Raw genomic sequence first — 70,119 nt, forward strand, 5'->3', positions numbered from 1 at the left:
ACATGGTCCACTCAGGCTCAATGTCCCCCACATCCCCGGAACGTGATCAAAGTTCTCCCAGAGATGCGAGTTAAATCTGAGCTGTTGTTCGGTGCGTAAACACAAACCCATGTCTCCTCTTCAGGCTTCATGGGTCCAGTGACCAGGCGCTCGCCATCGTGCCCCCCCTCCAGGCCTGGCTACAGAGTGGGGCCCGGTGACCCCCATCCGGGCGAGGGAACACTGAGTCCAAGGGTTTTGTTCGTCATAAGGAATCTTCAGGCTGCGCTGGTTCCTCACCTAGAACCGCCTGCCTTGGGTGACCCTACCAGGGGCAGGAAGCCCCAGACAGCAGAGCTCCTAGCATCACTGGGACACTCAAACCCCTACACCACCATAATGTGGCAGCTTTATTATATGAAGAGTCAAAACTTTTAGTGCAATTATTGCATTTCTTCAGGCTGGAATCTTCGTGTTCACATTTCTGGTACGACTGTAAATCTGTAAATCCACCAACAGCAGAGATGGAGCAGCTTCTCGGTTCGTAAGGAGTTAGCCTGTTAGCAAAGCTATGCTAGGACAAAACAGCATCTGGATGCTAACATGCAGCAGCTAACGCTAATGTTAGCATCCACATTTCTAAAGAAACTCGATGAATTATCAGAAAAACTCTGGAAAGATGAACAGATAGAAAAACTTTGCTCTAATCTGAAGATTAAAATCTAGAAATATCTCTGAGACACACATACATATATATACACACACCGGTCATAGAGGTGTCTGTCTGTCTGTCTATCTATCTATCTATCTATCTATCTATCTATCTATCTATCTATCTATCTATCTATCTATCTATCTATCTATCTATGTGTGTAGGGAGGGAACTGTGTGTCTCTGTTCAGGCTGATTCTCTGACGGGATTAAAAACTCAACAACACAAGATGTGACTGAATTTTAATGAAGTGAAACGTGAGAAAATAAGATGAACACACACATACACACACACACACACACACACACACACACACACACACACACACACATCGCCCTCACACACACACACGCACCAGGCTGCTGGTGGAGAGTGATCTGATCTGAGGAAGAAGTTTAATCTGCTTAGCCTCTGATTAACAGCCTGGTAATCCTGCAGCCCAACAATCTGACAGCAGCCCCCCATCACCCCCCCTCATGGGAGTCCTCACAAGATGGCAGGTGATGAAGACGAGGATGATGATGGTTCCATCGTCAGTTCACTGTGAACTCCCGATCCAGTCCAGGATTCTTCCTCCCGTCTGGTTCTCCGGGTTTTCCTTCCATCTTCAGTTCTTCAGGATCCAGGATCATTTCTGTGTCCTGGTTCTGGTTCTGACCCACATTAGAGACGTGGGACCAGAACCAGAACCGTGGATCTGATCCATCATAAAACAAAAACATATTGTTGGAAAATTTTTTTTTAAATTTAATGCCACAAATAAAGTTTTTTAGTTTCAACAATCAAAACCATTTATGAGAAAAAAATCATCCGACTGAAGATAAATGAAAACAAATATTATCCTGCTAAGCTAACGAAGCTAATTTTATGATCAGAATCAGAACTTTCATCTGCATGATGACAGTAAATAGATGGAAATATTCAAACTGACTCATTTTCACTCAAACTGGAATTTAATCCGTTTGTGATGAACAGATTACAAATATGTCTGGAGGAAATGAATCATTTTTAAAATTATTTTTGGAAAAAATGTGTCGGTGTCTGCAAAAAACTTCAATAAAATATTAACATGAGCAGTTTGTGTGGATTGTTTATTCAGGTGCAACAATGAGAGTTAATATGTTTCTTGATCAGATCTGAGGAAATATGATACAAACATAAAATCAGAACCTGAAACTGAAGTATTGATCTGTGTCAGTATTATCAATCATTTGATCAGTCTCCAGTTTCACAATCTGGATCAATGTTGGAAGTTTGACTCAACGAACTAACGGTTCTGACCCGAAGAACCGGTTCTTTCCTCCGGCTCCAGGACGGGTCGGTCCGGTCCGGTTCGGTTCTTTACTGGCCGTGGCGTTGCCATGGCGCCGGGCGGCTGCAGATAAATGGCGGCCGGGCTTTGTGGCGCTAATGTCGGGTAAACTGGAGGTAAATTACGAGGCTGAGCAAACAGCCGCAGACAGAGAAAGGAAGACGGATGGAGGCCGTTCCGTTACATTAAAACCTTCCTGAAGCGGCAGACGGAAAGATATCGATAACAGCCGACAGACGGGACAATAAACTGTATTTGATCATGTTTGGGTCTGTGTGCACAGAGGTGATGAAGGAGCGGGGGGAGGAAGAGGAGGAGCAGCGTCTGATGGTTCCTCACTTTGTCTTATAATGGACAGAAGAAGAAGAAGACAAAGGTCTTCAGATCCGGATGCTTCTGCTGTTCGTCATGTTGAAAACTTCCAAGACACAAAATAAACTAGAACATTTGCATTTCCTGTGAAAACGCAGTGCGAATCCTGGACGCTGAAAATTGCAGAAGCATTTAAAGTTAGCTGAGATGTTGGCGTAATACTGGAGCTAAATTAATATTATTGTGTGTGTGTGTGTGTGTGTGTGTGTGTGTGTGTGTGTGTGTGTGTGTGTGTGTGTTTGTGTGTTATTTACTCGTGTCGCAGTTTGACGTGGTAGCGATACTGTGCTAATTATTTTGTAAGTTATTCATTTAAAATGTTGCGGACTGAATCACGTGACCGTTTCATTCAGAAACAGCATAAAAACTGTTGAACTCTTTCAGTCAATGAATAAATCAGGAGTCGGTGCTGATTTATTCTCACAGCTTATAAGGTCAAATGAGCTAAAAGCTAAAGCTAGCTGAAATACTAATGGTCATGCTAAGGATAGCATGCTGGCTAGCATTAGCATGTTGCCCTCCTTTAACTTACATTAGCGGTTCTCAACGTGGGCGGTACCGCCCCCCAGTGGGCGTTGAGAGGACTGCAGGGGGCGCTGGGATGCCTTTGCACCTTGGCAAGAATAAACAGACACTATTTCCAGATAAAAGGTAAAATAATATTGTTGAAGTGTCATGGGTTTGTTGAGACCACATCTAGTACTGAGAGTAAATATATCTTACAGACCATAACAGTAAAGAACTGATCACTTATTTATGTTTTAATCAGATTTGATATATTTATTTCTTCAATATTATTTTTCATGTCAGTGTTAATGTCATGAGGCTGATGACTCCATGAACACCAACAGGGCCAAAAAGGCAGGAGGTTTCATGTCTTACATGCTGTTTACATGAAGCAACATGAAGCACCATCTGCCAATCACAGACGAGTCAGATGAAAAACAAACCAATCACAACCAACAAGTCCAAACGCTGCTGGTAATTTCTGAAAACTCAAGAGAAGAAAATGAAACAGCTGAACTCTGGAGCCTGAAAAACATTTCTGCTTTCTTCAGTTTCATGTGACTCCTCCCAGGCTGATCACCTGGCCAAACCTGAGGAACCCGGACTAGGCTCGGAGGAGCGACCTCTGACCCTTAGTGGAGCAGGACGCCCCTGGTCACATGACCCCCGGCCGTCTCCAGGCTGAGGACGGAGACGGGTCCTGCAGCAGAGGAGGCCATATGGTCTCTACTGCAATAACTGGGATCTGCTGCAACAAAGGAGCAATTCAGACTCACACAAGGAGTGAGAGTCTTGACTCGACAAAGCTGTGAAAACTCTCTTCTTTCAGGCTAATGAAGCTGTTGTCTGGGGGAGTGGTGGAGGCTGGGGGGGACTGGGAGGACTGGGAGGACTGGGAGGACTGGGAGGAGGCCGAGCCGTCCAGGACGTGATTTGTCATACAATCTGAATCTTTAAGAGGGCAGCAGCAGAGACACCTCCTCTCCATATGTCTGCTTCGTTAGCATCTGAAAGCTGCAGGAGGAGGAGGAAGAGGAGGAGGAGGAAGAGGAGGAGGAGGAAGAGGAGGGGCACCTCCCTGAAGCTGCACGTCTCTTATTTAGCTGCAGTTTGTGCTTTAAATGTCTTCAGGACAGAAAATAAACCCGTTATTCGTGATGCTTTACCGATCAGACTTTCTTTCCTGCAAATTTCCAAAATAAAAGCATGTGATGCTGAGCTCTGGTTTCCTGTTCACTGAGGTGAATGTTTGGGAGCTTCAGCAGCAAGTTTCAGATTCTGTTCCTATGATCTGAACAGTGACGGTTGGAGTTATGAGCTTTTATTTTGGCATCATTTGAAGGAACAGCGTTCAATAATTACAAGCAAAAAACTGAGAGGAAACGTGAACTTTGACTCTGATGTCCAACCAGAGCGTCTGTAAACATGGAGCTGAGCTGCAACGCTCTAGACGTTCTGCGGACGCTCTGCAGAACGGACAAGGAAAAGACAGCCTTCAAATGTCCTCTGGGGTTCTGTCAGTTTGAACGGATGCCGCAGGGGATAACGGGCTCCTGCGACATTCCAAAGGCTGATGGAGAAAGCGGTAGGAGATATGCACCTACTGGAGGTCATAGTGTACCTGGACGATCTGATTGTGTTTGGCAGAACCCTTGAAGAGCATGAAGAGAGGCTGCTTAAGGTCATAGCACGCCTTGAGGAGGCTGGACTAAAGCTGTCCCTTGACAAGTGCCAGTTTTGTTGTTCACAAGTTACCTATGTTGGCCATATTGTCTCTGAGCATGATATTGCTACTGACCCCAAAAAAGTGGAAGCTGTAACACGGTGGAAGCAGCCAACCGATCTCTCTTCTCTGCATTCGTTTCTTGGTTTTCGTGGCTACTATCTGCGATTCATAAAGAACTATTCCATCATTGTCCGACCTCTTACGGAACTATGCAAAGGCTATCCTCCCACCCAAAAGAGGAGTAAGTCTAATCAGGGGACATGCAAAACCTACTACAGACTAACAAGCCTTTCATTCACTGCCTCACAAATGCACCGGTACTGGCGTTTGCCGACCCGACCAAACCCTATACTCTCCACATAGATGCCTGGGTGCAGTTCTGAATCAAGAATACCCTGAAGGATTGAGACCTGTGGCTTTTGCTAGCCGGAAGCTGAGTGCATCTGAAAAAAACTATCCGGTGTACCAGCTTCAGTTTTTGACTCTTAAGTGGGCTGTAGTTGACAAATTCCATGACTATTTGTATGGAGCTCAGTTTAAAGTGCAAACGGATGACAATCCTTTGACATGTATTCTCACATCAGCCAGGCTCAATGCCACTGGCAGGGCTTAAAGAGCTCCGGCCGGATTTCCGGCTTTTGACCGAACGGTCCGCCTCAACCAAACTGTAGTCTCCGGGCTTAAAGAGCTCCACCTTGTTTAAACAATAAATACTGAGATTATTAATTTTGTTGGGCCATTAATTTGAAGACGTTTTGTTGATTTTAGTCTTCATAAGATGTATTGGATCAGAGGACGTGCTGGTCTCAACATCCTGGAGACGTTCAGTTTGTCACCTACTGCCGAGATCAACTCAAAACCTTCCGTTATCGTAATTGAGCCCCATTGATTAAATATGACTGTAGTTGGAAAACAAACATCAGCGTTAGTAGCTTACCGTGTAACGTCTGGGCAACCGGAGGATCCTGGACGGACAGCAGCGGTGCATGTCTGAAAGATGGCCTCCGATGCAGATCTCCAAGGCTTGCCACTCTCATTCTTTCAGCTCGATGCTCCATAGAGCTGCCTCTGGATATTGCAGTTCAACTTACGATGTACAGTAAAGTTGCTCCTTATAGTTGGATCACAGCTGGTAGCTACGAAGGTGTCCCGAACCTTCAATCGAAACCCAACTTCAGCGGCCGCTTCGTTCAAACTATAAAACCCCCCAACGGTGAAGCTCTGAGTCCATGAGAGCCGCCAACTGAAACACGTTCTGTCTGAGCGGCCACACGAGAACTAAAGCCAGGAGTAATAACACTGTTTTCTAATGAAGTTAATGAGCTTCAGCTTATTGATAACCCGTTAGTAGGTCGCCATCTTTCTTGAAGCAAAGTATGGGTGTGACGCTAACCAACCAATTGGGGAAGTTGTAGCCTGATGACGTGCCTCTCCTCATTTGCATTTATTTTTTTCTAAGTTTTGTGGGGAAATAGAATGTGATAAATAAGAAAATAAGTAAATACTAAATGAATAAGGAGAATTGGAAAATGGGAAAAGTAACTATTTTCAAACAAATGTTAAATGAAAAATAGATAAAAGAAAAATGGGTAAATAAAAAAGGGATATATGAGAAATTGATTAATGAAACGGAAATAGAAAATCAGGTTAATGGAAAAAGGAAATTGAAAAATGGTTAAATTAAAAAATAGATTAATGAAAAATGGGTAAATAGATAAAGGGATAAATGAAAAATGGACAAATGAAAAATAGATAAATGAAAAAGAGAAATTGATAATCTGAAAAATAAATGAAAAAATTGGTTTAATGAAAAAGGGAAATTGAAAAGTGTTTAAATGAAAAATGGGTAAATGGATAAAGGAATAAATGAAAAATAGATAAATGAAAAAGAGAAATCAATTATATGAAAATAAATAAATGAAAAATTGGGTTAATGAAAAGGCTAAATCATTTATTTAACATTTTCTTTATTTATTTCACTCATTTTCTTCATTTTTTAATTTATTTGACAATTTTTTTATTTTTTTATTTAATTTGGGCTGAAATGGTTCTCCATAGTAGATGGCAGTAATGCAACAATAATGGATGCAAGCTGCCGTTGGAATCTAAAGAAGAACAAAGCGCCCATTTTCTTTTAGCACATTTAGCTAGTAGCAACACGAAGGATCAGCACTTTGTTACAGTTCCCGTTCAGAAACTACCGTAATCAGTTCAGTTAAATCTTGGCAACTTTTTCTTTTTCAACGTAATAAATGTGATATTCAGTCGACCTGTAATGACTCAGATGTTGGCTGTTCGCCCCTCTGCTGCTGCTGCATCGCTGTGGAAAACCTGGAGCAGCAGAGAAATCTGAGGCTTAGATGTTTACTGGTTTAAAAAAAACTAAACTTTGGGCTTGTGGCTCATAGTTGGGAAAATACGGACTATAATCCTTCCTGGATTTGTTCTGTGAAGAACCCAGAGGGTTATTTGATTGTGTTTTCTGGAAAACAATACATTTTTACATGTAGGCTCTCCTGCAGTCGTCACACCTTTTCTGTTACAAACTGACTCCGGCCCCCAGCAGAGAAGGGAAACGTTATGGGGCCCTCAGGAAAAGGTTTGGGGCCCCCTGGTTTAGATGAAAGACTGACTGGAATGGCGAGCGCTATGTCGCTATGTCTGCACTGGAGGCTACAGTGTCTGAGGTAAAACCAGACCTGTTATGGAGGAGGCCGAGGTTCGCATTGCCCAAGCAGAAAGTTCGCTGGAAAAAGCAGAAACATGGTTGACTTGGGCAGTGAAACGAATCCTGCTCCTTGAGGCTAAAACAGATGACCTGGAAAATGTCCTAAAAGAGAAAATTCTATAAAATATATTTAAAAAGTACATCTAACTTTATTGATACTTTGCATAGTTTAGGTTTATATCCACTAATTACTAAACCAAGTAGAATAACACACAGTTCAACCCTGATTGACAATATATTTACTAATTACCTGGAGAGTAAATTGAGAAGTGGACTTCTGATAAATGATATCAGTGACCATCTGCCACTGTTGCAGAAACATCACATACAATAGAATAATGTCAGAGGAATCAATAAGAAATGATTTACAATCACAGAACTGGGAAGTGTTGTATGAAGAAACAATATTGATAAAGGGATATTTATCAAAATATTTAAGCATTTTATGATAGAAACTGTACCTTTTAAATACAGGCAAAAAAACAAAGATAAGCCATGGATTACTAAAGGATTATCAAATGCATGTAAGAAAAAGAATAATCTATAAACAATTTATAAAATATAAAACGCTTGAAGCAGAGCAAAAATATAAAACTTATAAAAATAAATTAACTATTATGAGAAAATGTAAAAAAGAAGATTATTCTAAAATATTAAGGAATTTGGAAAACTTTACATACTTGGTAAGAACAAATTCTTCCAATAATCCTCACCCTGAATAATCTAATGATAAAACCCTGAATGAAATGGTTGGGATACTGAATGAATTTAATGAATATTTTGTAAATGTAGGACCAAAGTTAGCTGAACAAATAAATGACTCAAACTTACAGGATGACCTGGAAAACCAAATACATCATCTATGTACCTGAATCCTGTAGACAAAATAGAAATTAAGGAAATAGTTAATCAATGTACCAATAAAAAATCAATGGACTGGAATGAAATTAACATGTTACTTATGAAAAAGATATTTGATGATATTGCCGACCGTCTGACTTACATCTCCAACTAACTGACCCACAACTGGAACGTTTCCAAAAGCAATGAAAGTTGCAAAGGTTATTTAAATCTGGCAATATTTTTAATAATTATAGACCTGTGTCCCTACTCTGTCAATTTTCAAAAATACTAGAAAAAGGTTTTAGTAAAAGGTTAGATAATTTCATTGAAAAGCAAAACATTCTGACAGATTATCAATACGGCTTTAGAGAAAACCGATCAACTTCAATGGCCCTGATGGCGTTGACAGAAGAAATTATAGACAATATGGATAAAAGGAAATTTGCAATTGGTGTATTTCTGGATCTCAAAAAAGCTTTTGATACCATCAATCATGTTATTAAAAAAACTGTGAAGGTCTGGAATTAGAGGGGTGGCATTAATCTGGATTAGGAGCTACAGTGGAGAAAGGAAACTGAATTAATGGTCAGAAATCAGATTTACTAAACGTGGGGCTCCACAGGGATCAGTTTATATAGTTATATAAATATGTATTGATATTACTAAATCATTTATTAAATAAGTTATGAACGGCTGTGTGCTTTGTAATCTGCTCATCATACATCAATATCAGAATATTCCATTCCTATTCTATTGTTATAGCCACTAAGCATATTTAAATATGCTGAACTATGTCAATACAATTAAAAATACTTTAAAATACAATTGTTTATAAATGTAGCTTTGATAGATGTTTGAATATAGTTTCCAGCGTGTTATGATGGATTAAATGCGCTGATGCGTCATTGTGTCTGCCAGATATAACGCGAGGCCCATGAGGCGTCTATTGTTAACCTGACCAATCCCTTTTAGCCGTTGTACTAGCTTAGCATAACAACTTCCTGGACATAAAATGATCACGTTTTGACAAGATACGGACCAGTTTACTGTAAATGTAGTCACAGTGAATGACTACATTTACTGTAAATGTAGTCATTCATGTAGACGTTGGAAAAGGGCAGAAAACAATAAATCTATTGTTGCACTTCACTTATTTACTGCATGGCTAGCTCGCCGTTGCTGCCTCTTACTCTACAGTTGTGGAATCACAATATCTAGATCGTGAGCGCCCCCTGCCATGAGGCAAGAGAACTGCCTGCCTCACCTCGAATCTGTTCTCTGCCGTTTCTGATCGGTCCTCAGCACACGAAACCACAGTTGGTGACAAAAAACTGGACATCATCTACATGAGCTAATAATAGAAAATCAGTCCATATATTAAATGTTTATTATACTATTTGATTGGCGGCGTACAGACAGGAGGAACGTCGAGTGGCAGCCGGTGCAGGAGCCAGAGGTTGATCAGTCCCAGGTGAGGCTCACCTGCTGGACTTCTCAGCACTTGGATGGAAAATTGCTAACATTTTGTGATTTAGAAGAAAAAATAATCAAAATTGGTTAAGCTAAATTAAAAATCAATAGTACAAACCACAGGGTGAAAATACCAAAATAAATGATCATTATAATAATTTTAATAATTATTTTTACATGAAGACAGGTGAGGCTCCAGCTGGCGTTTCTGCAGGGAGATTTGCTGAAAACAACCAGAACCAGAACCAGAACCAGAACCAGGCCTCCACAGAGATCTGCTGGTTCTAGACCTGATGATGACTATGGTGGTGATGAAGATGATTATGAGAGGGGTTGGGGTCATGACCTCCTGTTTCTTTGCAGACATCTGCAGCACATTCTCCAACATCTCCCTCTGACCAATCAGCTGCCTGCAGAGCCCCACAGGTCCCGCCCCCTCGTCAGCATGCGGCTGCCTGTTTGCATCTGAAAAAATGGCCCAGCAGAAACATAGACACAATGTAAGGATAGACCCTCATGGACAACTGATCATCTTGGAGCGGGCGGCCATCTTGGAGCGGGCGGCCATCTTGGAGCGGTCCACCACTCCACTCAGCGTTACGTGTTTAGCAGCACAATGACGTATCAGCGCATTTAATCGATCATAACAGCTTTTTTGTTACTGGAAACCATATTCAGACATCTATCAAAGCTACATTTATAAACAATTGTATTATTTAAGTATGTTTTTAATACATAGTTCAGCATAAATATGCTTAGTGGCTATAACAATAGAATAGGATGGAATATTCTGATATTGATGAATGATGAGCAGATTACAAAGCACACAGCTGTTCATAATTTATTTAATGAATTATTTAGTAATATCAATACATATTTATATTACTATACAAACACAAATAATGATTAATACTGAATAATATATATTGGATACATGTTTATATGTATGGATGTATATAGATATATATATATCTATGTTTTCCAGCTGATGAGTTCTATCTTCAGAGATCCAGCAGCTGAGATTGAGTCCAAACTCCGATGTGATTCATCCTGCAGTGAATCCGTCTCTCTTTATAGATTCTCCCTCTTCTTCCTCACATCGTGTCTTTAGGAAACCTTCAAAACAAAAACGGAAGATTTGGGATGTATCTTACTAGTGAAAGAATTACATATAAATAATAGTCTTTACCACCTGTGTAAACTTTGCTGGTGAATCTTATAACACATAATAAAAGTTTTATAATATGTGTTACATTGTTTCATTTCTAATATAGGCTCTTGTGTCAGATAATCTAAGTCAATGTTAGAGAATAATTAATTATTTTAGATTTACAGAATCTCAGTTATCCTTCATAGCGGCTGAACCCGTATTACACAGAGCACTGTAGCTAATATTAGCTGGTATCTATTAGCCGGTGGACATAAATACAGTAAACTACAGGGCCGTGCAGAGACACTAAAGGGGCAGGAGCTCAACAACAAAACAAGGCTCATCTAACCTCATCATAGGACAGAATATTAACAAACAGCTTTCAGAGTTTAATAAAGAACGATAAATTACAAAATTGTGAGATATACAATCAAAGCTAAGGAACATCTCCATATAGAGCATAACTCTATGCATATGTAAGATATTTTATTAGTCATTTCTTTCTGCAGGTCTATTTTGTTAAGTTTTTCAATATTCAAACCAGCAATTTAACAACATATGTAAATCAGAGCTGGACCACCAGACATATTTAGTCTTTACATAATTACACTATTAAAATATAAACAAGGGCTCAATGCAACCTTTCAGTGACTGTAATCTATAAAACAGATCTTCCTGTTTGCTGCAGTGGAGATGAAGACGGTCAGGACAGCAGAGCTGCAGCAAATTTTAACTGGAACTGCAGAAATAAAACAAAAGCAAACATTTAATTGTTAATGTCACCATGAGAAAAGCTACTGAGTTTAGCTTAAAAAAAAAACTTTATAAAAAATTTAAATCACACATTTTTGACTCATGAAGTTAACCCTTTTGTGCAAAACAAACTTATTTGCGCTTGTCAGGTTTTCTTTTTGTTGCTATTCTAAGTTTTTGTTTGTAATTCAAAGTTTTGTTTGTGATTCTCACATGACGTCTTTAGCAGGGCCTAAAATCACAATAAAAGATTTATGATTTATGATGTGTGCAAATAAATGTTTGTTTGGTAAAAATGAGTTAATTAATTAAAAAAGTCTTTTAAACAAAACTTTTTTTTTTTAAGAAATCATTACAATTCCAAAAGTTTTGATTACAATTTTATTTTACTTAACTGAGGTTAGTTTTTGTTTTTCATTGAATAATTGGGAAACAAATTTAACTTCATACTCTGAGAACCAGAAACTTAAAGTCTGGTTGAGTTTTTTCCTTCATTAATGATAAACTTTTATTACATTCATTATATCTATCATGGTGATTCAGGGTGAGTTATTTTTAATTCTAAATTAATATCCTTGTTGGACTTTTATTTAAGTGTTATTGTCCTTCAGGATACATTTACCTAAAGCCAGAATAAATGAAATGTACATCATGTAGCAAAGGAAGTTAGAAGATCGGACATGTATCCATTATGGAGATGATCGGTTCTGGACGGGCGATGAGCCTTATTGCATAATAAATACTGAAGAATGACTGATATCATTATAGATACAGGGAAGAAGCTTTTAGTTATCTTGCTTTGCTAGCAAAGTCGTTAGCCAGCAGCTAGCTAATAGCACAACAACAACAGCCTAATGTCTGTATGATAAAATACTGAATGGATAGATAAGAACAGTTTCTCCTCACCTGGCTGTCTCCTCCCCTCAGTGGTTCTTCAGAGAAAGGCAGACGCAGAGGCCTGTCAGTGTCTGTTGTATTTCATTACCTCTCTGCTTAAACCGCGACTCTGAGCTGAAGCAGAAACGATACTTCAACGTTTTACGTCATCTGACAAGCAGCAAGTTACTCCACTTTATTCACCAAAAACGTTTTTTATTCACCAAAATCTGATCTGTAATCTGGAACATTCGCTACGTTGAGCTCCAGTTAGCCGCCTCATCTCACTGCGAGAGGCAACTGGGTCATGCGTCAGGGGCAAAAGGTCAAAGGTAACAATAAGACCGGCTTATTATGTTGTACAAAAAAAAAAACAAAAAAAAAACTAATAATTTTAGTACATGTTATTATGTGTCAGAAGAGGACTTAGAAAATAATACAAAAAAATTTTAAAAAATTGACCAAAAGGGCACCTGGGGGCACGGAGCAAAAAGGGCAGGTACTCAAGCCCCCCAGGCCCCCCCCTCTGCACGTGCCTGGTAAAGTAATATTCTAATCACAATATATACACAGTAATATGTCCATCTTACTTGTGAAATGTTGTCTGTGGAGCCTCACATCAATAGTCCATCGATCAGAACAACAATATCCTCAGTGCTGAGGCATCTTCTGCTGAGCAAAGTAGGAGGGACGACCTCTCCAAGATGGCCGCCGTATTTCCTGCTCCGGAGCAGCCAATGCGGGGTCTACTCTAATATTATGTCTATGATGGGCCGGAGTTGGTTCTGAAGGTCCAGGTCCATCCACAGACAACAGCGCCCTCTGCTGGACAGCACTGAAAGCTGCACTCATGATTTTTCCCCAAATAACTGATCAATGAGTGAAAATGGGTCAATATCTAATCATTTAGGGTTCCGGACAGAAGCAGACCCAGCCGCTTTTCCTCAATAAACATTTATTTTCATCACTACTTTAAGAAAAATAGATTTTTTTTTTTTTTTTTTTTACATATTTTTCTTTATCAGACTTTTTTTTTTTTTTTTACAGAACATTAGAAAAAGTTTAAAGACGTTAGGAAGTAAAGCAGCAGAGCAACGCAAAGGATTCTGGGAAAAAACGAGAGGAAAGACTGACAGAACCGGGTCGGGTGGGACTCTGATTGGATCAGACTGCATCACACCTGGTCAGGTGAGGAGAGTCAGGACAGAACCTGAAGGTCGTTCTGAAGCGGGTTCCAAAGGTTCAGGGGAGAACAGGTGACAGAAACAGGAAGGAGCTGGTTTACATTCAGAGAGTTTCCTCAAACAGACAGACAGATAGGTGACCCCAGGTGACCCCAGGGGAGGCAGAGACGTGGTGAGAAGAGATGCGAGGCGACAGCAGAACTTTGGCAACACGTGAGGCTGAAGGTCCAAGCGGCGGCTGGAGAACGGCGGACTTCCTGCTGATGATGTCACAGAGCAGGCTGGGGAGAGGCTGGGTGGAGCTTAGGGGTCACAGGTTGTGCTTCTGGATCCCCGGGGTGAACTCCTTGGCGTTTGGATTCAGGCTGCTCCTCACCTGCAGGAGGAAGAGGAGTCAGGGACAGGAGGCGGGCCCCCGAGGCGTTCCTGGCTCCCGATTGGCTCAACTCACCACCACTTCCAGGTCGGAGGCGTCGGGGCGAACGTCCGGGTCCAGAACCAGCAGGCTGATCTGGTCCTGCAGCTGCGTCACGCCGCCGGGGGGGAGGTCTCTGGACGGGATGAACCACTCCCACTGCTCCTCCTCATCCAGCATCTGCTGGAAGCAGCGCTCCATGAACTCCTCCTCCCACAGCTCCTCCTCCACCTGGGCCGGGACCAGTCAGTACCGATCAGAACCAGGCAGGCAGATAGTCCATGTTCAGAGCTGCTGGTTTCTATTCTTCAGCTTCAATAACTGTAAAATATTCCCACCCTGAACCGACTATCTGCATACTAAACAAACTGAACGGTTGAGCCAACTGAAATATATTGAGTTAATTAGTCCAATCAGGTTTATCCCACTTCTTTTATTAGTTGTCAAGTTAAACAAACACAAATAAAGCTGAATGTGACAGGCAGCCAATCAGAAAGCTCGGATTCTCCTCCTGCTTTCTGAGGGGAAATTATGGAGGAGAATCCCAAACAGCTGACATGACGCAACAGGAAGTCCAGTGAACATCAGAGATGATAAGTGGAAACAACATCAATGTTTATTCAACGTTTCGTGTAAAGAATATAGAAATAACAAGAGGAGGAGTTGGAGCCAAATTACTACCGTAGTTAATAAACCCAGTAAGTTTTCAGCTGTTCTTCGTTAACGTGACATAAATAAGTTATAATGATTTTCATTCAGTCAGGACTTTAGCTGAGCCACATCATCACAGGTAGATTCTAGTGAAGCTTTGATTAATGCCTGGTTTAGATTAGTTAACTGGACTTGTAGCCGTTATTTAGTGTCCATGTGGCTGGACACCACACGGCACGACGAACCCAATCCAACCTGATCGAACCTGATCCAACCGTTATACCTGTCAGCTAATGTGTCTCAGGGTTTGAAAATGGGCGACAACTCGTGTGAGCTGGACATTAGACTAAGGAAATGAGGAGGGGAGGGTCAGTGGAGAGACCAGAGCCTTTTTTCATTCAGTGTCAAGAGAAAGAAAAAAAGGCAGAAAGAGACGATAAACCGATAATTAAAATGAGGTCGACAGGTTTAATTTATCATGCGATTAATTAATTTATCGTTTATCGCGACAGGCCTATTCGTGATGCATCAGTTATCTTCAAATGAACGTGATGACGATGCAGCAAAGGACTGTGGGAGAAAGATCTGGCATACAAAATATCGGCCATAACAGCGATATAAATATCAGTATCGTTCGCTTTTTCACATCGGTGCATTTCTACAGAACCCGGCCATCGTGACTGGGTTGGGTTGTTGATCGAACATTGAGAAAAACTAGAAACCTCTGGAGCCCAGGAGGTTCTAGCAGGACCCGGCTTAAGCCCGACCCAGAGGTTTGACAGCCGGTCCAACTTAGTTAGGAAAGGGAGCAGAACCCAAGACTCTAGACGGTTCTGGATCAGTTTTAACATGGAGAAAACTGCTGGCGCCACCAAATCCCTTCAGAACCCGAACCAGCTGACTGTACCGAGTCGGAACCGGCACCGCGGGTCTAAACACCGGCTCCAGTTATTCACCTGTCTGTTGAACTCCTCCTCGTTTTCCATCCACATGTACTCCGCAAACGGATCCTCCTCGGAACCGAACTGGCTGCTGAGGACGACCTCTCCGGTACCGGTGGGGGTGGATGTGGTTCCGATGGTCGGGTCCTTCATGTCTGGGGACGGGTGAAGGAGGTGGCCGTTAGTCAGGCCGCCCCGGGCGGCCAGGCTGGCCGTGAGGGCCGCTGACTCACCAGGAGCAGCGGACACACACAGCTAGCCTGAGAACACAGAACCAGAACCAGGTCAGAACCTCCACTAACTCCGCTTCTTACCTTTTAACACCCAGTGAACTAATTTATTCGACGCTAAAACTCTCCAACGCCCAAAGAGCAGAAAAACTCCTCCGGAACCGAAATGGCTGCTTAGCTTCTGTTTGTTTACATCTACTGCGTCACTGAGGGTTGCCTTCTGATTGGTTGGAGGAGCATGCTGCCTTCACGGTCCATTTGGTCTGTTAGGAAATAGAACATGGAGTTCATGATAATAAGTTAGAAGAAAACATTTAAATATTTATAGACCAGATCAAATCTTCTCGATGTGTTAAAATATATCTGAGGCTGTTTCAGTGATACACGAGGAAGGAAACCGTGGGATGAATGAGCCTACGACCTCAGATTCAAAACCTAACTGGTGCTGGCAAACGCCACGGCAGAAGTAGGTCAACACAACGGCTCCGCACTATTTCACCTCCGGAGAGACAAATGGTGCGGCGGGTGGGCGTGGTTGGCCCGAACACCCAGAAGAACCGGTCAGATCCACTATGGGACCATGATATGACCGATGTAAAAAGAACCGGTAGGGTGCCGATGTCAGCGGTCTCAGATCAAGAATAAAGCCAGTCCACTGACGGGTTTAGACTGTTTTAGGGGTGTCCCAGCATCCGTACAGAGGAGAAAAGGCTGTTGTGGGAAGACTCCAGCAGGGGCGCTAACAGGAAGTGGTGTACCGCCAAAGGCGAAGAAGAAGAAGAAGCAGCATCAGCCGTGGCTAATCCGCGTCTTGTCTCGAAAATTTGTGGTAAGTTAATAAATCCATAAAGCGCATGCATTTACTGTGTTTCTGCTTAATGACAATGGAGCAGTGATGACACGGAACCATTGGGTTTAGGTTCGGGGTTTTAGAAAGGATTTATTTTTGCCCAAAAGCGGGAAATAATGCCTCGTGTTAGCGTCCAAAGCTAACATTAGCTTCTGTTATTAAAGCTAAACTGTTGAACCTTTTTTATTATTGAGTTTTTTATTTTCTTCCACTGTTCGCTGGAGTGTTTAGATTTTATGTAATTCAGTGAGAAATGACTCGATGACTTTTAAAATGTTTTTATTTGCTGTTGTATTTCCGGACGTTATCTTAGCAGGAAGCTAACGGTCAGTTTGCTCTCCACCGCGGATTTATGGAAATATTTATTCACCTTAAAATGAACACATCTGGATTCTATAGTTGATTTATGGAAGCGGTTTTTTACACCGATTATTGAATTTAAGTTTTTATATTTTTTGTTGCTTGAATAAGTTGCCATTAAATATCAGGCAAGCGTCTCTGTTTTTATCTCGTGACTTTTCACGCAAAGCGAGTCTCGTTTTCTATTTTATACATTTTTATCTTTTTAGTACGTTATGTTTTGCTTGCTGTATGTTTTTATCTGCTTCTACTGTATAGCACTTTGGGCAAACGTAGTTTTTTAAAATATGCTTCATGGAAAATCGGTGAAAGGGTCAGATTGACCCGAAGACTTTTGGTTCTGTTGGAGTTTGGTTACCAGAACCAGAACCAGAACCAAGCCAGTTCTGTTAGGCTTCAATAATAATAATAATAATAATAATAATAGTGATGGCAGCTTTATGTCTGATCCTGACTGGAGCAGCAGGAATTTAACTCGCATCTTCAAAACGCTGCTGATGTCAGAAAGTTAGAGGTTTAGTTTCTAAAAGCGTTTTTCCACCGGCAGGTCGTCCTCTAACCGGTTAATGCCCGGTCCGGTCCGGTCCGGTCCGGTTCTGCCCCAGGTAGAGGTGGGCCGTCGGCTCTCTCTTCTCTCAGGAATGAAGAACCTCCTGGTTCTGATTGACCCAAATAAATCCAGATATTTGATCTTGTAGAAATGCATTTCTGGCCCAAAGACCCGGTTCAGCTGATTATTTCACTATTTGGATTCAGGTAATGCGGACAAATGATGTAAACCAATAGCCTCGCATGAACTTTATTTATTTAAATCAATGGGAAAATAAAATTGACATGACAAGTTAATACAGTTCTGGTCTTTGAAACTAGCAGCTAAACCTGCTGCTCCTCCGCACTGATCAGCTAAACCTGCTGCTCCTCCGCACTGATCAGCTAAACCTGCTGCTCCTCCGCACTGATCAGCTAAACCTCCTGCTCCTCCGCACTAAGCAGCTAAACCTGCTGCTCCTCCGCACTGATCAGCTAAACCTGCTGCTCCTCCACACTGATCAGCTAAACCTGCTGCTCCTCCGCACTGATCAGCTAAACCTCCTGCTCCTCCGCACTGAGCAGCTAAACCTGCTGCTCCTCCACACTGATCAGCTAAACCTGCTGCTCCTCCGCACTGATCAGCTAAACCTGCTGCTCCTCCGCACTGATCAGCTAAACCTCCTGCTCCTCCGCACTGAGCAGCTAAACCTGCTGCTCCTCCGCACTGAGCAGCTAAACCTCCTGCTCCTCCGCACTAAGCAGCTAAACCTGCTGCTCCTCCGCACTGAGCAGCTAAACCTCCTGCTCCTCCGCACTGAGCAGCTAAACCTCCTGCTCCTCCGCACTAAGCAGCTAAACCTGCTGCTCCTCCGCACTGATCAGCTAAACCTGCTGCTCCTCCACACTGATCAGCTAAACCTGCTGCTCCTCCGCACTGATCAGCTAAACCTCCTGCTCCTCCGCACTGAGCAGCTAAACCTGCTGCTCCTCCACACTGATCAGCTAAACCTGCTGCTCCTCCGCACTGAGCAGCTCTGCTAACAGACAGCAGTAAATCACCAGCCAATCAGGGAATGCGGCCAGCAGCCAATCAAATCGCCTCCCTCGGTGCTGTACCTGGCCAGGTGCAGTTAGTGCTACCCCTGAAGTAGGAACCACGGTCTGAACAGCCGGGCAGAACCGCTCCGGATCTGGTGCAGAACCGGTTAGAGGCAGCCTGTGGAGAGTCAGTGGAACCAGCCGGGGTTATTCCTCCTGCTTGCTTGTTTTTCTGTGACTTTAGGTGTGGTAATCCCACACGTTTAGATTCTCAGTCTGAATTTCTTGTTTTCTCGTCTGTCTTGAATCTCTGAGCTGTAACTGTGGTTCTGTAGAGCCGGGTCAGGTGATCCAGGAACTGCCAGGAGTTTTCAGTGTTCTAGACGTTTCCAGCTGGTCGATGCTGAAGACGCGCCGATCGGCGCTGCAGCGGCTCTGGTTGACTCTTGACCTTGGCGCCGGAGCGTCGGCCCCCAGCCGGTCTCTGGGTCTTTCTGAAGGTTGTCTCTGCTTCGTTGTGTCTCAGCAGAACGCCGAGCTTCTTCCGGAGAAGAGGAGTTTCAGCCTTTCGGCCGCTTGGCTTGAGGTCATGGCTCAGCAGGCCAACGGAGCCCAGACCCCGTTCTCCGTGGGGCGGGGGCTCAACTTTAACATGGCCGAGCAGGCTCCCGGCCGCCAGATGGGGGGCGGGGCCTCGGGCGTTGGGATGGGCGGGATGGAGGGCCTGGATGGCGGCGGTGGCCAGATGACCCGGCGCGGCGGCGGCGATGGGCCTCTTGGGCGCCACATGAAGCTGTTCTCCAGTCTGGGCCTGTCGCCCTCTGACCTGGACGCTCTGGCCCAGATCCCTGACGAGGACATCACCATGGAAACGCTGCCCCGCATCCTGATGCAGCTGAAGAGCCGCAAGGGGGCGGCAGGAGACCGTGGGGCGGCGGCCTCAGAAGCAGCTTTCCGCGGAGGACGGGACGGCTGGGACCCGTCTCCGGGTCAGGCTCGGAACCAGTCCTCCGGAGACTTTGGCTTCGGCTCCATGCGGGACGGCTACGGCTCCGGCTCGGGGTCGGGGTCCGGCTACGGCATGGGGGCGTCGTCAGACCCCCTGTTCATGCAGAGGAGGATGGGCGCGCCTTCCAGCGGGAAGATCCAGGACTTCCTGGGGGTCGCGCCCCCCATGTTCCCCCACGTGTGCTCTCTTTGTGACTTTGACGTTCATTCCTCCATGGTGAGTACGCCCGCTGCTTCTCTAACTGTTAATGTGTGAGCTGTCAGCTGCCGCGGGGTCTCCGCCCCATGTTTCCAGGGGCTGCAGCTCCAGGTAACTTCATCCGCTCTGGGCTCCTTCATCCCACTTAGCGCCGGTTGCTCCAGGTTCTGGTCCGGCCCGGTCAGAGTGGCAGCTTCGCCTCGGCCTCTTGTTCTGCTGGGATCCGGACCGACGGAACCACGATCGGCTTTTCCTCCAGAACCTGGAGCAGCTCAGAACCGGCCGATTGGGCCTTTACCAGCCGCAGCAGAATCGTCCTGCTGCTCTGGGTTCTTCTCATGACCCGGTTCTGTTCAGAGGTTCTGAACCGACTGATCTGGGTTCTGCTGCTAACGACGCTCTCTCTGCCTGCAGGAGTGGAACCATCACACAGCCGGCCTGCGCCATGCGGAGAACCGACGCCGCCTGCTGGACATGTGAGTCAGAACCGGAGCCGGGTCCCGGTTCAGAACCGGAGCCGGGTCCAGTCCCTCCAGGATGTTTTGGTCTTTTGCTTCACTTTTTAAATCAAGTTGTGATTTTTTTGAAGTTTTATTTTTCTGTAATTGGCTGTAAAAAGTGAATCTGTAAACCAGTTTGACATGGAGGGAAACCGAGTCGGGCCACTGATGGTTCTGCCAGCTGACCTGATGAAGACCTGCAGCAGAGACACGATGAGGAAACACATCTAGAAAATCATGTTGTCTGATTTCTTTAAAGGATGTATTTGCAAACACTTTAGGTTTGATATGGACCTGAACGTCCTTCAGCAACGATCTGAGCAACGAACCAGCAGGCTGGACAGGGCAGCTGAGCAACCGGCAGGGAACGGAAGACGAACCTGTCCCTCCATCCGGTGCAGACCGACCTGCAGAGGGCGTAAGGTCAAGGTGCCGTCAGCGGCGGGTCCCACCCGGCGCTCGGCCCGTCTGGAGCGTCCGCTGATCCAGGAGGGAGAATGTCGGGTTCTCAGATGGAACCGAAGTGGAACCGGCTGGTAGAAACACAACGCAGAGGGAATGCTGGCGACACCGTGGGGTGGCAGCGTCATGCTGGGGGCCGTTCCTCTGCAATGGGACCAAGACGACTGGTCCGTGACAGACCGACCCAGGAAACGACCCGAACCACGATGTAGCACTGAAGATGAAATGTGGTTTTCAGCAAGACGATGATCCCAAAGGCAGAGGCACCGGAGCTCCAGGACATTTCCAGGTCCTGGAGTTTCCTCTCCAGATCTCAACCCCAGCTGACGGGTCGACACACCAGCAGCAGTGTGAAGACGTCCAGAAAACCTCTGACAAAGAAATGAAACAAAGAACTGAGAAGAACTTTTGTTATTCAATAAAAACTTGGTTTCCACCATAATTTGCAAATTCTTAAAAAAATCAGACAATATGATTTTAATCTTTGGATGTTTCCTCGTTCTGTCTCTTGGTTGGTCTGATGGGGTGGCGGACCTGCAGCTCTGAAATTTCCCACACTCCTGAAGGCAGCGTGGTGAAACGTGAAGCTGCAGGTGGGCAGGAAGCTGCTGTCCTCTGCAGGTGTCTGTCTGATGGGTATTTTCTGAACCTACATAGAAAAGAAAAACACAGACGACCTGTGAGTTTTATGGCCGAACTTTGGCAAAAGGAGGAGTTTGATCAAAGTGCTGCTCCGGCCTTTCACTGAGCGCTCTGCCTTTTATTCAGGAAGAGCAAACGGCCAGATGGCAGCTCCGTCTATGTAACACAGGCCATCCGGCCCTTTGCCTTCAGAGCCATTTCCCCCACGGGACCAATCAGACCGTGGAGCCAAAGGTCAAACGCTTCCAAATCAACAATCTATAGTAACGTAAAACTGATTCATATCTAGCAATAATAAATGTAACAACAACACAAAAATCCCACCAGGCTCTGACTTCCTGTCGCTGCATTAAAAGCTCAGGATTGTGGCGCAGAGTGAAGCAGGAAGCAACAAACACGTCAGTTTGTGCCGCAGGTTCTGGTGCCGCTAAGGGGAAAAGCAACCCGGTTCTGACCACACGAACAGAACCGGTGCTGTGCGCCTGGCGGTGAGCGGCTGTTTAACCCACGAAGGGTTAATTTAGTGCTCCTGTCCCAAATGTTTAAAGGGTTTAAATTAAATGCCCCCTTAAATGTTTAAAGTGTAAAATATGCAGATGTTACCAACTCAAACACATACAATCTCAGCCATGCCAGTAAATTTGCCAACATGCTTCAAAAACGTCCTGAGAGACATTTTCCTCAAAGTTCTGAGCTTTTAATCGTCGACCCGATTCAGAGGAACGAAGCGAATCTAAAGGCTCCACTGACGGAATAGCTTTCAGCAGCAACGCCGTTTGAAGCTGATCTCCATGGCGACGATGAGCTGAGCTTGATGCCGAACTGACCCCTGACCTGTGATGTCAGCCTCAGCCGCTGGTGGCCGACTACTTTTGATTCTACTTGACATGAACTCGCATCTCCCTGGAGCGACTGATTAATAACGGGTAGAGCTTTAGCATTGGTGCTAATGCTACGGGGATGTGAAGGTCAAATTGTTGTTTAAAGGGCCGGTGTCACGCAAAACCAACTTTTTGATTTTCCAACATGTTTTTTTGCTCTGATTCTTTCATGCTTGAGAAGTCCATTAATCTCCATGGCAACCATTCAGCTGCTAAACGCCTGGTTGGGCTTAGCCCCGCCTTCAAGGCGAAGCTCCTCCAGACTAGCCAGCAGCAATTAGCAAACACCTGCTGAGCTCGTTACAGGAGCTGCTGCTCAGAGCAAACATTAAAGGGTTAAAGAGGAGCCATGTTGGATGACTTCCTGGAGGAGCAGCAGGAGTTTTTAAAGAGACAGGAACAATTTCAATATTTTAAATCAGGAAGTCAAATTATTTTTAATAACATTTAATAACGACTGAAGGTGACATAGTTACTGGATTGTGATATAATTTGACACTATGTAAATCCGTCCTTCTGGCCCTTTAAGACTCTGCTGTTCACAATGACTTCATAACGCATCTGGCCCTCTGCTGGCCCTCAGCAGAGCAGCAGCGACTCAAACAGAAACCATTGATCACAGTGATGCTGTTGCCATGGTGACGTCTGAGCAGTCTGACTGGTCCAGAGGGGAAACTGGGAGCTGTGGTGGTCTCTGATGGCTGTTGTGTTGTTTCAGGTATCCAGACTGGGAGCCTGGCAGGAGGTAGGACACACACACACACACACACACACACACACACACACACACACACACACACACACACACACAGACTCCAGTTTCCTAGTGTCCTAGTCCAAGTCGGTAACGTCTGGCTGTCGTTGGGTCGCAGGGACGGCCCCAACCTGTCCGCGGGCCTGCTGGGACCGCCGCCCATGTCCTCCGGACCGCTAGGCGGGATGTCCTCCAGCTGGGGTGAGACGTCCTGACGGGAAGCTGGTCTGGTTCCGTCTCCTCGGTTCTGACCGGTTCTGTTTGTCTGCAGGAGGCCGCGGCCGCTCCGAGCTCCCCATGGGCCAGAACACGGTGAGTCGGACCTCCGGCCGCCCACCCGGTTCTGTTCCCGCTCCGTCTGACGGTTCTGGTGTCGTCCTCAGCTCCGCAGCAGGGTGGTGGTGGTGAAGTACGACAGGAAGCCTCTGAGCAACAAGACGCTGTTCGCCTTCACCGAGACGTTCGGCCGCCTGCGGGAGCACCTCATCCTGTCCAACAAGGTACCGGCCCGGTTTGGCCCGGTTTGGTCTGGCCCGACCCGGTTTGGTCCGGCCCGACCAGGTTTGGCCTGGTTTGGTCCGGCCCGACCCGGTTTGGTCCGACCCGACCCGGTCCGACCCGGTTTGGTCCGACCCGACCAGGTCTGGCCCAACCAGGTTTGGTCCGGCCCGGTTCGGTATGACCCGACCCAGCCAGGTCCGGTCCGACCAGGTCCGGTCCGACCCGGTCCGGTCCGGCCCGGTTGGCAGCGCTGTGTTTCGCCCCCCAGGCCTTCCTGGAGATGGAGAGCCACGAGGCGGCGGCCAACATGGTGGCCTTCTTCAAGCAGCATCCCGCCAAGCTGTATGGGAAGCCCGTCACCTTCTACCTGTCCCAGAGGCTCATGGTTATCGAGGTAACGCTGCCGCCCGGCAGGTGGGCCGCAGGAACCGGCGGAACCGGACTCACGCCTGCTCTGTGTGCAGAAGTCCCACCGGGGCGCGGACCCGGCGGCGGACCGGCCCTCCAGGGATGTGGTCGGCCACGGCAGCAAGGTGGTGTTCTTCGCCAACCTGCCCAAAGACGACGATCAGAAGAAGGAGCTGCTGACCATCGCCAGACGCTTCGGCGCCGTGGATAAGCACCTGTTCCTCACTGACCAGGTAAACCCATCAGAACCGTCTCGGACCCGGACCGGGTCAAAAGAGATGCGGAGCTTCAGCTGAGGTCCAGATGTTCCTCCTGAAACTGTCGGCTTTTATTCAGATCCTCTGATTTTATTGTTTGGAAAAGAATTTAATGATTTAAAAAAAACAAAAATTCAAGATGGCCGCCATGGTTATCAAGGATAATTTATTATTGCACTGTTTGCCAATATTTATGGTTAATGAATGCAAATATTACTGGTCTGGTACAAATCATGTTTCGGCACAGCTAACCAGAAATTAGCTTCACTAAACAAGCTAATCTCTGCTAATACTAGGGCTGTAGTGATACAATAATCTCACGATACGATATTCTGCTCACGATACGGTATATATTGTGATATTCAGCAAACGATGCAATTCAATACACTTTTGTGATTTTCTGAAAGATTTTAGAGGGACAGAGTGATTTTGGTGACATTTTGTGCCTGTTAGAGTTTGGATTTAATTAATTTAACTGAAAACTGATTCAAAGCTCCAACTACACAACACCTGCCTCTGATTGGACACAGACTTAAAGTGGACAGCTGGACAGAATGAATCAAAGTGGTGAGAAAACATGTTTCTTTAGTTGAAACAGTACAAACTGCAGCTGACATGCATCTGTAAAGTGAACAAAGTGAACCAAGAACCTGCTCTGAAGAGTTTGATGCCTTTTTAACATCTGAAGGAATCACTCAGCCTGAGACCTGATCTCTCCTGGTGAAGCAGGAGGTGAAGGACCAAGGTGACAGTTGGGTGTTACGATACTTGCAGATGAATATCGATTTTTTTCTAGGAAGGAAAATATCGATATATATCTCAATATCAATATTATTACACAGCCCTAGCTAATACTAAAGCACTAACCACAAAATGATCAGAAGCTAACGCTAACCATTAAGACTCGCTAACAATAAAGTCCTCAGTTTCTGATTCTGTGGCATTTTGAAGTTTTATGAACATGACGACCAAAGACAAAAAGTTCATTAAAAGATGGGGAACATTTTATGACAATAATTCGTTTAAAAGGCTCAAAAATGGTGGCCATTTTGAAAAATGGCTGTTATCCACAAATTCCAGTGGCTGATATGAAAACCGTCGGACCTGAGGGGTTAGCATGCTAATGCTAATATTATTGCAATAAAAAGGTTTTCAAAGTAAATAGTCTGCTTGTAAGTGGCGCCGGTCCATAATCGGTTTGGGTCATGTGACTCCTCTGAGCCGCCATGTTGCTTTCAGGCGTTCGTCCAGCTGGGAACCGTGGAGGACGCAGAGATGCTGGTCAAGTACTACAGCATGAACCCGCTCATCATCAAAGGACGGCTCATCCGCCTCAACATCTGCACCAAGTACAAAACCCTGAAGTGAGTAAAGCAGGCCGGACTCCCGCCTGAAGGTGGCGCTGCTGCATCCTAACTCTGTCTGTCAGTGTGAGCCACAGGCAGGAGGAAAAAGATGCTCAGAGCCGGAGGAGCAGCCGGTCGGACGCCTCCAGGACCTCCAGGGAGACCTCCTCCAGGAGCAGAGAGGAGAAGAAGAAGAAGGACGACAAGGAGAAATCTGCAGCGCCGGAGAGCAAAGAAGAAGAACCATCAGAGAAGAAGAGAGGCGAAGAAGAGGAGGGAGCAGGAGAAGTCTCAGATCAGGAGGAGGCAGAGAGAGCAGAGCCTGAGAAGGAAGAGCAGGAGGAGCGACACCAGGAGGAGGTGAGGAAGATGACATGCTAACGGTCAGGGAGGGGTTAAAGGTCAACTAGAAAATTTCTGAAGAAATTTAAACGGGGCCTGCAAAGTGTGCCCGTCTGTTAGGACAGGCACACTCTGATGCTAAACTTTAGCATCAGTGCTATGCTTAGCTAATATAATATTATTAGCATATGGAGAATCACAATAATGAATGTACTCCATTCAATATGTTAAAGCTAGTGTATAAGCTAACATTAGTCAAATGCTAATGTTAGCCTAAATGCTGTCAGCATGTTGTCTCACATTGACTTTCTCCATTCATGGCTAACATGGCTAATAAGTAAGAAAATGAGCAAAAAGCTAATTTTAGGGAAAATGCTAATGCTATAGAAAGAAAGAAACAAAATAGCTAAATATTTTGTGGAAAGGGCTAATATTAGTGCACCGCCTAAAGCGACTTTTATTTTGAAACTTTCAGTAAGCTTAATTTTAAAAGGCCACACTAATCCCATGTGTAACAGTGGTTGGGTTAAACCAGTTATAGAGCTCCCAAAACACCAATTACCAGATGTGAAAAATGTGAAGGCTTTTATTTTGTAGGGCATGTGTTGCTCTTATTTTGACAGTCCAAAGTGATTGTCGGTTTAGGACAGAGTAGCCAAGGATCAATAGATCTTTGTAGTTCTGCCAGTTCAGCCCTCCCTGTAGTAACTGAGAGATCAGCCATCTTTGTAGTCCTAACCTTCAGCCATCTTTGTAGTCCAAACCAACAGCTCTGCCTTTCTCTGTATTTTGTTGCTATAACGATTAATCCTCAGCCAACTGCCATGTGTGTGTGAGACAGAAAGGTGGAGAAAGATTTCTATCTTCATGAGACACCCGGTCAGTTTTGATGGAAAAAGCAGTCCGAACAACTGCTTCCCGTTCAGGATCCGTAAGGCCGATCCAAAAACCGTTTGAAGCGTATGAGAGGGCTATTTGTCGTCTCCGATAATCCCGTGATTCATATCTGTAGCTCATTCACAGTAATGGCACTGATGAGACAGAGATGGTGTGCGCTGAGCTCTGATGTTTTTGATGAGCACCGTCATTCCATTCAGACAGCTGAAGTAGTTCAGGTAAACCTGGAGATCATCTCAGCATCAGCAGGAGAAATAATCGCATTTTTAGAAGAATGAAATTGCGCCTGTTAGCCACTGTAGCTGTTAGCCAGTGCAGCTGTTAGCCACTGTAGCTGTTAGCCAGTGCAGCTGTTAGCCGCTGCATCTGTTAGCCACTGTAGCTGTTAGCCACTGTAGCTGTTAGCCAGTGCAGCTGTTAGCCACTGTAGCTGTTAGCTAGTGCAGCTGTTAGCCGCTACAGCTGTAACTTTTCTTCAGGTCAACTTAGAAAGTGAGCTGTTATTGTTACAGGCTAATTTTCTAAGATGAGTAACTGTTATTGAAGCTCAATGTGAAAACATGGACTGATGTTGATATCTCATCATAACGCTGCTGTTATGCTGTTATGTTTTTTATTTTTTTTATCCGATTACTCGATTAATCGTAAGAATAATCAATAGATTACTTGATTACTTAAATATTAGTTTACAACAGGCCTAAATTATATCATTGCTCTGACCAGGATTCTAGTGATGATGACATCACAGAGGGCGGGGCTAAGAAGGAGGCTGGAGTTTCTGCAGAGGATCCAGAAACCAAAGAAGAAGAGAGCGCTGAAGCACCAGATGAAGGAGACGAGGTGAGTCGAGTGCGGAGGTTCTGTTGGGTCTGACCAGCCGGTTCTGATCCTGACCAGCTGGTTCTGAGCCGGATCCTTGTGGTTCCAGTTTGACCAGAGCTTCCTAGAGAACATGGAGGACTTTGTGACCCTGGACGAGTTGGATGAAGACGAGGGCGACGAGGGCGACGACGGCATCGGTTGGTAATCAGGCCACTGAGACGTTTCAGCAGCCAATCAGATTAGAGCTGATGCTCGTTTTTTTGTCTTCTCCTTTTCTGCAGACAACACGAGGAAAGGGGTACGTCTGGTTCCAGCTCTTGTTCCCCCGCTTGACCCCACAGCGCCCCCTTCCTGTCTGAGGTCAAGTGTTTCCTGTTTCCCTCCAGGGCATGAGGGTGGTCAACATCCTGGGCTTCAGGCGCGGCTACAACTACCGCAACGAGATGCTGGCGCTGGCCAAGCCGTTCGGGAAGGTGGTCAAACATCTGGTTCTGGATCTGAGACCCGAGGTAAGGTCGCCCCGCCGGTTCGGCTCCGCTCCGGGATCGGAATCCGCTCCGGGTTTTCTGCTGTGCTCAGAGCCTGTGCAGCAGTTTGTGTTGAATAAGCGTCTCTGACACCATAGATGAGGCGTCTCCACGGTGATGAAGGTGTGAAACCAGCTGATCTGCTGTAAATAGTTTAGTTGGTGCTTCCCTGCGTTCTATTCGTAGCCGCAGTAAAACCGCTAACCAATCAGGGTTTCCCCAGTGCATTATAAGCCTGGCAGCCCGCCAGGCTTTACTAGCGCCCCCGCCAGGCTAAGCGATGCTTGTTTTTAGGAAAATAGTAATAATTTTAAAAAAGTCGCTTCATTTTTGTTGCTCTGAGCGTTTGTTTCACTGCAGGAGCAGATGAGCTAAAAAAAGATGCTTATAGTTGATACATCTAAAGCCGACAGGAACAATTGCAGCGGTGGCGCCTCTGCGGTTGCCGTTGCCTCTGCGGTTGCCGACACGCAGAACTGGGATATTTAAAGGAGCCGATTGTATTAAAGATGAATAATTCTTATATTCATCCACGTTACCAGGATGTTCAGCTCCAGCATCGCTAACGCTAACGCTAACTCCAACCCTCTTCACCATCTAAATGTTTTTGTGTTTGTTGCTTCCTGAACTTTATGGATCAGTAAATAATAAATATGGCTGCAGTAGAAGCAGCTTCTCCTCTTCATCACTCCTTCCTCCTCATCTGCAGACAAATGGATCAAATCTTTTCTCAAATCTTCCTGTGATTCTGCGTTCAGCCTGTCATTTAGGGTTTGACTTACCCTGGAGGCGCCACCAGATGGCGCCGGCGTTACAGCAGCACTGCATCTGTGGGACTCTGACATTCATTAAAAGCTGAATGATGGAATGAAAGCAGCAGTTTATCTTTTTAAATACTTGTAGAGGTTTTATTGTGGCTGTGGTGCCGAAGCTGAAAACCAGGATTCATTTCTTCTTCCTTCATTTTCATGTAAACGACTCAGAATGAGCAGCTAAAAGTTTGATTTCCTAATGATCAGATCAGCAACACGACCTGAGGATAAACGGCTAATGCGACATGTTGGCCTAGCATCAGCGTAGCTCATGCTAGTTAGCTTATTGCATAACAATCAAAGCTCCCACAGTTTCCAGGTTTTTCCAAAACTAATTCAACATAAATTAATTTGGCAAAAGTTAGTTTTTCTCACACATGTAAACATAAAGACTCATTCTGACGTATAAACTGTTTCTTACAGAACGCAGCGGCCATGATGGAAATGTCTGTTAGCAGCTGCTAGCTAACCCGCTGCTGAGTAAAACCACAGCAGTTCCCTAAAGCTGCAGTAGGTGGCAGCAGCGCTCCACAAAAAATCAGATGTTCAAATGCCTGAAGGAGTCAGCAACTTTAAATGGTTCTGCTTCTCCTCTTCCTCCTCTTCCTCCTCTTCCTCCTCTTCCTCAGGCCTACATCCAGTTTGAGACGGAGGCTGAAGCCGTCAACATGGCTAAGTTCTACAACGGCAACGTGACGGCGACGGTTTGCGGCCGGCCGGTCAGGATCACTCACTCCCTGAGCTACCCCACCATCCAGGTCAGTCCTCCAGCTCTTCTTCTGTGGTTTCCTGGTCAGTCCTCCAGCTCTTCTTCTGTGGTTTCCTGGTCAGTCCTCCAGCTCTTCTTCTGTGGTTTCCTGGTCCCTCTGCGTATTAAAGTTGCTTCTGGGTGTTTCCATCAGGTCTCTGTCATTTTGGCCCTTTAGATGAAACTTGATATGTGAGGTTTTGTTCTCCAGGGGGCGGAGCCTCTACAGCTGCCCTGCTGGGTTGGTCTGTGTTGCAGCGTATCAGAATCCACCTCTGACCAGAGCCTGGGTCAGTGCAGTGAGGATGCTCCAGACAACAGAAGCCGCCTTCGTCCCTGAGACCAAACACGTCGTGTTTTACTGTTTTTTTCCACTGATTTCGTTATAATTCATGTAACTTATTGCATGAATCTATAATAACAATAGAGATAGTTATTGTCTGCTGTTGCTATGGTTACACACCAACCATAAGAGAGGAGCCGGCCCGGCGGTGGATCCGACCGAGTCGCTGGTTTAGAACCTGACGATGATGATGATGATGATGATGATCTTCCTCCCCCTCAGTGTGGATCCGGCAGAGTCGTCTACATCGGCCAGATTCCCAACATCCGCTTCTCCGATGAGGAGATCCTGGCGCTGGCCGAGCCGTACGGAAACATCCGGAAGTACTTCCTGCACCGGCTCAAGAGAGAGGTACCGACCTGGTCCTGGTTCTGGTCCTGGTCCTGGTCCTGGTCCTGGCCCTGGCCCTGGCCCTGGCCCTGGCCCTGGCCCTGGCCCTGGCCCTGGCCCTGGTCCTGGCCCTGGCCCTGGCCCTGGCCCTGGTCCTGGTCCTGGTCCTGGTCCTGGTCCTGGTCCTGGTCCTGGCCCTGGTCCTGGTCCTGGTCCTGGTCCTGGTCCTGGTCCTGGCCCTGGTCCTGACCCGGTGGTCTGACCCGGTGTGGTTCTGCCTGCAGTGCTTCATAGAGATGGAGAAACCTGAAGCTGCAGAGAAAATGGCCGAAGCCTGCAAAGGGAAGCAGCTCAAGTTCCACGGCAAGCGGCTGACCGTCTACGTGAGCCGCAAGTACAAGCAGCTGAAGCACGGGTGAGAGGCCTGCAGGGGCCCGAGGCCTGCAGGGGCCTCCAGGGGCCCGAGGCCTCCAGGGGCCCGAGGCCTGCAGGGGTCCAGGCCTCCAGGGACCCCTGCAGGCCTCGGGCCCCTGCAGGCCCCCGGAGCCTCCAGGGGCCCCTTGGCCTGCAGGGGCCCCGAGTCACAGCAGCTCGTCTCTTCCAGCCATCAGTACCCGGCGCCGTCCAAGAGGGACAAGAGTCCGGAGCGGAGCGGCCGCGGCGCCGAGGAGCCACCGGCCAAGAAGCAGAAACAGGAGGAAGAGGAGGACCGCGAGGATGAGGAGGAGGAAGAGGAGGAGAAGGAGGCCAAGGCCGGGGAGACGGAGGAGGAAGAGGAGGAGGAGCAGGAGGCGGGGCCAAGCTGTGACATCACTGAAGGCGCCACAGTGGAGACAAAAGACTCGGCTGAGAAACTTCCAGAAAGTTCAGACGATACGAAACCAGAGGTGAGTACCGGTTCTGACCCGGTAACAGACCAGAACCGGCTTGTTTCAGTTGGTCACTCTGAGGTCCTGGATGTTCTCCAGCGGTTCTGACCCGGTAGCATGTCGGACCCGGGTTCTGACTGGGGATGCAAACAATCAATGATCGATTGGCGGTTCATCGGATCAGAACGAGTCCTATTGATCAACTAATGACGTCCCTTAGAGCAGTTGGACCGGTACCGGTCCGCGGCCCAGTTGGTGCAGCCCGGTACCACACAGGTAGCCAAGAAATAATTAAATATTTCTGTTTGAGTCTGGAGGATCTTTTACTTTGAAAATCCTTTAACCGGATCGGTTGCCAACATTCATCAGAGGTGTTTGGATCATCCGGGTCCGACCAGACGGGAAAAGGCCCGGAGGAGGAGGATGGACTTATCCCGGCCGCTCGGTGATTCCCACATCGACCGGCTTCCCGCCATGAGAAACGGCTCAGGCTCCCACTGATTCGTCTTAATCGTCAGTTAAAATGTTGGTTTTTGTGGCCAATCTGTATCTTATGGCGCATTTTATTTTGAAGGTGTAAATGTTACCATAGCAACCAGTCAGAGAGGAGAGGAGCTTATGAGTGTTGAGTCAGGTTCACACGGCACGATGTCAGAACCGGTCGGCCGATTTTCCAGACCTCTGTGTGTCGATCCACACGACAGGAGCAACACGCCTCAGGAACCGGTTCCACTCAGGAACTGGTTCTGAGCGGAACCGGTTCTGAGCGGAACCGGTTCTGAGCGGAACCGGTTCCACAGGAAAATCCCGTAAACCTCCGACACACCAAACAGGAATTTAGAATCGACACGGATGTGGACGTAGGAACAGCAGCGTCGGTTGAACGGCAGCTTCTCAGTTATTGTTAATCGATCAAAAACTCCCTGCATCCCTGGTTCTGATCCGTTGGGTTCTGGAGGAACCCAGTCCAGTCTCCATAGAGACGCCTGCGCGCCCATTCTGGACCAAAGTGGTTCTGATCTCATGAATGGACCAATCAGAAGCTGCTTTACTGGAGCTCTGGGGAAGGTTTCTCCAGAACCCAGGTCCAAATCAGTTTACTGGAGCTTTGGGTCGTCTGGAACCGACCAAAACCTCCGACCCGTTTCACCAGCTTCACTTTGTTCTGCAGGAGGACATGGAGACGTCGACCAATCAGTACGGACAGGCAGAGGCCCCGCCCCCTGCTGAGCCCAGCGTGGCGGCTCTCCCGCCCTACGACCCCGACAACCCCGTCGGTAAGTGCCCTGAGGTTGTTGCCATGGTTACAGACATGAGGTTAGAATGCTGCGCTGTGATTGGCTGTCCAGGTGTGGAGCATGTGAAGATGGGATACTACTGCCGCCTCTGCTTCCTGTTTTACTCAAACGAGGAAAAAGCCAAGAAGGCGCATTGCAGCAGCCAGGTGCACTACGACAAGCTGCAGGTGAGCTGGCCCCGCCCACACAGGTAGCCTGACAGGAGCTGGCCCCGCCCACACAGGTAGCCTGACAGGAGCTGGCCCCGCCCACACAGGTAGCCTGACAGGAGCTGGCCCCGCCCACACAGGTAGCTGGCCCCGCCCCCACAGGTAGCCCAGTTCAACCCTAGGAATGATGTATTGCACCAGATGGATCTTGTGATCTAACGGTGTTCATAGCGCCACCCTCTGGACACATCATGAATTTTCTTGCTCATTGATGGATTTGCACCTTCCTGCATGTAGAACTCGACTCGTTTCTGATGAAGATGTTTCTCCTCTTCAGTTTTCCAACCTCCAGATGAAATGCGGCGTCCCAGAGCGTCACGCATACAAACTGAAATCTGACCTGTGATGTTCTAAATCTGCTGACATTTAAACTTTAATCCTGGTTGGATTATGGATCCCATCAGATTGAGGCTCTGCATTAGCGTTCACCGGGTTGGTTTGGCATGAATGTGGTTCCGTACATAAATCCGGTGACGAACTCCAAGGCCTCTGCACTAAACTTCAGCATTTTACAACAAAGCAGAAGAAATGAAAAGTTTAGCCACCAAAGCTAACGTCACGTTTCATAAGTTTATTCATCTAAAGTGGCTCAATAAACTTCACTGTTTTAGAAACTCGCCTGTTGGGAAAAGTTTCCCAAATCGGCTTCCTGGTCGCTGCCTTCATTACCCAGAATCCTTCACTAGTCCGGACTCTGTCTGTTAAAAGGAAACATTAAAAATTGTCTTATTCTGAAGGGCCACTTCCTGTTTCATCAGCTCAGAATAGTTCATGCTTTTGTCTGAACCTGTGGCTCCTCCCGGTTCTGGTCCCGTGCTACCAGAACCGGGTCAGGGTGGTTCTGTGAACGTGACCTGCGGTCGTTTCTCTGTTCACCCAGAAACACCTGGAGAAGGAACGGGCCAAAGCACAGAAGAAGAAGCTGAAGAAGACGGTGGCCTGAAAACACCTGAAGAAGAGTTTCATGTTTTTTGTTTTTGTTTTAGATGTTTGCCGACCCGACCCGCCAGAACATTTTACACAATAAATTGGTTCCTCAGAATCAAACGTGCTTTATTTCAAACTTTAACATTTACAGCAGCAGGAAGCGAGCGGTTCTGACCCGGTTCTGACCCGTAATTCAGCTCGTCCACGGATCTTTGCCAGTTTTCTCCTGCAACAAACAGAGGACATGTTAGCGTGCTGCAAACGGAACCGCTAGTTGCGCTGCTGGTTTCCATGGCGACCTGGTATTTCCTGTAGTGGGCCGGCGTGGCGCAGTGCTGCAGCTTGGCTTCGTCTTCATCGATGAAGATCAGCTGACACAGGTTGCAGAAGTAACCGACGACGGGACGAACGAACTCTGCTCCTGAAACACCGAGGGGTCAGTGAACGCACCGCGGCCTCAGGGTTCTGATCGGGGCGACCCAAATGACTGGAGGTGGAGGAATCTGTTCACTTACCGACAGGTTTCTGCGGCTCCGTGGCGCCCTCTGCTGGCGGCTCCGTGGCGCCCTCTGCTGGCGGCTCCGTGGCGCCCTCTGCTGGCGGCGCTGCTGGCGGCTCCGTGGCGCCCTCTGCTGGCGGCGCTGCAGACTCCTGGAAACAGGCGATCACTGATTGGTCCAACGTTCTAATAATCAGCAGCACTAGAATATTGATCTGAACAATTTGACCGCATTGAGTGAAACATCTAAACGTGTCACTTCCTGTCGTAGTTTTCCTCACCAGCTGCGTTTCCATTAAATAAGGATTCAAATCAGTTCAGTAACTAATGAACTGCGGGACTTCCTGTCCTCGCCAGCGGGACTTCCTGTCCTCGCCGGCGGGACTTCCTGTCCTCGCCAGCAGGACTTCCTGTCCATCATGTGACGTGAGCAAAGTGAAATGAACGAATCTCCAAACTGATCCGGTTCTGCTCCAAGCAGAACATCGACCCGGTTAGGTTTCCTCGGCTCTGATGACCCGGTCCGGTCCGGTCCAGACTGGGTCATCAGAGCAGCACAGCTTGGCTTCAGGACCCGACCCGGGTCAGGAACCGCAGGTCCGGTTTCGACCAGAAACTGGATCCAGAAGGACCCGAACAGAACCCTGAGGACGGGTCAGAGACCGGACCTGCTCGGCGGTCCTACCTGTTCAAGTGGTTCTGGTTCTGCTGGGTTCTGCTCGTCTGTCTTTATTTGCTGCTTTTTCTCTTCGTCAGCCTCTGGTTCCTCCTGGTTCTGACCCGGTTCTGGTCCGGTCTCCGTCCTGAGCGTCTTCAGAGGAACGCCGTTGTTCTCAGGAGTTGCTTTCCGTTTTTCAGGACCGGGTTCTGGAGCGGTTCTGGAGGCGGTCTTTGTTTGATCGAGTTCCTCGTCGGAACCGGTTCTGGTACCGTCGTCTCCAGATGACTTCCTGGACCGGGTCTTCATCCGAGGCGTCTTGGCCCGCTGGGTTTCCAGAACCTTCTGGAATCGCGTCTGGCTCTCCGGTTCGGTTCTGTCTGGTTCTGGCTCCAGAGTCTCAGTGGACCTCGTCGGTTCTGGTTCCTCCTGGGTTCTGGAGTCGGAACCAGAACCTTCAGCGTCTGGAGTCGGTCCAGTCGGCTCCGGACCGGGTTCTGTAGAACCCGTCTTCCCGTCCTCCTCGTCAGCAGGCGGAGCTTCATCTGGAACGGACCAGAACATCGTCAGGAACCCGAACAGAACCGGGTCGTCCTGAAGGTTCTGCTTACCTTCATCGTCCGTCTTCACCTCATCCAGAGTGATGCAGCTTTCCAGATCCTCCGGGAATTCTACTTCCTGTTTGGGAAGGAGGACAACGTCACGCTGGGTCGGAACCAGAACCGGCTGAACGGGTCGAGTTCAGCAACGATTCAGTTCCAACATGAAAACATCAGAGAGACGCTGGAATCAACGTTCCAGTTATTGATCAGTTATTGATCAGTAATCGGTGCCACTAGAGAAACACCTGGATGAGTTTCTGATCGGAGACATGAGAAGGCAAAATGTGGAGGGTCAGAGGTCAGAGGTCATCCTCTGGTTTACAGCTGGAACTGAACTGAAGCTGGGTGACAGCTCTAGATGTACAGCTCTAGATGTACAGCTCTAGATCCACAGCTCTAGATCCACAGCTCTAGATCCACAGCTCTAGGTCTACAGCTCTAGATGTACAGCTCTAGATCCACAGCTCTAGATCCACAGCTCTAGATCCACAGCTCTAGGTCTACAGCTCTAGATGTACAGCTCTAGGTCTACAGCTCTAGATGTACAGCTCTAGGTCTACAGCTCTAGGTCTACAGCTCTAGATCCACAGCTCTAGGTCTACAGCTCTAGTCCACAGCTCTAGGTCTACAGCTCTAGATGTACAGCTCTAGGTCCACAGCTCTAGGTCTACAGCTCTAGATCCACAGCTCTAGGTCTACAGCTCTAGATCCACAGCTCTAGGTCTACAGCTCTAGATCCACAGCTCTAGGTCTACAGCTCTAGATCCACAGCTCTAGGTCTACAGCTCTAGGTCTACAGCTCTAGGTCCACAGCTCTAGGTCTACAGCTCTAGATCCACAGCTCTAGGTCTACAGCTCTAGATCCACAGCTCTAGGTCTACAGCTCTAGATCCACAGCTCTAGGTCTACAGCTCTAGATGTACAGCTCTAGGTCTACAGCTCTAGATCCACAGCTCTAGGTCTACAGCTCTAGGTCTACAGCTCTAGATCCACAGCTCTAGGTCTACAGCTCTAGGTCTACAGCTCTAGATCCACAGCTCTAGGTCTACAGCTCTAGGTCTACAGCTCTAGATCCACAGCTCTAGGTCTACAGCTCTAGATCCACAGCTCTAGGTCTACAGCTCTAGATCCACAGCTCTAGATCCACAGCTCTAGATGCACAGCTCTAGGTCTACAGCTCTAGATGTACAGCTCTAGGTCTACAGCTCTAGATCCACAGCTCTAGGTCTACAGCTCTAGATCCACAGCTCTAGGTCTACAGCTCTAGGTCTACAGCTCTAGATCCACAGCTCTAGGTCCACAGCTCTAGGTCTACAGCTCTAGGTCTACAGCTCTAGATCCACAGCTCTAGGTCTACAGCTCTAGGTGTCACCTGGTGATGTAGAGCTCAACTGTGTTGCCATGGTAACTCATCTGTTGAACAGGAGGTATCCCTGGATTGAGCCTTGGGGAACCCCACATGTGATTCTGGCCCAACAGAACCAGAACCAGCAGGTGTTTTACCTCCTCTTCCTCAGTTGCAGGTTTCTGCTGCTCCTCTTCCTCCTCCTTCATCATCTCCTCCTCTTCCTCAGCTCCGGTCTTCTCCAGCTCTCCTCCATCTGGAAAATCATTTCCTGATCTCAGTTTTTCCCTCCAGAGAACTTTCCCTTTAGAGGTCCAGGTCCGACCTGCTCCAGGTGGTTCTGGTTTCTGCTCTTCGTCGTCGTCCTCGTCCTCCTCGTCCTCGTCCAGGTTCTGTCCGTCCTCGGCGATGACCTCCATGCCCTCGATGTCGCTGTCAGACCTGGAAACGGCAGAACTTTGGGTCAGGAGACGCTCGGCGGTCCGGCAGAGTTCTGCTGCCGATCGGACCCGACTCACTGATCTTCATCCCCCAGCTGGTCCTCCTCTTCCTCAGCCGCTGGATGGACTTCATCATCATCATCACCACCTTCATCCCTCTGAGGTTCAGCAGCTGATCTGGACTCTGGGCAGAGAGTCGCAGCATGACGCTCCGACTGGACCGGACCGGAGGACCAGAACCGGTCAGAACCTGATCCTGAAGGAGAGGTTCTGTCCTCCGTTATGGGATGTTTGGCCCGCTCTGATGGTTGCTATGGTAACCAGGATGAAGGCCCAGGCGTTACTGGTTCTGGTTGCTTACCTGAGTTCTGTGGTTCTTTGGGCTTCCCCTCCATCTGGTTCTGGTTCTGCCCGGGGAAACTGGTTTCGTGCCGTTCTCTGGACCTGGACCGGGTTCTGGTTCTGGTCTCTGGTCTCTTCCTGTCTCCAGAACCGCTCCGTCTCCGCCGCCCTCCCCCGGACCGGTCTCTGGACCTGGACCGGGTCCTGGCCCGTCGGGTTCTGTTGGGCTCCTTGGTCTTGGCCGACTCGTCTTCGTACTTCTGGGCCGACGGAACCCGACTGTGGAGCAGAACCAGACGGTTGGCGAGGGCGAGCCGGTACCAGAACCGGCCGTGGGCGGGTTCTACTCACAGCAGGGTCCGGTACTCGGAGGAGAAGGCCACCTGGATGGTGGCGCCGTTGATCCGCAGCGCGCTGGCCGAGTAGTAGTCCACCAGCTTCTGGGCCTCAGCCGACAGCTTCATCTCCACGAAGGCCTGGATCAGAACCAGAACCCGTCGGAACCGAGCCCTGCCGCCGGTCTGGACGGAAACGCTCTTCAGAACCCAGACCCGGTGGGCCAGAACTCACCTTGGAGGGCAGGAAGAGCGTGTAGAGCGGCTCCCCGAAGCGCTTGGCGATGCTGAGCAGATCGGACCGGCCGTCCTCGCCGCTCGGCGCCGGAGTGAAGCTCACCACCTGGGAACTCTGAGGAGACACAGAACCATCAGAACCAGCTGGCCCAAACCGCTCAGACCTCTACGGCTCCTCCCAGTCCACCAGGAGGTTCTGGTTCCAGAACCCAGGAACTCTGAGCCACCTAACCTTCAGCTAACATGCTAAAGGTCATGGGTCGCCAACTACCAGGTTTAATAAAGTTGCTCCTTCTAGCGTGCTAGCAGCAGTGTTTATGCTACAATAAGCTAAGGAGCTAAAGCTAGCCAAAGCACTAATGATAGCATGTAGGCTAGCAGTAGTGTGCTTATTAACATTAGCCAAAGCCATCAAATGTGTTCATTTTAGCTTTAAGGTTAAAATGAGCTCAAATGTAGCAATGTTACCCGTCACTGACTTACTCCAGCTAGGCTAAAATTAGCTTAAATGCTAATGTTTAGCTATTATGTTAGGATGATGATGTAGATGAGCATCAACCCAGGGTTTCCCCCAGAAAACTTGCTGAGCCCAGCGGTCCACCGTGTTTTTGTATTAAAAGATGTTAAGTTGACAGGAAATGTAAAAGTATTATTGTGGAATTATGTGCTACGGGAAAACATGTCCAGTGAAATGCTATTAAACCCACAACTAGCCTAAAAACAACAGATTTGCTCTTCTGTTTAATCCACATTCTGTCAGCGGCTCCATCAGGGCTTCAGAGTTTAGTTTATTTGAGATGAGACAGAAAACCCAGTTTTCTGCGCTGTCGTTTACCGGCCCCCGGTAAACGACAACATGATTCTGGTCACCATGTTGTTCTGATCCTACGTGACCAAACTGCTGCCTTTGATACTGTAGACCACCACATTTTAATAATTTCATCACGTTGTAGGTATTGATGGCACTGTTCTTAGATGGTTCAGGTTTTACCTGGAGGAGAGAACCATTTCAGTGAATATTAGTGACTCTGAATCACCTGCTGCTTCAATGCCTTATGGTGTCCCGCAGGGCTCAGTTCTGGGCCCTCTGCTTTTCTCTCTGTATTTACTGCCTCTGGGTTCCATCCTCAGGAAACAATGGATCTCATTTCATTGTTATGCTGATGACTGATCTGTTATTACAGATCTTGGTTTTAAGGTGATTTTAAACTGGACAGCCAGATCAGAGCCGTGGTTAAGTCCAGCTTTTATCCTTTAAGGCGATGGGCGTCAGTGAAATCTTTTCTTTCCATGTTGAAACATGATCCAGGCTTTTATTTCCACTCGGTTGGATTAATGTGACTCCCTTCATCTGGGAGTCAGTCAGTCGCTGCAGCTGGTTCAGATGCTGCTGCACCACTTTGAACAGGAACTGGAAAGAGGGAGCATGTGACCCCTGACCCCTGACCTGGCCTCACTTCACTGGCTGCCTGTATATTTTAGGATTCATTTTAAAATTCTTATGTTTGTTTTTAAATCACTACATAATCTTGGCCCGGCTGACCTCTGAGCTTCTTCACCCCTACGGGCCCCATCAGTCTCTCAGGTCCAGCTGCTCCTGGAGGTCCAGAGGTCCAGGAGGCTCAGAGGGTCAGAGCTTCTCTGTCCTGGGCCCAAAGTTATGGACCGACTTGCCTTGGCAGGTCAGAGACGCCCCTTCACTGTCCACTTTAAAGCTCGTCTTAAACCATCTATTTTACGTGGGGATCTAGTTTACAGCAGGATCTAGTTTTAAATTGTATGTTTTTGTTTTTAAACTGTAAAAGTTGTTTCTTATTGTTATGTTGTGTTTTAATGTACAGCACTTTGTATCAGCTGTGGTTGTTTGTAAAGGGTTTTATAAATAAAGTTGGTTTGGTATAATTGTTCGTTCACAAAGATAAATCATTCTCACCACAACGCACCTCTGAATTCCCTACAAGTTATTCCTGCGGTTCACTTTGAGCTGCAACCAGAGCTAACGCGGCGGGTTTTAGACTCTTACATAGAGTTCTCCAAAAGATCATAATTCCTCACAGTAGGTTTATGTAAATATCCATACAGGTCAGCCTGTGTCCAGTTTGAGTGAAAGGAGGCGGCAGCGTTCGAGGCAAAGCACAGAGGCTCCAGCTGTGATTGGTCTGCTGCCGGCTTTAAATGCATAAACTATTATAAACCTATCCTTTAGGAATAAATCTGCTCAGCTAGTGAACTGCTAAGAGATAAAGAGACGCTTCTTTACAGACCGACTTTAAAAAAATATATATATAAATTTTTTTCACCCCCCGAGAAACGTAAACAAGCAACGCTTAGCCTGGTGGCGGGGCTAGTGAAGCATGGCGGGCCGCCAGGCTTATAATACACTGGGGGAAACCCTGGCAACACACTCATTACGCAAACAGTCTTGCTACAGCTAAAATGAGCTAACACTATCAGTAGCATGTTGACCATCATTAACTTCCTCCATTCACTCCATTAAGTTTTAGCTTTAACATCCAATTTAGATGGCATGCTAATTGTTGCTAATGCTAACATTAGCATTTACACAATAATAAGATCCCAGATCCGTTTGCATGGAAACCAAGATGAATCTGTTAAGTTTGGTTCTGATTCAGTTCTTCACAGCCTCCAGCACGGTTCTGTTTAACTCTGGGTCAGAACCCGGTCGGTCGCTCCAGGTGTGTGTTCTCAGGTGTTGTACCTGTAGGAAGCTGAAGGCGTTGGAGATGTTGAACTCCACTTTCACCTTCCTGGCTTCTGGGTCAGAACTGCTGTAGAACTTCACCAGGTCCTTGGCCTGATCGGAGGAGCCCATTTCCACGAAGGCCTGAGGGGCACAGCGGTCGTTAGGCCCCCACCGGGGCTGGGATGAGAGAGAGAGAGAGAGAGAGAGAGAGAGAGATGAAGACTCACCAGAGACGGAAACATGAGGATTTTTCCGACCTTTCCAAACGGCTCGATGAGTTTCCTCAGAGACGCCTCGTCCTCAGCCTGAGGAGGGAACTTGGCACACACCACCTTCCCTTTATCCGACGCCTGACACACACACACACACACACACACACACACACACACAGTGAGGCCCAGCTGCAGCCTCCTGATGACCCGAGCAGAACCTTCTCACCTTCTGCTGCTTCTTGGGCGTCTGTGGATCTGCTGAACACAATCGACCCGTCAGAACCTTCATCACGGACCAGAACCAGAGTCATCTCCGCTGGGAGGACTTACCTCGGTTCTGATTGGGTCTGGGGGGCGGCGGGGCGGGATTTGCTCCATCTTTCCTTTGGTTTGATTGGTTCTCGTCCCTTTGGCAACAGAAATCATCAAGTTAACAGGTTCTGATGCGACCTGACCCGGTACAGCTTCAGGCCCACACTGATCACACTGTGATGCATCCAGATAATCTGACCTCTGACCCTGGGTGGTGGACCCTCTGCAAGTGTTTATCAAATACAGAGGACTCCAAAGCTCTTCACACTGACCGTACCCAGGCTGCCAAGCGCCAGCGCCACCTGCTGGACGCTCTGACCACAACCAGCAGCAACCAGCAGGCAAGCTGAGTGAAGTGTCTTGCCCAAGGACACAACAGAAGAGGACAGATCAACCATCAACCCTGCACCAACTGCGGGACAAACTCCTACTACCGTCGCCACTAGCGGCGTCGGCGCTCAGTACGGCAGTAAGTTGGGCTCGTTTCCGGTGAGAGTTGGACTCTGCCAAGGCTGCCCTTTGTCACCGATTCTGTTCATTACCTTCATGGACAGAATCTCTGACCAGCCGAGGTGTTGATCCGTTTTGGTGGCCTTAGGATCTCATCTCTGCTTTTTGCGGATGATGTGGTCCTGTTGGCTTCATCGGAACGTGATCTGCAGCTCTCACTGGAGCGGTTCGCAGCCGGGATGAGGCTCAGTGTCTCCAAATCCGAGGCCATGGTCTTGAGCCGGAAAAGGGTAGAGTGCCTTCTCCGGGTCAGGGGGGTCGTCCTGCCTCAAGTGGAGGAGTTTAAGTATCTGGGGATCTTGTTCACGAATGAGGGAAGAAGGGAGATGGACAGGCGGATTGGGGCAGCGTCTGCCGTGAAGCGGGCGCTGTACCGGTCCGTCGTGGTGAAGAGAGAGCTGAGCCAAAAAGCGAAGCTCTCGATTTACCGGTCGATCTACGTTCCCACCCTCATCTATGGTCATGAGCTTTGGGTCATGACCGACCAGATCCCGGGTACAAGCGGCCAAAATGGGTTTCCTCCTCCACAGGGTGGCTGGGCTCTCCCTTAGAGAGAGAAGCTCGGTCATCCTGGCCGGTTAAATGCTGGATGGCTTGTACTCCTATAGAGCCTCATCAAGGCCAGAGTAGCCCAAAATGATTCACAACCTATTCAGTCATTCACATGCTGATGTTGGCAAGCTACTGTACAGTAGCCATATCTGCCCTGGATCAGTCTGACAGGCAAAGCTGCCATGCGCCTCCTGGGGCCTCTGACCAGCACCAGCAGGGGGTCAGTGTCTCGCCCTGGAGGGAGAAGTCTGGGCCTCCCTACCAGGGCTGCTGCCCCCGACCCGACCCCAGGTGATCGATGTTCATGGTTCTGTTCTGACCCCCAGAAGCCCAACTAACAGATACTGAATCCCTGGGAAGGAAACTCAGGACTGGATCAGAAGAATGGATCTGGATCTGATATATGTAATGAAAGTCACTGACCTTCCAGCGCTTTCCAGGTGACAGTCCCAGCGTGGAAACCTGCAGAGACAAAGGGACAGCTTCAGAGGGAGACCAACCAGGTGTGTGTGAGACCAGGTGTGTGAGACCAGGTGTGTGTGAGACCAGGTGTGTGTTCCTCACCGCTGCAGCAGGTTGAGCTGCCCATCTGCGTGTCCAGTCGTGTTGACGTGCTGAATCCAAACCTGAAACACAAACAGGAAGTGAGGTCACCGGCCATCTCAGTTGCCCCGTCTCTTCCCATGACCCTCCAGTGACCCCGCCACCCCACTCACCTGCTGTCCCGGCCTGCAGGAAGACAGGTGAACTTACCTTCTCTGACAGAACGGCGATGTCACACAGCGAGCACGAGTACGGGAACGCCGGCGGCGACGTTCCGTGGAAGTCCAGAGCTTGTTTCTTAGAGGGCATGGCGCCGGAGGCCGTGTCACGGGCCCGGTTCAGGGCCCGGGTCGGTGCCGGGTGGCGGGCCCGGTCCGGGACGTGGCTGCTGAAGGACGGCCTGGAGTCGCGGCGGCGCTCATCAAGAGGAGGAGCCGTCCTGAAATTGCCTGATCCGGAGAAACGGGAAGGACGGGTTCTGCCCGCTGACCCACCGAAAGAGGAACCGTCCTTACCGTAGACGGGGGGGCGTGGCCTGAGGTCCTGGTCCACGGCCCGCCTGGTGGATTTAGAGGACGGTGGCGGGGGGGACCTGCCCGACCCGGAGGCCCGCTGGCCCGGCCAGCGGTCCGGCCGGGGCAAGGAGGAGAGCAGGTGCAGCGGGTACTGGACCGGCTGGCGGCGGAGCTGCTCCCAGTCTCTGGGGGCGGGGCTAAAGGCCTTGTATGAGGAGGAGGGGGGCGGCGGAGAGGGGGGCCTGGCAGGTAAAGGCTTGGTGGTCCCCAGGTGGAACGGCTCCTCCTGCCGGGGGGGGCCGCCGGGGGGCGGAGCCTTCTGGCCTTTGATCTGCTTGAGGATCTGAGGAAGAGACTCGACGGTCAGGATGTCCTCAGGAAGCTTGGCCAGCACCGACAGGTCCTCCGGCTCCAGGCCGCAGCTGCTCAGCAGGCTCAGGACGCCGTCCTGGGGGGCGGGGCCCGGCAACAAAGACTCCTGCGTGGGGCGGAAAAAGTCCCGCTCCGCTCCAGAGCCGTAGCGCCGAGGGTCGGGCCGCAGGTCCGAGTCAGACGGCTGACGGAACGGGAACATGGCGGACGCCTGTGGAGAGACCAGGTCAGGAGACAGAGAGAGAGAGTGAAGCTGGGGGCGAGCGAGCTGAGGGAGACAACACAGGGGGGCGGTCCAGACGGGCCCTCTACCTTTACCTGCAGACAGAACCAAAACACTTCCTGCTCCTCCTGAAACACAGGAAGGAAAACCTGAACGCTGACAGCAGGAAGCTCCACCCATCACAGGTGCATTCTGGGAAGGGAGGGAGGCAAAGCGTGGCCAAGATCTGATGAAGCATGAGAGGACCAACCAAGCTTCGGTCCGGTTCTCCGCAGCCTGACGACCCAAAGTCACTCTTACCTCCAGAACCAGTTTGGGTTCTGATCGTCCGGGTTCTGTGGCTCCAGTGGGTAGCCATCTTGTAATCAGAAAGTTGTGGGTTCGATTCCAGCTTCCTGTCACTTGTCAATGCGTCCCGAGGCAAAGCACTTCCCACGCTGCCCACCGAACCGGCGACTCTGGTGTTCGGTCCGTTTACCAATCCAGAACCTCCACGTAAGACAACAAGCCCGTCTTCAGTGGGACACTCCTGTCCCCAGAGACAGCTGGACGTGTTTTTTCAAGGACAAAGGGAAGAGCTGGAGCTAAAGCAGAAGATCTTCGTCAAACAGCAGCAATGCTTCCTTCTGTCCCCAGAAACAAAGATGGCTGAACGGCACATTTCATGAACACTTCAGTATTTATATGGAAGTCCAGAAAAGTCTCCCAAGATGACGACGGTTGTGAAGTTTGAATTTTCCCGACCGCACGGTGAAGGCTCTGCTGCTGAACCAGAATCATTTAGAGTTTTCAGCCTGAGGAGTTTTTATAAAATACCCAGAAATGAAGAAACTTTAAACTGCCTCACTGACTGGTCAGCTCCTGTGGTGCAACTGAACGTCTCCCAGAAGGTTCCTGATGGTTGTGATATCTGAAGGTTTACAGCTTTAGGACAGAAATGCATCACAAGCCAAACAGGCCAAAGGTTTTCCTCCGTTTCCATCCCGTCTAAGATGAAAACAGACTTCCAGTAAGAAGCAAACGATTTGAACTATTACACGGTAATAAAATCATCTGTTCTGATGTCTGTGTGTTGGTCTGAAGGGTTTTCATGAAATTCATCCCAACTTTACACAAACAGACATAAATGCAGGGAATAAATCTATTTTCAATCCGTTTTCAGGATCTTTAAATGTGGATATGACATTTTAAATGGACATTTGTGACAGTAAAGACCAGGGAGTATTTGTTAACTTATTGAAAGGGAATCTAAAATAAATGTTTCTCCTTCCCTGCGGGACACCAGAGGCAAATGTTACTAATCCTAAAACTCCTAACGCTGTCAAATAAAATCATTTAAAAACATTCACATTTCTGTGCCACTACGTTTATAAACCTGATATAATGTAATCACTTAAACTATCATAAATTTGAAATTCCACAAGGAATGTTTTATATGTTTGTTTTTTTTTAAATATGTTTACATTGAATTGTAAAAAAAAAGATTGAAATTATTTATTTAAATAGAGCATTCAGCTGAAAAATATTTTAAAATAATTATTTCTACAAAATAAGCAAAAATTTACGAGGATTGAAAAATGAATTATTTTTTCCTTAAAATTGGATTTTGCTGGATAAACTGGGATCTTCAGCTGAGCAGAACCAGAACCAATTAGCCTCATCTAATCCCATAGAAATGTCTACTTTTTATATAAAATGTTTCTGAATTTTAAATGAAAACCGCCGACATTCATTCAGCACAATATTGGTCCAAATACCGTTTCTAGGGAACTTGAGCAGAACCATAAACTGATTTAACTCAAATTCTCATTTTTCTCTCTTCAGGTTCGCTTGAATATGTCCAACCGAACCGGAACCGTTTAGCCTTTACGCTGTCTGTCTAAAGCTGTAATACAGAAGCTTTAAGATGATTATTTCTGTCAGATATCAGACAGAACCAGAACAGAACCAGTTCAGAATCCTAAGTTTAGTGTTTATCTGTGATTTTCAACCAGTTAGCTTCTAGCACAGCAGTTAGCTCCTTAGCTAACAGCGGACAGGAAAACTCACCTCAGATAAACTGGAGACACTTTCAGATGGAACACCGGCCTATTTGGCAAAACTCTCACTTTAATACAAAAATATTAGTTAATAACGGAAAAATCCGAAGAACAGACGAGCCGACTGGGAGACGTTGTTAGCACAGCATCTTCTTCTACTGATGGTTAATGGACCGTTATAAACCGCACTGTGGCGCATTACTGCCACCTGCTGTAAGAGAGAATCACTACAAGAAGAGCTTTGGCACCAAACACGGAGTTTTCTCTTTCACAGCCAGATGCCAGGAAGAACCACTGAATTATCAAAAAACGGGAGACTTTTTAATGTCTTGTGGTTGTTATGCAGGATCCTTAGGGTCAAAAAGAGAAAGACCCATAATTGTTTAATAATCTGAGCCAGATTATTTGTCCACATTGAGAAACAAAGTAAGAATTTGACTTTTTCAAGGTAATTTGGTTATATGGTTCTTCTGGCACCTCTGTGTTCGTCTTTCCCCCATCCTGTCTTCCTGCTGCCACTTCCTGCTGCTACACACCCCATAGCATGATGCTGCCACCACTGTGCCTCACTGTAAGGATGGTGTTGTCATGGTGATGAGGCAGGTTGCATCCACACCAGAGTTTGATCTGTTTAAAGGAAATAATGTAATGTGGAAAAAACTATAAATGATTAAATAATAATAACACAATTCACAGGTGTATTAATATTCTAAAACAAAATAATGATATTTTTATTCTTATTAATGTTTTTGGGTGATTCTTTTCTTGCGGCAACATTTCATGTCCCCATGTTTTGCTTACAATTATTTTTTGTAAAATGTGCCAAATATTTACAACAAAGTATTTTCATGATACATTTAGATGTTTGTCATTATTCAATATAAATGAAAAGCCTTTTAAATATTATTTTGTTCTTTAAACCTTTTTGTTGACGGACATGTTCAGGTCATGTCCCCAGACAGACTTCCTCATGACGTTTAGACTATAATATATATATATTTATGTTTTTCTTCAATAAGTTGATTGACTGGACTAAATATTTTAATATGCAACTGAATCTGTTGAAACTATTTTCTCATTTGATATTTTCTTCATATTATTCATGTCCCAGTAACTTTCCACCCTGTTATGATTCATTTCTGCCTTCAAAACGTCTAAATTCCATAAAAACCATTTAATGTAAGTGACATAAAGTAAATTCAACCATGGAAAACAAAGTAGCTTCAACTGTCACCGTCTCTGTACTTTTTATTAATTTAAACATGTAAAACCTGTAAAGCTTAAAGTTCCACCTGTTAGGAAAGATTGTGGAAAATGTTTATTCAGCAGAATTTAAAAAACCTAATATTATATTTAGTCATTAAAGGTCAGTTATCCTGTTGAAGGTTAACTAGCTAAATGTTGACCACATGAAGAGCTTCAGGCAGATTAGTTAGAAAAGTTCCACCTGTTATGAACCAAATAAGGTGGAAATTAGGGTGAAAAGTAATAATTTTAAGTCAAATAAAAACATTTCAGATGATGGAATCGAGCTGCAGTCTGAGGTTTTATCAGATGCTATTTGTCTGTTTTCACTAGTTTCCCTCATTGACTCCTGAGGGGAACAACGAGTTCCTGTCCTGGAAAATCCACTACAGGAATTTCACCTGTTTTCCCAAATAGAACCAGGACAAACACTCTGCCTGTACTTTGACTGGGCCAATCCTGCGTCAGAGTTTAGAACCAAACACTTTGATTCCCACCCTGTGATGCTCCATTCCACATGTTTTTATTAAATATTGTTACAGAAACTTTAAATCCTGTGAATTTTTCTGAGCCATGTTGGGAATCAAAGACCAATAAATGCAAATATTGATATAAGTTTTTTAAATTACCAATATTTTCAATGCTGTCAGTAATAATGAGTAAAAAACTGTTTTTTCTTCACAATACAGACATAAATGATTCATAACTTCATGATGTTACAATTTCAAGAATAAAACTTATTATATAGTAAAATGGACTCTTTCTAAGAAGAAGTCATTATTTTTCTAAATGTTTAATAAAGTAAATGTTCATAACAGGTGGAAAACATTCAGAGATGGTGAAAAAAACACATGTAATTATTAATGTATCCAATCCTGAACAGGTTGAACATGATTAATTTCTTATTGTTAAACATGTCAGTGTTATAACAAAATATTTAAAACTTAAAACATTAAAAAAGGCTGAAATGTTGCTGTAGAAAAAGAATCATCCGTTTAATAAAGACAGAAGCAAACGTTTCATTTTGCTCCTGCGGTTTTCCAGCTGCGTCACCAATAACATGCAAATGTATTCACACCCCATGAGCCTGCACAAAAAAGCCTGCCACACCTTTCAGATGGTATTGGAGAAAGGTTTCATCCTTTCCAAACCTGATGTCTGTGCTGAATGTGAAGCTTTTCGCCCTGAGCTGATCTTTTCTCTTTGCCTTCTGACACATGAAGCAGCTTTCCTCGCCAGCAGGTGGCGCTGTGTGATCGCTCCGCGGTTTTCTTTGTTCTGTGTTGATTGGAAACGTCAGGAAGTGAAAAAATGCCTCAAATCAAAATGTGATTTATATAAGAAAATCTGATGCATTTAATCATAAACCTTTTCTTTTGAGATTTTGTTCGTATTTCCTCTAATTCATGTAATTATTGGTACTTATTATTATTGAATCGTTTTGTTGTAAATAAATAAAATGACCTTAAAGATTCATCTGCAAAAATGGCACAAAACGGAAATCGATTATGTGGAGAAGATAATTATATCTACTGATTTTACAGATTAAATTTAATACAAAAAACATTTAATCTGGAAGAGGTGAAATTATTGTTGGAATAAAAATATAAGATTTAAAAATGCTTTAAAAATCCGTCTGGTTAAAATGTAAGCAAAGGAAATTCAAAGTTTTTAAAGTCGACAGTAAAATGAACAACTTCAGAAAGAAACTCAAACTCTTTAAATATCATCGATTAAAAAGGAAATAAACTATATTTAGTTCAAATATATTTTTAAAAAGGAGCATAAAATAACCCGTTTAAACCAGTTTCTTCGTTTCTGTGTAAATATTTTTATCTTCATGCTTTTTTAACAACAATATTCAAAAATTCACCACAAAATATTCTATAACTCCCAAACATTTAGGTCAAAACTCTTTTCATCTAACAAATATTTTACTGTATTGACATTTTCAGCCGATCTGTCGGAAATAAACTAAAAACGCATCAGGTAAATACAGGCAGCGCGCAGCAGGGGGCGCTGCAGCCCGCTGCAAAACGTAACTGGTGGAAAACTAACAGTTTGTTTTGATAATGATTAATAAAAAGCTGTTTTTCTGTAAATTCTGTAAGCTGGTAAATAACCAGAAATCAGTCTCATCTTCATCATCATCTTCATCATCATCATCATCTTCATCATCATCATCTTCATCATCATCTTCATCTTCATCATCTTCATCATCATCTTCATCATCATCTTCATCATCATCATCTTCATCAGGTTAATCAAGTTTTTAAAATGCCAGCAGGAGAAAAACTGCTGAAACATTCATATCCAGTAAAAACATTTCATCACTCCTGCGTTAGTTGGAATAAATGTAACTTTGTATTTTTCCTCTTTACAGTAGAAATAAATTTTTACAGTAGAAACAACTGGAGACGTTAAATCCTGCAGTGAATTAAAGTGAAACTTCCTGCTGAAGGTTCGTCTGAATCTCCGTCATTCATGGTGTTAAAATCATCAGGACTTTTCTTCTTCTCCTTCATCACATCGGAGAAATGATGGATTAGTTATTGGATCATATTTCCTCTGCTGTGTTTCTGTGTTTTCACCGTTTGATGCAGGAAAATGTTTCTTTGTTGTCCCTGAATCATCAGCTGCTTGTTTTCATCTGAGCCGTTTCATTCCTGATAACTGACATGTTGTTATGGCTGCGGTGAAACGAAACGACCTGCGGAGCTTCACGGCTCCACATCACGTTCATGGTGTTATACAATAAATGCTCTCCTGAATGTTTCTCCTGTGGTTTAATCACGTTTCACCATGAAATATTATTATTATTACTGTTATGATCAGACTGATTTATTTTGCTACATGTTGTTTAAAGTGGCTTATTGGATATTAAAACATGTTTTATTCTTTTGCAGATACTAAATTGTTATCCCAGAGAAACTAATATTAGCTTTAATAAACTGTGTTGTGGATCATCACTGCAGCCACTTTAATGGTTTATTCCTGTTTAAAATGTATTAATGTTGTTATAGTGTCCAGGATGTGCGTGGTCTGCACAAAGACGCTTAGCTTGGTATTCTGGCTGTTTTAGCTTCATGCTAACATTTTATTAGCCCTCCCAGATTTATTTTAGAGAACAATAAAGAAAACGTCATTACATTACAGACCTTATTACTCAGATCAGTGGATCCTGTTGAATAGAATCACAAGAAAAAGATTCAGGAATTATTTTGGATGCTCAGTTAAATTTTAGAGGCCATCTTGATAAAATCAGCAAAACTGTTAGAAACTGTTATAAAATGATCAGAAACTGTCTAAGACTCCACTGTGCAGAGATTTAATCAATTCATGAATTTACTTTAATGTTCTTGAATCGTCTCATTCCTCCCACGGAGCCTCTGCTGCTCTCAGACCAGTAAACTCCAACATTAGCGGCTCTCTGTCATCAGACCTTAAAGGTTTTATTTCAGATTCCATCAGTCACATTTTGGCTAAATTTGATTTATTTTACTTTCCCAATTTTATAACCTTTCAAAACATATTTTTAAGTATTGAAAAGGATTTGCACCGACACCTTTAAGAGCCTGCAGGGCAGCAGAAACCAGAGCAGCTTTGGATGGAAATGTAAGAACCTCTTTAGTTTAAAGTGTTGAGAGGATCTGAGATTCACTTCCTGTTGATTTAAAGTCTGTAACCAGTTTTAGTTCAAAACTAACAAATCTGGTTATGTCACAAACAGAACTGTATCCATTTTAATGTTTTATGTCTTGTTTGTAGATGTTGTCAACATTATGTTGTGCTATTTTAAATTATTATCATTTAAATGTTTAGAGGTAATGTGGCGACGGCGGGGAGAACATAATGTAAGGATAGACCCTCATGGCCGCTCTGGCCTATTGTCGCTGACGAGATTTAGGGCGGCCATCTTGGAGCGGGCGGCCATCTTGGAGCGGTCCACCACTCCACTCAGCGTTACGTGTTTAGCAGCACAATGACGTATCAGCGCATTTAATCGATCATAACAGCTTTTTATTACTGGAAACCATATTCAATCATCTATCAAAGCTACATTTATAAACAATTGTATTATTTAAGTATGTTTTTAATACATAGTTCAGCATAAATATGCTTAGTGGCTATAACAATAGAATAGGATGGAATATTCTGATATTGATGAATGATGAGCAGATTACAAAGCACACAGCCGTTCATCATTTATTTAATAAATTATTTAGTAATATCAATACATATTTATATAACTATACAAACAGGAATAATGATTAATACTGAATAATATATATTGGATACATGTTTATATGTATGTATAAATTAGTCACTTTGCCACCTGCTGCAGTTAAAACTCTGTCGGAGTATTAACCCTTCCACTGCCACTCAGTTCTCTGCTGCTTTCCTTCAGCTCTGTGGATCATCTGACCTCCTCCACTCTGATACAGAACAGTTCTGGTCCTGGTTCTGTTCTTCCTGTCAAACCATCCTGGACTAAAAACCAGGCAGCCAAGGATTAAACCTGAGCCTTGGTTTAGTGACAGAACTCGTGCTGTAAGGCAGGAATGTCGCCGTGTTGAACGCAGGTGGAAAAAGGATAAACTGCAGGTCACGTTTCAGATTCTAAGACTATTGGCGCCTCTACCAGAGCAGCTTAAAGAGGCTAAAAGGGAATATTTGGCTAACATCATTTCCTCCAACAGCCATAACCCACGTGTTTTATTTATACCATTGACTCTGTGCTTCATATTCCACAGGATGCCTGTTTGGAAGCTTCTCCTGACATCTGATCATTTTCTGCGTTTCTTTATTGAAAAGGTTGGTAATCATAATCTTGGCCCGGCTGACCTCTGAGCTTCTTCACCCCTACGGACCCCATCGGTCTCTCAGGTCCAGCTGCTCCTGGAGGTCCAGGAGGCTCAGAGGGTCAGAGCTTCTCTGTCCTGGGCCCAAAGTTATGGACCGACTTGCCTTGGCAGGTCAGAGACGCCCCTTCACTGTCCACTTTAAAGCTCGTCTTAAACCATCTATTTTACGTGGGGATCTAGTTTACAGCAGGATCTAGTTTTAAATTGTATGTTTTTGTTTTTAAACTGCTTTATAAATAAAGTTGGTTAGGTATGTCTATAGATATATATCTATGTTTTCCAGCCGACGAGTTCATGCTTCAGATTCAGCAGCTGGAATTGAGTCCAAAATCCGATGTGAGATTCATCCGTGCTGCAGTGAATCCGTCTGTCTTTATATTTAAAGTGAGAGAAAATAATAGTCTTTACCACCTGTGTAAACTATGCTGGTGAATGTTATAACACATAATATAAGTTTTATCATATGTGTTACATTGTTTCATTTCTAATATAGAGAATAATTAATTATATTAGATTTACAGAATCTCAGTTATCCTTCATAGCGGCTGAACCCGTATTACACCAAACACTGTAGCTAATATTAGCTGGTATCTCGCCGGTGGACATAAATACAGTAAAGTAATATTCTAATCACAATATATACACAATAATATGTCCATCTTACTTGTGAAATGTTGTCTGTGGAGCCTCACATCAATAGTCCATCGATCAGAACAACAATATCCTCAGTGCTGAGGCATCTTCTGCTGTTTGGTTGAGCAAAGAAGGAGGGACGACCTCTCCAAGATGGCCGCCGTATTTCCTGTGCCGGAGCAGCCAATGCGGGGTCTACTCTATATTATGCCTACGGTGGTCCGTCCCCGGCCCTTCCTGTTTGCTGCAGCGAGGTCCTTCTCCTTCCCCTGCCAAGCGGCTCTTAAAGGGCCAGACCAAGAAAACGCCATGATGATGATGGCGGCTCTTCCTCCTCTGATGATGTCAGTCAAACATGGCGGATCCTTCATAATGGATGCATGTTTTGTCGCAGCGTTCCGCCTCATTTCCTCCTCATCAAACTTTAACTTCCTGTTTCAGCCTGAAATATTCATACAGACCCAGAGCTGAACATCAGGCAGGACCGGCGATCCGACGGGCCGTGCTGCGGTTAGTGTATGCAAATTAATATTTATCAACAAAAACAACAATGGATTGTGGGTATCAGGATCAGTGGTGTAATGCAAATGCTTGGCTGTGTTGTATGAGTGCATATGGAAGTACTGAAGTGCCAAAACAAAGACAAACTCAGAAGGAGAGGAAATGGCGCCTGGCAACCAAACATGAAGCGGCAGGAAGGCAGTCAGCCGGGTCCAAGTACTCTGGACCAATCAGCAGCACCTGTAAAGGGGCGGAGCAAAGACAGACAGGAAGACACCTGCAGCCCAGTCCACAAGGCCCAGGGCCGTAAGGACCGGGACCAGAACCAGAACCAGGACCGGGACCAGGACCAGGACTGGGACAGGGACCGGGACCAGGCCCGGTTCTGATCTCAGATTTCAGGAAACTCCAGTTTGTTATCCTGGGATCGGCTGCTTTAATGTTGGGATTCAGATTAAAACAGTCCCATGTTTTCTAGAATCGGGTTCTGAAGGTTCAGCTGCAGAACCAGCTGAGTTTTTCCTACCACTTAATTTCCCAACAGAGATCAAGGCTGAAGTGTTTATGAGGAGCAGAGAAACGGCGCTTTGCTCCGACGGCATTCAGCGTGTGTGTGTGTGTGTCGGTGTGTGTGTGTGTCGGTGTGTGTGTGTGTCGGTGTGTGTGCCGGAGCATGTGTGTGTGTGTGTCGGTGTGTGTGTGTGTGTGTGTGTCGGAGCAGGAAGCCATGTAACGTGTGTTTGAGCAGAAACAGGCTGCAGCTTCTTTTATTTATCGGGTGGCAACGAAACGGCTGCTGGTTTTTACAGCAGATTGTTCCTCCAGATGTTTCAGAGGGACACACACACACACACACACACACACACAGCAACACACACACACACACACACACAGCAACACACACACACACACACACACACACACACACACACACACACACACAGCAACACACACACACACACACACACACACACAGCAACACACACACACACACACACACACACACACAGCAACACACACACACACACACACACACACACACACACACACACAGCAACACACACACACACACACACACAGCAACACACACACACACACACACACACACAGCAACACACAGTAACACACACACACACACACACACAGCAACACACACACACACACACACACACACACACACACACACACACACACAGCAACACACACACAGCAACACACACACACACACACAGCAACACACACACACACACACAGCAACACACACACAGCAACACACACACACACACACACACACACACACACACACAGTAACACACACACACACACACACACACACACACACACACAGCAACACACACACACACACACACAACACACACACACACACACAGCAACACACACACACACACAGCAACACACAGTAACACACAGTAACACACAGTAACACACACACACAGCAACACACACACACACACAGCAACACACACACACACACACAGCAACACACAGTAACACACACACACACACACACACACACACAGCAACACACACACACACACAGCAACACACAGTAACACACACACATGTTTGTGTAGCCATCTTTGTGGGGACTTTCCATTGACTTCCATTCATTTCTACATTCTAACTCTAACCAACCAAAACTCGATTCACACCTGAGTCCTAAATCTGACCCCTGACCCAGGAGCAGCGTTTCCCCTTGTGGGGCCCAGGCTTCGGTCCCACAAGGAGCAGTGGGTCCCCCACAGCGCTTGTGGTCCGGAACCAGTATGTGGTCCCCACAAAGTATTACAAACACACCCCCCCTGGATGGAAGCCATTTTGTATCAACTCTACTCCGACTCTGTTGGGGAGGAGAAACAGGAAGTTGAATTCGGGCGTCCGTCTGAGCGTCGGGCTCGGCCGGGTTCTGCAGAACCAGAGGCCAGCAGGACGTTCACCTCTGATGGAGTCAGAAGAACAAAGCCAAGGTTTTGGAGCGGCCTAGTCCAAGTTCAGAGTCAGGAAGCAGCTGGTTTTTCAAATTGATCAGTTTAAAGTGATGCGGACTGAACAGCATTAATGCTTCCATTTTGACCTCGGATGTTCCTGAACGCACCGCAGGCGGACGCCCTGATGTTCCTGAACGCACCGCAGGCAGCCGCCCTGATGTTCCTGAACGCACCGCAGGCAGACGCCCTGATGTTCCTGAACGCACCGCAGGCGGACGCCCTGATGTTCCTGAACGCACCGCAGGCAGCCGCCCTGATGTTCCTGAACGCACCGCAGGCGGCCGCCCTGATGTTCCTGAACGCACCGCAGGCAGACGCCCTGATGTTCCTGAACGCACCGCAGGCAGACGCCCTGATGTTCCTGAACGCACCGCAGGCAGCCGCCCTGATGTTCCTGAACGCACCGCAGGCGGACGCCCTGATGTTCCTGAACGCACCGCAGGCAGCCGCCCTGATGTTCCTGAACGCACCGCAGGCAGACGCCCTGATGTTCCTGAACGCACCGCAGGCAGACGCCCTGATGTTCCTGAACGCACCGCAGGCAGACGCCCTGATGTTCCTGAACGCACCGCAGGCAGACGCCCTGATGTTCCTGAACGCACCGCAGGCAGCCGCCCTGATGTTCCTGAACGCACCGCAGGCAGACGCCCTGATGTTCCTGAACGCACCGCAGGCAGACGCCCTGATGTTCCTGAACGCACCGCAGGCTGCCGCCCTGATGTTCCTGAACGCACCGCAGGCAGCCGCCCTGATGTTCCTGAACGCACCGCAGGCAGCCGCCCTGATGTTCCTGAACGCACCGCAGGCAGACGCCCTGATGTTCCTGAACGCACCGCAGGCAGCCGCCCTGATGTTCCTGAACGCACCGCAGGCAGCCGCCCTGATGTTCCTGAACGCACCACAGGCAGCCGCCCTGATGTTCCTGAACGCACCACGCGATGGAAGCGGTTTCTGCTCCTCTCTGTGACTCGAACAGCATCGGCAGCCAGGGACTGAACTCTGCTGCTCATAACAGAAGAGCTTTCATAATATTCCCAGAGCTTTTAATGGAAAACATCCAGCCGTCCAGGTTTCCTGTGAGAGCGCCGCTCCGAACAACGAGGACGCTTTGTTCTGGATCTCTGGACGGCGTGGGCGAGGAGAGAAACAACAAGAGAGAAAAAAGGAAACGGCAGATTGATGAAAAGCCAAACTGGTCCCAGGACGCCTTGTTCTTCTTCTGCACATATTAAAAACTCCCACACGTTTCAGGAGAATTAGCTGCGCAAGCTAGCTTAACGACTCATTAGTTTCACCCTGATGGAGGCTCTGTGGGCGGCGGGCCGGACCAGAACTTCAGCAAAACCGGACCAGAACCTCATCAGAACCGGTGTGAGACCGCGTCCGGACAGAGGGGGAAGCTGTGCAAACAAAATGTAAAAGTAGTTACTCTGATAATATTTTACTCATAGTAAACTGTTGAAGTAAAAAGTACCTCATTAAATGCAACTAAAAGGTAAAACAGCATCTTCATAAATAAAAATTCAACACCAACTGAATCCTGTCTATTTTTAATGAGACATAAATTTCTCCTGCAGCTTCCCTCCTCTTCCTCAGAACCTGGGAGGTTTCATCGTCATCCTCTGTCCAACATGTCCAACATGTCCGCTGTCCCTCCTTTAACTGACTCCAAACCAAGAGTCTGCAGATAAAGCTGATATTATTTAAGTTTCTTTTAAATATTATTCAGAACGTCTACATGGTCATAAAGTGAAACATAAACACGAAGGCAGGTCTGTATAAAAACCATTATCGCTGCCAGAATGTCTTAAAAATATCTGAAAAGTTTTCATCCACATGAACCTGAATAAATCCGTCACTGAACATGCCAACCCATAGGGGGCAGTGCAGCGCTGAGCTAAAGCCTGTAGACATATCAGCATAGGCCCTTTTCACATGACGTCACACCACATCCGTTTTGACCCGATCCAGTGTGTCTTTAGTTCCGGTGTGTGTAGTTAACGCCGTTTCTGGACTCTAAAGCTGCTGCCTGCGCCGCAACAAGATCAATTAAAAACACAAGCTATACATTTATCAATATAGGCATATTGCATATCCACGTAAAGGGAAAAAGCTTTTCTAAATGATAGGATCGATATTTTCTTCCTCAACAACACCCAGAATGAACACTAAGCAGATTGATAAAAAGAAACGCAATTAGACGCTAACGAGGCTAACGAGGCACACCCGGTAAAAAACGCAATAGTAAAAGAGAAACGAGGCCTGATATACTAAAACTATTAATCAGAGTAAAGCCGAAGCTCTGCGGTTTCCAACAATACTAGAGTCACCAGGCTACGTGCAAAACTCAATGAACCAGCAGCTAAAGAAGAAAAACAAATGGCTCATTTCACGAAGCTAAAATCAAAAATCCAGTCCTACCTTTGCCGTTTCGTGGTCATAATCCATATTAGAGTAAATATTTCCACCTGGTCCGATAATCCCTGTTCCCTGAGTACATCTCACATGGTTTTTGGTTCGGCACAGAGGCATTTCCGTGTTTTACGTGGATTCACGTTATGCCGGGTCAAATGTGGTCAATTTACGTCACATGGCTTTTTTTCGCTGTAATTGGTGAATGACTTTAGTTTCCGTATTAATGTCAACGCCCTCAGATTCTATTGGCTCTGACGGTTCGAACGACATGTCAATAGTCAAAATTGACCAATGGGTTCCCGAGAAACTGGCCCGCGTAGTTTTGAAAACCTGAATGGGGAATTGGGAGGTTTTACGCTCAGAGCGCAGTTATTGTAATGTAATTATGAGATATATTAGTTTTTCCTTTGATCATATCATTTTGACAACTTAGTTTTCATTGCTATTTGCATTTTCATTGTTGTATAATTCTATTTGAAGTGTTATTGTGAGTTAATCTTCCATTTTCAGTCTATTACAATTTGTCTATTTTTTTTCTCCTTTTATGAATGAATGCAATGTGGATTTTTCAAAAGAACCTCAAAAACAATTATTAGATGTAATTACTTATTTATGATAAATAATAATTTATTATATGAAAAGAATAAATGATTAAAACAGACCCTACAGAAATAAAAACTAAGAAAGTTCAAATGGCACAAATTGTGCCAAAATGGCTCATTTGGAAGGTCCGCCTAGATTTTTATCTAGAAGCATCTAAAACTCATATGATTGACTTTTTTTCATGAAACTTGGCACAGTAAAAGGTCAGATTGTGTACTGTTGTTGCTACTTTTTTTGGCTTTCATTGCATGTTTTGAAAGGAGCATTCATAGATTGAAGTGGTTTTTTTAGGCGGAAATTGATTTTTTTCTTAATTTCTGCTGTTTATCATATTAATTCACTTTCCTCAGTAACAGGCAGGGTGGTTTTTAGAGCTGTAACATGTTCTCTAGGCTCTTGCCTTTGTTTTGATACCAAAATAATTAAAATAAACTCTGTAGTTCTTGAGATGCATTCAATTCATTTTGGGCATGTTATTTTCAGCCATATTGCTCAAAAGGAGGCCTGGAGACGGAGAGGTTAAAGATATATCACTATTAGCAAACAGTTTTTCTTCATCAACATCATCTAAACTGGACAAATTCCTCGCTGAACGATACCAGTTTGACTACGAAGGTACGTGATTTGGTTTTTTCTAGCTGTTGGTTGACATGCTAGGCTAGCAATAGTAATTTGTCAGCTGGCTAACAAATAACCTGCAAACAAATGACCTGTAAACAAATGACCTGTAAACAAATGACCTGTAAACAAATGACCTGTAAACAAATGACCTGTAAACAAATGACCTGTAAACAAATGACCTGTAAACAAATGACCTGTGGTGCCTGTGGAAACAAAGTGCATGAAGTTTGTGCTCAGGTGGGAAAACCTTGTGGATCACATGGTGGGACTTCTGCTTCAAACTGTTCACTACAGCATAGCATCGTCTGTCATCCACCAGTTCACTGCAGACTGGGACAGGCTTAAGTTGTAAACCTGAGTACATACAGTTGAAATAAAATTGATATGTCTTTTGTAACTACATTTTCTCTATCAATGACTTAAATTGTTAAGTTTGTTTGTGTCACGGGTACAAGCGGCCGAAATGGGTTTCCTCCTCCGCAGGGTGGCTGGGCTCTCCCTTAGAGAGAGAAGCTCGGTCATCCGGGAGGGACTCAGAGTAGAGCCGCTGCTCCTCCACGTCGAGAGGAGCCAGTTGAGGCTCGGGCATCTGGTCAGGATGCCTCCTGGACGCCTCCCTGGTGAGGAGTTCAGGTCCCACCGGGAGGAGGGGAGACCCAGGACACCTGGAGGGACGATGTCTATCTATGGCCTGGGAACGCCTTGGGGTTCCTGGAGGACCTGGAAGAGGCTGGGAGGGAAGTCTGGGCCTCCTGAGGCTGCTGACCCCGAGACCCGACCCTGATAAGATGGATGGATGGAAATAAATGATTAATACTGAATAATATATATTGGATACATGTTTATATGTATGGATGTATATACATGTATATATATATATATATATGTTTTCCAGCCGATGAGTTCTATCTTCAGAGATTCATCAGTGAATCCGTCTCTCTTTATAGATTCTCCCTCTTCTTCCTCACATCGTGTCTTTAGGAAACCTTCAAAACAAAGACGGAAGATTTAGGATGTTTCTTACTAGTGAAAGAATTACATATAAATAATAGTCTTTACCACCTGTGTAAACTATGCTGGTGAATGTTATAACACATAATATAAGTTTTATAATATGTGTTATATTGTTTCATTTCTAATATAGAGAATAATTAATTTTTTTAGATTTACAGAATCTCAGTTATCCTTCATAGCGGCTGAACCCGTATTACACAGAGCACTGTAGCTAATATTAGCTGGTATCTCACCGGTGGACATAAATACAGTAAAGTAATATTCTACTCACAATATATACACAATAATATGTCCATCTTACTTGTGAAATGTTGTCTGTGGAGCCTCACATCAATAATCCATCGATCAGAACAACAATATCCCTCAGTGCTGAGGCATCTTCTGCTGTTTTGGTTCAGCAAAGTAGGAGGGACGACCTCTCCAAGATGGCCGCCATGACTTCCTGCTAGGCGTCAGGAGTTTGCTGTGTAGGTTGAACTGTTTTTAAGCGGCGCATTAGAACAGCTAACAAACGAGGCGATGTCAGAGCGAGACAGGAAATATCGCAACATTATTTGTCGCAGGCTTTAATGCACAGGACCAAAACACAAATACAGAGTTTTCTCACATTCCCAGTTTGGTGGGAGTTTTTATAAATAATTGTTTGTACTGAAATTAAACAGAGTTTTGTGTGAATGAAACGTTTTACGGCCGTTGGTTTCTCCTCAGACTCCAGATCAGCCTCGGCTTTTCCTCTTTCTACTCAAACTAACCTGATTTTCTTAGCTGATTCATCACCATGAGGCCTGAAGGACCAACGTTGTTTCCTACCGTTTCATTTACTGTTTTACTCATTAATGGATATGCTTTCAAATAAGAATTGAGTGAAATAATTGAAACCACCTCCAGTAAAAGTTCAGCTTTTGTAAACAACTTCAGAAAGCACAGGGGGCCAGGCACTGCTGGATCAGAACCAGGACCAGGACCAGAACAGACTCCTTTAAAACCTTCAGGAAAACTTTGAGTGGAATGATGTGTGTTTTCCACATCGCTACCCATTTCTCTGCTTCTTGGAGGGCTTTGAGCTCTTAGTCGTCCTCGGCTGTTTGGTCAACATGTGTTGTTTTGAAAGTGCTCATAAATAAATTTGAATTTGACTGAAAAGCGGTGCTATCAGTGGAGGCTCAGTTCATGAAAGATTCATGGCTGTGGAGGTTCTGACAGAAGCTCCTTCAGGCTTTATGGGCTCTTTTCTCAAAAACAACAATAATTAGAATTTTACCTCAGCTAGAAAACGTTTTCATTCAGCTGAACACAGTCGTCCTCATTTAAAGGACTAATGAGCCATCGAGCCGTGAAGCCATGCTGACATTTGGTGTCAAATTTAAACTTTCACCAAGAACCTATAGCAGGTCGTCCTTTGTCGCAGCGTACGGTAGGTCATGTCTTCGTTTGTCGCAGCATACGGTAGGTCATGTCTTCGTTTGTCGCAGCATACGGTAGGTCATGTCTTCGTTTGTCACAGCATACGGTAGGTCATGTCTTTGTTTGACGCAGCATACGGTAGGTCATGTCTTCGTTTGTCACAGCATACGGTAGGTCATGTCTTCGTTTGTCACAGCATACGGTAGGTCATGTCTTCGTTTGACGCAGCATACGGTAGGTCATGTCTTCGTTTGTCGCAGCGTACGGTAGGTCATGTCTTCGTTTGACGCAGCATACGGTAGGTCTTGTCTTCGTTTGTCGCAGCATACGGTAGGTCATGTCTTCGTTTGTCGCAGCGTACAGTAGGTCATGTCTTCGTTTGACGCAGCATACGGTAGGTCATGTCTTCGTTTGTCACAGCATACGGTAGGTCATGTCTTCGTTTGTCGCAGCATACGGTAGGTCATGTCTTAGTTTGTCGCAGCATACGGTAGGTCATGTCTTCGTTTGTCGCAGCGTACGGTAGGTCATGTCTTCGTTTGTCGCAGCATACGGTAGGTCATGTCTTAGTTTGTCGCAGCATACGGTAGGTCATGTCTTCGTTTGTCGCAGCGTACGGTAGGTCATGTCTTAGTTTGTCGCAGCGTACGGTAGGTCATGTCTTCGTTTGTCGCAGCATACGGTAGGTCATGTCTTAGTTTGTCGCAGCATACGGTAGGTCATGTCTTCGTTTGTCACAGCATACGGTAGGTCATGTCTTCGTTTGTCGCAGCATACGGTAGGTCATGTCTTCGTTTGTCGCAGCGTACGGTAGGTCATGTCTTCGTTTGTCGCAGCATACGGTAGGTCATGTCTTAGTTTGTCGCAGCATACGGTAGGTCATGTCTTCGTTTGTCGCAGCATACGGTAGGTCATGTCTTAGTTTGTCGCAGCATACGGTAGGTCATGTCTTCGTTTGTCGCAGCGTACGGTAGGTCATGTCTTCGTTTGTCGCAGCATACGGTAGGTCATGTCTTAGTTTGTCGCAGCATACGGTAGGTCATGTCTTCGTTTGTCGCAGCGTACGGTAGGTCATGTCTTCGTTTGTCGCAGCATACGGTAGGTCATGTCTTAGTTTGTCGCAGCATACGGTAGGTCATGTCTTCGTTTGTCGCAGCGTACGGTAGGTCATGTCTTCGTTTGACGCAGCATACGGTAGGTCATGTCTTCGTTTGTCACAGCATACGGTAGGTCATGTCTTAGTTTGTCGCAGCGTACGGTAGGTCATGTCTTCGTTTGTCGCAGCATACGGTAGGTCATGTCTTCGTTTGTCGCAGCATACGGTAGGTCATGTCTTCATTTGTCACAGCATACGGTAGGTCATGTCTTCGTTTGTCGCAGCATATGGTAGGTCATGTCTTCGTTTGTCGCAGCGTACGGTAGGTCATGTCTTTGTTGGACGCAGCATACGGTAGGTCTTGTCTTCGTTTGTCACAGCATACGGTAGGTCTTGTCTTCGTTGGACGCAGCGTACGGTAGGTCATGTCTTCGTTTGTCGCGGCGTACGGTAGGTCATGTCTTCGTTTGTCGCAGCGTACAGTAGGTCTTGTCCTCGTCTGACGCAGCGTACAGTAGGTCTTGTCTTCGTTTGTCGCAGAGTACAGTAGATCTTGTCCTCGTCTGTCGCAGCGTACAGTAGGTCTTGTCCTCGTCTGACGCAGAGTACAGTAGGTCTTGTCCTCGTCTGACGCAGCGTACAGTAGGTCTTGTCTTCGTTTGTCGCAGAGTACAGTAGGTCTTGTCCTCGTTTGTCGCAGCGTACAGTAGGTCTTGTCCTCGTCTGACGCAGCATACAGTAGATCTTGTCCTCGTTTGTTGCAGAGTACAGTAGGTCTTGTCCTCGTTTGACGCAGCGTACAGTAGGTCTTGTCTTCGTTTGTCGCAGAGTACAGTAGGTCTTGTCCTCGTCTGACGCAGCGTACAGTAGGTCTTGTCCTCGTTTGACGCAGCGTACAGTAGGTCTTGTCTTCGTTTGTCGCAGAGTACAGTAGGTCTTGTCTTCGTTTGTCGCAGAGTACAGTAGGTCTTGTCTTCGTTTGACGCAGCATACGGTAGGTCTTGTCTTCATTTGACGCAGCGTACGGTAGGACTTCCCTTTGTTTGACGCAGCATACAGTAGGTCTTGTCCTTGTTTGACGTAGCGTACAGTAGGTCTTGTCTTCGTTTGTCGCAGCGTACAGTAGGTCTTGTCTTCGTTTGACGCAGCGTACGGTAGGTCTTGTCTTCGTTTGACGCAGCGTACGGTAGGACTTCCCTTCGTTTGACGCAGCATACAGTAGGTCTTGTCCTTGTTTGACGCAGTGTACTGGAGGTCTTGTCTTCGTTTGACGCAGCGTACGGTAGGACTTCCCTTCGTTTGACGCAGCATACAGTAGGTCTTGTCCTTGTTTGACGCAGTGTACTGGAGGTCTTGTCTTAGTTTGTCGCAGCATACGGTAGGTCTTCCCTTCGTTTGACGCAGCATACAGTAGGTCTTGTCCTCGTCTGACGCAGCGTACGGTCGTCTTGTCTTCGTCTGACGCAGCGTACGGTAGGTCTTGTCCTCGTTTGACGCAGCGTACGGTCGTCTTTTTTTCGTTTGACGCAGCGTACGGTCGTCTTGTCTTCGTCTGACGCAGCGTACGGTAGGTCTTGTCCTCGTTTGACGCAGCGTACGGTCGTCTTTTTTTCGTTTGACGCAGCGTACGGTCGTCTTTTTTTCGTTTGACGCAGCGTACGGTCGTCTTTTCCTCGTTTGACGCAGCGTACGGTCGGTCTTGTCTTCGTTTGACGCAGCGTACAGTAGGTCTTGTCTTCGTTTGACGCAGCATACGGTAGGTCTTGTCTTCATTTGACGCAGCGTACGGTAGGACTTCCCTTCGTTTGACGCAGCATACAGTAGGTCTTGTCCTTGTTTGACGTAGCGTACAGTAGGTCTTGTCTTCGTTTGTCGCAGCGTACAGTAGGTCTTGTCTTCGTTTGACGCAGCGTACGGTAGGTCTTGTCTTCGTTTGACGCAGCGTACGGTAGGACTTCCCTTCGTTTGACGCAGCATACAGTAGGTCTTGTCCTTGTTTGACGCAGTGTACTGGAGGTCTTGTCTTCGTTTGACGCAGCGTACGGTAGGACTTCCCTTCGTTTGACGCAGCATACAGTAGGTCTTGTCCTTGTTTGACGCAGTGTACTGGAGGTCTTGTCTTAGTTTGTCGCAGCATACGGTAGGTCTTCCCTTCGTTTGACGCAGCATACAGTAGGTCTTGTCCTCGTCTGACGCAGCGTACGGTCGTCTTGTCTTCGTCTGACGCAGCGTACGGTAGGTCTTGTCCTCGTTTGACGCAGCGTACGGTCGTCTTTTTTTCGTTTGACGCAGCGTACGGTCGTCTTGTCTTCGTCTGACGCAGCGTACGGTAGGTCTTGTCCTCGTTTGACGCAGCGTACGGTCGTCTTTTTTTCGTTTGACGCAGCGTACGGTCGTCTTTTTTTCGTTTGACGCAGCGTACGGTCGTCTTTTCCTCGTTTGACGCAGCGTACGGTCGGTCTTGTCTTCGTTTGACGCAGCGTACAGTAGGTCTTGTCCTCGTTTGACGCAGCGTACGGTCGTCTTTTCTTCGCTTGACGCAGCATACGGTAGGTCTTGTCCTCGTTTGACGCAGCATACAGTAGGTCTTGTCCTTGTTTAACGCAGAGTACAGTAGGTCTTGTCTTCGTTTGACGCAGCGTACAGTAGGTCTTGTCCTCGTCTGACGCAGCATACAGTAGGTCTTGTCCTCGTTTGACGCAGCATACAGTAGGTCTTGTCCTTGTTTGACGCAGTGTACAGTAGGTCTTGTCCTCGTCTGACGCAGTGTACAGTAGGTCTTGTCCTCGTCTGACGCAGCGTACAGTAGGTCTTTTCTTCGTTTGACGCAGCGTACGGTAGGTCTTGTCCTTGTTTGACGCAGCGTACGGTAGGTCTTTTCTTTGTCTGACGCAGCGTACGGTCGGTCTTGTCTTGGTTTGTTGCAGCGTACGGTCGGTCTTGTCTTGGTTTGTTGCAGCGTACGGTAGGTCTTGTCCTCGTTTGACGCAGCATACAGTAGGTCTTGTCCTTGTTTGACGCAGCGTACAGTAGGTCTTGTCCTCGTCTGACGCAGCGTACAGTAGGTCTTTTCTTCGTTTGACGCAGCGTACGGTAGGTCTTTTCTTCGTCTGACGCAGAGTACAGTAGGTCTTGTCTTCGTTTGTCGCAGAGTACAGTAGGTCTTGTCTTCGTTTGACGCAGCATACGGTAGGTCTTGTCTTCATTTGACGCAGCGTACGGTAGGACTTCCCTTCGTTTGACGCAGCATACAGTAGGTCTTGTCCTTGTTTGACGTAGCGTACAGTAGGTCTTGTCTTCGTTTGTCGCAGCGTACAGTAGGTCTTGTCTTCGTTTGACGCAGCGTACGGTAGGTCTTGTCTTCGTTTGACGCAGCGTACGGTAGGTCTTGTCCTTGTTTGACGCAGTGTACTGGAGGTCTTGTCTTAGTTTGTCGCAGCATACGGTAGGTCTTGTCTTCGTTTGACGCAGCGTACGGTAGGACTTCCCTTCGTTTGACGCAGCATACAGTAGGTCTTGTCCTTGTTTGACGCAGTGTACTGGAGGTCTTGTCTTAGTTTGTCGCAGCATACGGTAGGTCTTCCCTTCGTTTGACGCAGCATACAGTAGGTCTTGTCCTCGTCTGACGCAGCGTACGGTCGTCTTGTCTTCGTCTGACGCAGCGTACGGTAGGTCTTGTCCTCGTTTGACGCAGCGTACGGTCGTCTTTTTTTCGTTTGACGCAGCGTACGGTCGTCTTGTCTTCGTCTGACGCAGCGTACGGTAGGTCTTGTCCTCGTTTGACGCAGCGTACGGTCGTCTTTTTTTCGTTTGACGCAGCGTACGGTCGTCTTTTCTTCGTTTGACGCAGCGTACAGTAGGTCTTGTCCTCGTTTGACGCAGCGTACGGTCGTCTTTTCTTCGCTTGACGCAGCATACGGTAGGTCTTGTCCTCGTTTGACGCAGCATACAGTAGGTCTTGTCCTTGTTTAACGCAGAGTACAGTAGGTCTTGTCTTCGTTTGACGCAGCGTACAGTAGGTCTTGTCCTCGTCTGACGCAGCATACAGTAGGTCTTGTCCTCGTTTGACGCAGCATACAGTAGGTCTTGTCCTTGTTTGACGCAGTGTACAGTAGGTCTTGTCCTCGTCTGACGCAGCGTACAGTAGGTCTTTTCTTCGTTTGACGCAGCGTACGGTAGGTCTTGTCCTTGTTTGACGCAGTGTACAGTAGGTCTTTTCTTCGTTTGACGCAGCGTACGGTAGGTCTTTTCTTTGTCTGACGCAGCGTACGGTCGGTCTTGTCTTGGTTTGTTGCAGCGTACGGTCGGTCTTGTCTTGGTTTGTTGCAGCGTACGGTAGGTCTTGTCCTCGTTTGACGCAGCATACAGTAGGTCTTGTCCTTGTTTGACGCAGCGTACAGTAGGTCTTGTCCTCGTCTGACGCAGCGTACAGTAGGTCTTTTCTTCATTTGACGCAGCGTACGGTAGGTCTTTTCTTCGTCTGACGCAGAGTACAGTAGGTCTTGTCTTCGTTTGTCGCAGAGTACAGTAGGTCTTGTCTTCGTTTGACGCAGCATACGGTAGGTCTTGTCTTCATTTGACGCAGCGTACGGTAGGACTTCCCTTCGTTTGACGCAGCATACAGTAGGTCTTGTCCTTGTTTGACGTAGCGTACAGTAGGTCTTGTCTTCGTTTGTCGCAGCGTACAGTAGGTCTTGTCTTCGTTTGACGCAGCGTACGGTAGGTCTTGTCTTCGTTTGACGCAGCGTACGGTCGTCTTTTTTTCGTTTGACGCAGCGTACGGTCGTCTTGTCTTCGTCTGACGCAGCATACGGTAGGTCTTGTCCTCGTTTGACGCAGCGTACGGTCGTCTTTTTTTCGTTTGACGCAGCGTACGGTCGTCTTTTCTTCGTTTGACGCAGCGTACGGTCGGTCTTGTCTTCGTTTGACGCAGCGTACAGTAGGTCTTGTCCTCGTTTGACGCAGCGTACGGTCGTCTTTTCTTCGCTTGACGCAGCATACGGTAGGTCTTGTCCTCGTTTGACGCAGCATACAGTAGGTCTTGTCCTTGTTTAACGCAGAGTACAGTAGGTCTTGTCTTCGTTTGACGCAGCGTACAGTAGGTCTTGTCCTCGTCTGACGCAGCATACAGTAGGTCTTGTCCTCGTTTGACGCAGCATACAGTAGGTCTTGTCCTTGTTTGACGCAGTGTACAGTAGGTCTTGTCCTCGTCTGACGCAGTGTACAGTAGGTCTTGTCCTCGTCTGACGCAGCGTACAGTAGGTCTTTTCTTCGTTTGACGCAGCGTACGGTAGGTCTTTTCTTTGTCTGACGCAGCGTACGGTCGGTCTTGTCTTCGTTTGTCGCAGAGTACAGTAGGTCTTGTCTTCGTTTGACGCAGCATACGGTAGGTCTTGTCTTCATTTGACGCAGCGTACGGTAGGACTTCCCTTCGTTTGACGCAGCATACAGTAGGTCTTGTCCTTGTTTGACGTAGCGTACAGTAGGTCTTGTCTTCGTTTGTCGCAGCGTACAGTAGGTCTTGTCTTCGTTTGACGCAGCGTACGGTAGGTCTTGTCTTCGTTTGACGCAGCGTACGGTAGGACTTCCCTTCGTTTGACGCAGCATACAGTAGGTCTTGTCCTTGTTTGACGCAGTGTACTGGAGGTCTTGTCTTAGTTTGTCGCAGCATACGGTAGGTCTTGTCTTCGTTTGACGCAGCGTACGGTAGGACTTCCCTTCGTTTGACGCAGCATACAGTAGGTCTTGTCCTTGTTTGACGCAGTGTACTGGAGGTCTTGTCTTAGTTTGTCGCAGCATACGGTAGGTCTTCCCTTCGTTTGACGCAGCATACAGTAGGTCTTGTCCTCGTCTGACGCAGCGTACGGTCGTCTTGTCTTCGTCTGACGCAGCGTACGGTAGGTCTTGTCCTCGTTTGACGCAGCGTACGGTCGTCTTTTTTTCGTTTGACGCAGCGTACGGTCGTCTTGTCTTCGTCTGACGCAGCGTACGGTCGGTCTTGTCTTCGTTTGACGCAGCGTACGGTCGTCTTTTCTTCGTTTGACGCAGCGTACGGTCGGTCTTGTCTTCGTTTGACGCAGCGTACAGTAGGTCTTGTCCTCGTTTGACGCAGCGTACGGTCGTCTTTTCTTCGCTTGACGCAGCATACGGTAGGTCTTGTCCTTGTTTAACGCAGAGTACAGTAGGTCTTGTCTTCGTTTGACGCAGCGTACAGTAGGTCTTGTCCTCGTCTGACGCAGCATACAGTAGGTCTTGTCCTTGTTTGACGCAGCGTACAGTCGGTCTTGTCTTGGTTTGTTGCAGCGTACGGTAGGTCTTGTCCTCGTTTGACGCAGCATACAGTAGGTCTTGTCCTTGTTTGACGCAGCGTACAGTAGGTCTTGTCCTCGTCTGACGCAGCGTACAGTAGGTCTTGTCCTCGTCTGACGTAGCGTACAGTAGGTCTTTTCTTCGTTTGACGCAGCGTACGGTAGGTCTTTTCTTCGTCTGACGCAGCGTACGGTATTTCTTCCCTTCGTTTTTCCAGGAATCCTAGAGTTTAACATTTAAATTCGAGAGAAACGGATCATCGTGGTGTGAAGTGAAGCAAAGTCTTGTTTTTTTCATGTCTTTTTCCAATGACATTTATTCATTACACAAAATTAACATATTAATGTTGAATTGTTGTAGTTTTAAATCTAATCATCCATTTAGGAAACATGTTCAACTGCCTACAGGAGGAAACAAACCTTTTCTTTCCTTTCAAATATTCCTGCTCCCTCAGTTCTCTTCATCCTCCACTTCACCTCTGGGCATGACAGGGACTGTGGGAGGAGTACCGAGAGAAAACCCACGCAGAAACGGAGACAGCATGCAGGCTCCCCTCTGATGGACCCGGCCATGTTGTCTAATTTTATTAAATTGAAGAATTTATCACTGGAGGGAAAAGCTGCTTTTAATTTAATTGTTTTAAATTTCTTTTTGCAGTTTTGGTGGAGGAGCAGAATCTGGTTGAAGCTCCTGGGATGAATCGTCTCCTGGTGTTTGGAGGAGCAGATCCTGGATCTTCATTGTTAAAAACGTTGTAACCTACAGAGGTTGTGGGTTTGATTCCCGACCAGCCTCTGCATGTGTGCCCGGTTTCCTGTCAGGCCAACAAACATCATAAACTCATTCAACACCAAATATGGACCGACCGGGCCTTCGCTGTTCCAGCACGGTTTCAGATCTGAGTCTAGCTGAAACGGGCCGGTTTCTGGAAGACAGGCGGGTCCGCCGTATCAGAACCGGATCCCCTCCGGGTTTCCCCTCCCGTTTAATTAATTGTCTCTGCAGGAGCAGCTGTCGTCTCTGGAGTCCCGCCGGTTCTGCTGCGATCCGGCGGCGGCGCGCTTAATGATGAAGCATCTGGACGCCGGCGCCGCAGAAGAAGCACATCCATCCTGAGCCATGAAGAGCTGCACTTCACACACTCTGAAGACTCAACATCTGGGTCATCTTCACATTTCAGGCCGAACCTGACCGAGAAGCCGCAGCGGCAAGCAATGCTCAATGCTGCTCAGGGCTTAAAGAGCTCCGGCCGGA

The 70,119-nt window shown here is 46.7% G+C and overlaps 4 protein-coding genes and 1 long non-coding RNA gene across 10 annotated transcripts; 2 read left to right on the plus strand and 3 right to left on the minus strand.

The window, feature by feature from the left end:
* Positions 1-13,363: 13,363 nt before the first annotated feature.
* On the minus strand, positions 13,364-16,079 carry LOC103471773 (polyadenylate-binding protein-interacting protein 2). Its single transcript, XM_008420952.3, has 4 exons — positions 15,934-16,079; positions 15,635-15,774; positions 14,064-14,258; positions 13,364-13,988 (listed from the first exon to the last, which is right to left on the minus strand). Exons 2-4 carry the CDS (start codon positions 15,770-15,772, stop codon positions 13,923-13,925), a joined length of 399 nt encoding a protein of 132 aa, XP_008419174.1. The 5' UTR covers positions 15,773-15,774; positions 15,934-16,079; the 3' UTR covers positions 13,364-13,922.
* Positions 16,080-16,530: 451 nt separating this feature from the next.
* matr3l1.2 (matrin 3-like 1.2) lies at positions 16,531-33,830 on the plus strand. Of its 2 annotated transcripts, none has more exons than XM_081611988.1 (22): positions 16,531-16,678; positions 19,158-19,853; positions 20,250-20,311; positions 23,039-23,065; positions 23,193-23,275; positions 23,346-23,386; positions 23,458-23,574; positions 23,844-23,969; positions 24,040-24,216; positions 25,480-25,604; positions 25,670-25,946; positions 27,549-27,665; positions 27,754-27,844; positions 27,929-27,945; positions 28,034-28,156; positions 29,616-29,744; positions 30,300-30,428; positions 30,692-30,822; positions 31,012-31,294; positions 32,448-32,553; positions 32,626-32,741; positions 33,664-33,830. In XM_081611988.1, exons 2-22 carry the CDS (start codon positions 19,218-19,220, stop codon positions 33,724-33,726), a joined length of 2,976 nt encoding a protein of 991 aa, XP_081468114.1. In that variant the 5' UTR covers positions 16,531-16,678; positions 19,158-19,217; the 3' UTR covers positions 33,727-33,830. The 2 variants fall into 2 exon arrangements, with proteins under 2 accessions (XP_081468114.1, XP_081468115.1); XM_081611989.1 differs by having other exon boundaries at positions 16,591-16,678; positions 19,155-19,853.
* Positions 17,843-19,050, minus strand: LOC145553217 (uncharacterized). Of its 5 annotated transcripts, none has more exons than XR_014089531.1 (3): positions 18,569-19,050; positions 18,449-18,538; positions 17,843-18,328 (listed from the first exon to the last, which is right to left on the minus strand). It is a non-coding gene; the product is annotated as an uncharacterized LOC145553217 (long non-coding RNA). The 5 variants fall into 5 exon arrangements; XR_014089529.1 differs by having other exon boundaries at positions 17,843-18,268; positions 18,299-18,328; positions 18,449-19,050; XR_014089530.1 differs by having other exon boundaries at positions 17,843-18,028; positions 18,059-18,328; positions 18,449-19,050.
* matr3l1.1 (matrin 3-like 1.1) lies at positions 33,816-45,500 on the minus strand. Its single transcript, XM_081611985.1, is given in 21 exon segments — positions 33,816-33,936; positions 34,010-34,131; positions 34,226-34,361; positions 34,895-35,412; positions 35,479-35,545; positions 36,973-37,070; positions 37,140-37,255; positions 37,333-37,438; positions 37,616-37,875; positions 37,948-38,072; positions 38,167-38,283; positions 40,888-41,013; positions 41,100-41,222; positions 41,311-41,342; positions 41,415-41,491; positions 42,882-42,920; positions 43,023-43,084; positions 43,212-44,099; positions 44,207-44,272; positions 44,274-44,315; positions 44,317-45,500. Coding segments are annotated over 21 exon segments (3,306 nt in total). The 5' UTR covers positions 44,470-45,500; the 3' UTR covers positions 33,816-33,903.
* A 9,852-nt stretch (positions 45,501-55,352) lies between these two features.
* Positions 55,353-58,310, plus strand: LOC145553218 (uncharacterized). Its single transcript, XM_081611990.1, has 2 exons — positions 55,353-56,898; positions 56,981-58,310. Exon 1 carries the CDS (start codon positions 55,495-55,497, stop codon positions 56,368-56,370), a length of 876 nt encoding a protein of 291 aa, XP_081468116.1. The 5' UTR covers positions 55,353-55,494; the 3' UTR covers positions 56,371-56,898; positions 56,981-58,310.
* Positions 58,311-70,119: the final 11,809 nt, after the last annotated feature.

Source organism: Poecilia reticulata, chromosome 10 (assembly GCF_904066995.2).
Source record: "Poecilia reticulata chromosome 10, P_reticulata-male-v2, whole genome shotgun sequence".
NCBI lineage: Eukaryota > Metazoa > Chordata > Actinopteri > Cyprinodontiformes > Poeciliidae > Poecilia > Poecilia reticulata.

Bases quoted from the DNA above. Each gene is read 5' to 3' on its own strand.
- LOC103471773 (XM_008420952.3), bottom strand. From the start codon at position 15,772: ATGAAGGACCCGACCATCGGAACCACATCCACCCCCACCGGTACCGGA. The intron at 14,259-15,634 runs GTGAATAACTGG...GTCCCGGCCCAG, and splicing joins AGGAGGAGTTCAACAGACAG to GTGGAGGAGGAGCTGTGGGA. The intron at 13,989-14,063 runs GTGAGTTGAGCC...TTCCTCCTGCAG, and splicing joins CCTCCGACCTGGAAGTGGTG to GTGAGGAGCAGCCTGAATCC.
- matr3l1.2 (XM_081611988.1), top strand. From the start codon at position 19,218: ATGGCTCAGCAGGCCAACGGAGCCCAGACCCCGTTCTCCGTGGGGCGG. The intron at 23,276-23,345 runs GTGAGACGTCCT...GTTTGTCTGCAG, and splicing joins CGGGATGTCCTCCAGCTGGG to GAGGCCGCGGCCGCTCCGAG. The intron at 25,947-27,548 runs GTGAGGAAGATG...TGCTCTGACCAG, and splicing joins AGGAGCGACACCAGGAGGAG to GATTCTAGTGATGATGACAT.
- LOC145553218 (XM_081611990.1), top strand. From the start codon at position 55,495: ATGTTCCTGAACGCACCGCAGGCGGACGCCCTGATGTTCCTGAACGCA.